General features: G+C 42.2%; 1 protein-coding gene across 1 annotated transcript; it reads right to left on the reverse strand.

The window, feature by feature from the left end:
- Positions 1 to 3,489: 3,489 nt before the first annotated feature.
- LOC129705912 (ATP-dependent translocase ABCB1-like) lies at positions 3,490 to 54,552 on the reverse strand. Its single transcript, XM_055649837.1, has 19 exons — positions 54,092 to 54,552; positions 53,129 to 53,239; positions 49,481 to 49,606; positions 43,596 to 43,799; positions 40,296 to 40,476; positions 36,628 to 36,698; positions 28,473 to 28,670; positions 27,474 to 27,620; positions 26,356 to 26,460; positions 26,099 to 26,176; positions 23,706 to 23,789; positions 23,312 to 23,515; positions 19,689 to 19,789; positions 15,802 to 15,942; positions 15,195 to 15,351; positions 10,670 to 10,867; positions 7,778 to 7,984; positions 6,369 to 6,515; positions 3,490 to 5,683 (listed from the first exon to the last, which is right to left on the reverse strand). Exons 1-19 carry the CDS (start codon positions 54,188 to 54,190, stop codon positions 5,486 to 5,488), a joined length of 2,757 nt encoding a protein of 918 aa, XP_055505812.1. The 5' UTR covers positions 54,191 to 54,552; the 3' UTR covers positions 3,490 to 5,485.
- Between the last annotated feature and the right edge of the window lie 17,537 nt (positions 54,553 to 72,089).

The following is a 72,089-nucleotide window of genomic DNA, read 5'->3' on the forward strand; positions in this document are numbered from 1 at the left end:
ACAATTTTCTCACCTTCTTTAGTGAAGTACCTGTTCAACTCTTCTGCCATTTCCTTGGTCCCCATAATAATTTCACCCGTGTCTGCCTTCAAGGGACCCACATTTGACTTTGCTACTCTTTTTCCCTTAACATATCGAAATAAGCTTTTACTTCTTTATATTCCTGGCCAGCTTACCTTCGTACTTCATTTTTTCAGCCCGTATTGCCTGTTTTGTTTACTTCTGTTGTCCTATGAAAGTTTCCCAATCCTCTGGCTTCCGACCACTCTTTGCTGTGTTATACATCTTTTCTTTTAGTTTTATTCTATCCCCTAACTTCTCTTGTCAGCAACGGTTGCCTCCTACTCCCCTTAGAATCTTTCTTCCTTTTTGGAATGAAACGATCCTGCGTCTTCCGGATTATGTCCAGAAATTCCTGCCATTGCTGTTCCACCGTCATTCCTGCTAGTATCTCTTTCCAGTCTACCTTGGCCAGCTCCTCTCTCATGCCTTCATAATACCCTTTGTTCAGCTGCATCACTGCCACTTCCGATTTAACCTCTCCTTCACAAATTGCAGGTTAAAACCTCTTCTCCCCTATCCCATTGGGCAGCAGATACAGAAGTTTGAAAACGTATACCTCCAGATTCAGGGATAGTTCCTTCCCAGGTGTTATCAGGCAAGTCAACTTTCACTAAAATTTAGAAGATTGAGAGGGGATCTTATAGAAAATTACAAAATTCTTAAGGGGTTGGACAGGCTAGATGCAGGAAGATTGTTCCCGATTTGGGGAAGTCCAGAACAAGGAGTCACAGTTTAATGTTAAGGGGGAAATCTTTTAGGACCGAGATGAGGAAAACATTTTTCACACAGAGAGTGGTGAATCTCTGGAATTCTTGCCACAGAAGGTAGTTGAGGCCAGTTCATTGGCTAAATTTAAGAGTAGTAAGTAAGTAAGTAAGTTTTATTTATATAGCACGTTTTAAGTCAACTCGCATTGACACCAAAGTGCTTTACATAAATTAAATAATAAGTTCCATTACAAACCATAGAAAAAAGGTTAAAAAAAAAAAAGAATAAAATGGACACAACACATTATAGAGTTCAACACAAACGTCCCCCCACAGCAGAATCAAAACTTTCCACTGTGGGGAAAGGCACCAGAAAGTTAAGTCCTCTTCCTCTGTGAAACACCCGAGGTCGGGGCCCATTTGTGGCCTTGCAGCCAGTCCGATGATTTTCAGGGCCATCTTGCCGTGAAGATGGAACTTCGGCGTCGGGTGAAACATTCCTCAGCGGCTTGGAAAAGTCTGGAGCGGCTGCCTCCTCCCCAGAGACCGGGGCACTCGTAGCCCTCAGGCCGCGCCGGTTGGAGCTCCGACCCCGGCAAACTTGAACCCTGGCTCTGCAGCGCTCCAAATCCAGCGCCACCCGTGGCCGGACGCCCGCAGCCACAGCTCCGCGATGTTGGGATCGACGGCCACAGCGCTCCGGAGCTTACCGCACGGCGACCCCGTAAGGCATCACCCGCTCCGTGTTGGTATCCCAGCGCTGCGCCACCACCGCCAAAGCTGTAGAAGAGGGAGTTAGATGTGGCCCTTGTGGCTAAAGGGATCAGGGGGTATGGAGAGAAGATCATATTGAATGGCGGTGCAGGCTCGAAGGGCCGAATGGCCTACTCCTGCACCTATTTTCTATGTTTCTATGTTTCCTCTCACCAGCTAGAGAGCGGTCCCCACCTCCCATCTAACTCATTGGAGACCTTTGAACTATCTTTGGACTTTATTGGACTTCATCTTGCACTAAATGTAGTACCCTTTATCTGTAAACTGCGGGGGCTTGATTGTATTTGTGTATTGTATTTGCTTTGACTGGATAGCACACAACAAAAAGCTATTCACTGTACCTTGGTATTCGTGACAATAACAAATTAAACTAAACGTGTATGTGGGTCACGCAAGGGGGGTTACTCAAAATTCAAACATTCAATGTTCATACCCATGGTCTGTAAGTTACCCAAGCAAAATTTAAGATTTTACTTCGGAGTCACGTGAGTGATTACGTGAAGAAGCCCGCCAGGACGCATGCGTGTCATATCGCTACGCGCATTGCAACAAGTTACAGCAAGGGGGAACAACGTTCCCCTAGCGGCAAAATTTGAAAACCAGGAACAGCAGGTAAGGAGACTCTGCGTTCCAGAATTTGAAAGTCGGGAACAGCAGGTAAGAAGACTCTGCGTTCCTTTCCACTCACCTTTAGGTGGAAACATGGACCGGATCCATGAAGGCTGCGGGAAAGCTGGCGGGGGAGAACCGCGGAGTTGCGGGCAACCGGCAGCAGCAGCCTAAAGGCACGTTAAACTCCCGTAATGGGAACAGCTGTGCCTGACTTTCGCTCCTGACTTCGCTCCCGCACCGGGCCCGGCCGGGCGGAAGAGGGAAGCAAAACTAATGTTTCCCAGCGCTGGGTTTTTTCCACAGGAGGGGAAGCTGAACAAAGTGGTGTCCACAAATGCTGCTAGTGAAGCTGGTAGTAGGGGATGAAAGAAAAGACAGACAGACAGACAGTTGGCTCGGCAGCCATCATCGGCGCCCCCTGATGTTCCACCATGGCAAGAAGACTGCAAGAAGACAGCGGGAATGCCAGCATCATAATCAAGGACGAGTCAATCCCTTGCGATTCCCTCTTCTCCCCTATCCCATCAGGCAAAAGATACAGAAATGTGAAAACACACACCTCTAGATTCAGGGATGGTTTCTTCCCAGCTGTTATTAGGCAACTGAATTATCCTGCCACAACCAGAGAGCAGTACTAAACTACTTACTACCTCTTTGGTGACCCTCGACTATCCTGAATTGAACTTTGCCGGCTTTACCTTGCACTAAACATTATTCCGTTATCATGTATCTATACACTATAAATGGCTCGATTGTAATCATGGTTTGTCTTTCTGCTGACTGGATAGCACGCAACAAAAGCTTTTCACTATACCTCGGTATACGTGACAATAAACTAAACTGAACTGAAGTCAAACTGCAACACCGCTTGTATTTGGGTGCAATCTACAAACAGTGGCACAGCTGGTAGAGCTGCTGCTCAAACACCAGAGTGTCGGGTCCATCCTGACATCAAATGCTGTCGGTGTGGAGTTTGCACGTTCTCCCCATGACTTTGCATTGGCTTCATCCGGGTGTTCCGGTTCAATTCTACATCCCAAAATGTGTGGGTTTATAGGTTAGTTGGCCTCTGTAAATTTGCCCTTTGTGTGTAGGGATTGGATGAGAAAATGGTATAACATAGAACTAGTGGGGAGTGATCGATGGTCGGCATGGACTTGGTGGGCCACAGTGCCTGCTTCTTTGCTGTATTACTAAACTACATTAAACTAAAGTAAACCGCGTCTGCTAGAAAGCATTTTGTTGGGATACATCACAGCATGGTTTGGGAACAGCTCCATTCAAGACTGCAAGAAATTGCAGAGTTGTGGAAGCAGCCCAGACCATCTCACAAACGTATCTCCCTTCCATTGATCATTTGCACCTGACACTGCCTTGGCAAGACCACCAACATCATAAAGGATGATTCTCACCGCGGTCACTCCCTCTTCTCAGATTCAGATTCAGATTCAGATTCAATTTTAATTGTCATTGTCAGTGTACAGTACAGAGACAACGAAATGCATTTAGCATCTCCCTGGAAGAGCGACATAGCAAAAACGATTTGAATAAATAATAATAAGTGTCCGGGGGGTGGGGGTGGTGATTGGCAGTCACCGAGGTACGCTGTTGAGTAGAGTGACAGCCGCCGGAAAGAAGCTGTTCCTCGACCTGCTGGTTCGGCAACGGAGAGACCCTCCCCTCTACAATCAGACTAGAGGTATTGAACTGTGAAAACACATACCTCCAAATGCAAGGACCGTTTCTTAGAGTCATAGTGTCATGGAGTGAAACAGGTCCTTCAGCCCAACTCACCCACATCGGCCATGAGACAATCAGATCTTAGTCAAGTCAAGTCACTTTTATTTATATAGCACATTTACAAAGCAACTCTCGTTGGCCAATTGGGATAAGAATAGTATAACAAACAACAGTGGTTCATAGATTAAATATAAACATCACTACATACATATAGCCCTCGCTCAGAGGACATCAAGAAAGGCTTGGGAGTAGAGATGAGTTTTAAGTGTCGACTTAAAGGAGTCGATGGAGGGGGCAGTTCTGATGGGAAGAGGGATGCTGTTCCACAGTCTAGGAGCTGCAACCGCAAAGACGCGGTCGCCCCTGAGTTTATGTCTAGACCTCGGGATGTTCAGTAACCCCAAGTCGGCCGATCTGAGGGACCTGGAGGTGCTGTGGAGGGTAAGCAGGCTTTTGATGTAGGTGGGGGCAAGCCCATTGAGGGCTTTGTAGACATAAAGGAGGATCTTGAAATTTATTCGGAACCGCACAAGGAGCCAGTGGAGAGAGGCCAGGATCGGGGTGATGTGGTCCCTTTTTCACGTGCCCGTCAGGAGTCTCGCTGCGGCGTTTTGGACCAGATGCAGATGGGACAGGGAAGATCGGTTGATGCCAGTGTAGTTGCAGTAATCTAGGCGGGAGGAGATAAATGTGTGGACTCATCACAGCGCAAGGCATACGAGTTCACGACAGACGAGGCATAGATTCATGCAGCACAGAAACAGGCTGTTTAGCCCAATGATTATGTGCCAACCACTGAAGCCTACACTTACAGTACTTTACGTGGGAAGAGGTTCATTAAGGTCTCAGTTGCAGATGGATCAAAAAGAGTGCATATGTTTCAGTTGCAGATGGATAATTGAGTAGTGAATCGAGGACCAGAGGACATACTGTAGGTTTAAGGTGAAGGGGAAAAGATTTAATAGGTGGCTGATGGGTAACTTTTTCACACAGTGGTGGTGTGTGGAACAAGCTGCCACAGGAAGTAATTGAGGCTGGGACTATCCCAGCGTTTAAGAAGTAGTTAGACACGTACATGGATAGGACAAGTTTGGAGGGATATGGACAAACGCAGGCAAGTGGGACTTCCAGCTCTAAATTCAGCCTTAATTGCACCACACATCCCTCTCATGTAAATGGTGAATCAAAATTATAAAACAATTAAAAAAAAACAGCTTTTTGATTTATATTTCATGCAATCAAATATTCTAGATGGTCTTAACAGGCTACCTACAGTTAGTACTATTCAAAATGAGGATCCGTTTTTTTTAAGGAAAATTACAGAAAACATTTATTGGAAATATTCAAAATGTTACTTGTTTGGAGATAAACAAATTATACTTTGCAATTAAGTTGTAATGTTTCAATATTTGTGAGTTTGCGAACAAATTCTTAATTGATAACCCAGCTTCAAGTTTTACCATAGACAAAGGACATAATGTGGGTTATTTTTCACAGGAGTTTTATCACAATTCCAATAATGTAATGGGCGAAACACTGCGGAACTACATTACAAAGCCATTAAAATATATATCTATTCAAGCTTCATGTTAATTTTGAACCTGTGCATGGATAAGTGCATAGTAAGCTCCTTCTTTTGCCAGGAGCTGGTCGTGAGTTCCTATTTCCGCCACTCTTCCTTTCTGTATAACAACTACAATATCAGCATTTTGGATTGTCGACAATCGGTGGGCAATAATTAAACAAGTTCGGCCCTGCCTAGCTTCATCCAAGGCTTTCTGGACAATCTGCAAAAAGGCAAAATAAAACAAATGCAAAATTTGAGCAGGAATAGCAAGGGTGCTGTACATAGAAACATAGAAACATAGACAATAGGTGCAGGGGCAGGCCATTCGGCCCTTCGAGCCTGCACCGCCATTCAATATCATCATGGCTGATCATCCAACTCAGTATCCTGTACCTGCCTTCTCTCCATACCCCCTGATCCCTTTATCCACAAGGGCCACATGTAACTCCCTCTTAAATATAGCCAATGAACAGGCCTCAACTACCTTCTGTGGCAGAGAATTCCAAAGATTCACCACTCTCTGGGTGGAAAATGTTTTTCTCATCTCGGTCCTAAAAGATTTCCCCCTTATCCTTAATGCAAATTAAGTATGCAAGGTTCAAAAAGATCAGCTCCAACCTACAAATCTTTAAATATAGTAATGCTATAGTTCAGAATAAATAATACCTATTATAGTGAGAAACTATAATAAAATAGTAATAATAAAAATGATAAACTGGGATTCACTATTCAGAATCAGTACAGCACCAAATATATTGCAAATGAGGGGTTTTCTAATATTTACTACAATGTAACCTCTTTTTATTCTCCCAAACATTTAATTTATATAATTTATACAATTAAATACACACAACATAAACATAAAATTGTTTACTTAATATGGTTGAAAATTCAAGATTTGTAACCTTTTCACTTTCATTGTCCAGGGCAGATGTAGCTTCATCAAGGATTAGAACCGTTGGTTCCCGTATAAGAGCTCGGGCAATAGCTATTCTCTGTTTCTGACCACCAGAGAGCTGTGTTCCTTTATCTCCTACTTTTGTGTTGTGTCCCTATTTAAAAATAACTTGTTTGTTTAAATCCACCAAACACAGTATCATTCTAGTAATTATTTATTTCAAAAAACTTCAATGACCAATACAAGATGTTAACAGATGAAGAAATACAAGATGTCAAAATTATTTATTCATGTTGTGTATTTTCGCTCGTTGATGTACTGAATTATTGCTTTTTAAATGATTCCAAACATTTTGTGTCAACGACCACCTGGGTCCATGCAAATTTTGATCACTCTTTGTGTATAGTTTTCATAACATCAGCGCTAATGTTGCTTTTCGGTATGTCAAGGAGGACTCTCTCTAACCTCTACAGGTGCACAGTAGAGAGCATGCTGATTGGTTACATCGTGGCTTGGTTCAGAAACTTGAGTGCTCTGGAGCAGAAAAGACTACAAAAAGTAGTAAACACTGCCCAGTCTATTATAGGCTCTGACCTCCCGTCCATCGAGGGGATCTATCACAGTCGCTACCTCAAAAGGCTGGCAGCATCATCAAGGACCCACACCATCCGGGTCATACACTCATCTCCCCACTACCTTCAGGTAGAAGGTACAGGAGCCTGAAGACTGCAACGACCAGGTTCAGAAATGGCTATTTCCCCACAGCCATCAGGGTATTAAACTCGGCTCGGACAAACTCTGAACATTAATAGCCCATAATCTGTTTATTTGCACTTTATCAGTTTATTTATTCATGTGTGTATATATTTATACAATGGTATATGGACACACTGATCTGTTCTGTATCCGTGCCTACTATGTTCTCGTGTGCTAAAGCAAAGCAAGAATTCCATTGTCCTATCAGGGACACATGGCAATAAACTCTCTTGAACTCTTTTCACTGTTTGAAGCTGTGTTCCTTAGTTTGTTAGAGATAAATTTAAGATAGGACTCCATATTTATTGTTTCCATTACATTGATTATTTTAATTAACAAGTGGTTCATTATCCACTTCAGAGATCAGAGATCAACCGTATTACTTTTCGAAACCTGCTCAAAGATGTCCAGGCAGCTCACTAAGAACAGGTACAGCTTATAACAATTTCTATCCACATAAGTCAGTTTTCAAACAATGCTTATTGCAACATATTTTAGATAATACAACAAAGGAGATTGAGTGAAAACATCAGATAGTATTACCCTAAGCTATCTTAAATATGTTCATATGTTTTTCATTTATATCTAACCATATAATTATCATAAAATAAGCATATTAAATGCGAGTGTATTAGAAAGCACACAGAATGACAGACTTACTTCAGGTAGACTTTCTATGAAACTGTGAATATTGGCTGCTGTTGCAGCTTTTTCAATTTCTTCTTGAGATACAGCTCTGCTGTTGTCACCATATTCAATATTTTCAGCAATACTGCAATCAAAGAGCAAGGGCTCCTGGGATACAATTCCCAACTGTTGTCTCAACCATGGCAAATTGACACTTCTTGTATCTTTCCCATCCACCAACTGGAAAAGATAACAAATGATTAGTGCTGATAATAATGATGCACATCTAAGAAATGTTTAAAATGCTTGCATACACACTATATATCGTATTAAGTATGTTTTCATATTAGGCATAGTAAAAAAAGAACATCTATCAAATATTAATTAGTCATGATGAATTACAATGTACTGAAAATTAGTTAAAGTAATGGGCGGCCAGGTGGCGTAGAGGCAGAGTTGCTGCCTAACGGCGCTTGGAGCACCAGAGACCCAGGTTCGATCCCGATTATGGGAGCGGTCTGTACGGAGTTTGTACGTTCTCCACGTGACCGCGTGGGTTTTCGCAGAAATCTTCAGTTTCCTCCCAACTCCAAAGACGTACAGGTATGTAGGTTAATTGGCTTGGTAAGTAAGTAAGTAAGTTTTATTTATATAGCACATTTTAAGTCAACTTGCATTGACACCAAAGTGCTTTACATAAAATAGATAATAAGTTTCCATACAAACCATAGAAAAAGGTTAAAAAATAAAGAAAATGGACACAACACATTATAGAGTTCAACACAAACGTCCCCCCACAGCAGAATCAAAAATTTCCACTGTGGGGAAAGGCACCAGAAAGTTAAGTTCTCTTCCTCTGTGAAACACCCGAGGTCGGGGCCCATTTGTGGCCTTGCAGCCAGTCCGATAATTTTCAGGGCCATCTTGCCGTGAAGATGGAACTTCGGCGTCGGGTGAAACATTCCTCAGCGGCTTGGAAAGTCTGGAGAGGCTGCCTCCTCCCCGGAGACCGGGGCACTCGTAGTCCTCAGGCCGCGCCGGTTGGAGCTCCGACCCCGGCAACTCAATCCCAGGCTCCGCGGCGCTCCAAATCCAGCGCCGCCCGCGGCCGGACGCCCGCAGCCACAGCTCCGCGATGTTGGGAGTCGGCGGCCACAGCGCTCCAGAGCTTACCGCATGGCGACCTGGTAAGGCATCGCCCGCTCCGTGTTGGTATCCCAGCGCTGCGCCACCACCGCCGAAGCTGTAGTCCCGGCCGATCCCGACAGGAAACGCCGCTCCATTCTCGATGGTAGGCTGCAAGGACAGGGCGAAGAAGCAGCTCGGAGGGATGCTGCCTCTCCAACCAGGTAGGGGACTAAGAAATAAAGTTTCCCCTTCCCCACCCCCACCCACCACATAAAAGACCTCCAACTATCATTTTTTGACAGGACTTAAAATAAAAAAAAGGTGGAGAGACGGACTGCGGGCAGGCTGCCATACACAGACGGCGCCCACTCCTGCACATCCGCCATCTTGTATGTTGGTGCATGTGTAAATCATCCCTCGAGTGTGTAGGGTGGTGTTGATGTGTGGGGATTGCTGGTCGGTGCGGACTCGGTGTGCCGAAGGATCTGTTTCCTCGCTGTATCTTTAAACTAAACAAAACAAAAACTTTGAATATCCCATTATCACCCTATCCTGTCACAGCTCACATAAACTGTTGAATTAAGGTTTGCAAGATTTCATCATCAGTGAATTAAAGTAACCGTTCTTTATCTGCAAGTACCAATGGGTGGGGATATTTGATTACAAGGTTAAGTTATACCTTAGCCTGAACCCATGCTCACCCAAATTACAAATCTGGACACTTTCTAACAAAAGTTGCTACAGCAGGAGTAGACTAAGGTTGCAGTCTGAATTTAAATGACTTAAGAAAAACATACTGATACAAGCATGGATAGACACGAAATGAAGTTGGGAGACGATTCACCATTGAAGGCTCACTTCATTAATTAATAACTAAACAATGGTTTAAAAGGGAGTATTTTCTGGGTTTTTTTTAAAAGACAAGGTGTATTCGATTAATAAATTACTGGTTGTCTTTTCACAGTACACATTTTTCTTACATTTACTGTTTGTCTTTATATTTTACTTACATTGTTGATCAATTTAAAGTTTGTTTTATTTTTTATTAATGTGATGCACATAAATGGAAATTTGGGTTAAAATCAGAGACAGGGAGTTGGAAAGCTATCAGAAAAAGATTGGAATTGCTTCCCTACTGGAGGATTAGTCCCACATGTAGAATCAATATTTCAGTAAGAACAAATGGGTTATGAACTGGTTATCAGTACATATGGAACGACTTACTGGAACATGTGATTGAGGAAGATCAAGGAAGCATAGAGAATAGTGAAAGGCTTGGATATGTGGAGAGGTTGTTTCCATTCGTGGGATAGTCTAGGACTAGAGGTTATAGCTTCAGAATTAAAGGACATTCCTTTAAGGAAATGAGGGGGAGTTTCTTGATTCAGAGGGTGATGAATCTGTGGAATTCTTTGCCACAGAAGGCTATGGAGGCCAAGTCAATGGATATTTTTAAGGCAGAGATAGATTGATTCTTGATTAGTATGGGTGTCATGGATTATCGGGAGAAGGCAGGAGAATGGGGTTAGGAGGGAGAGTGATCAGCCATGATTGAATGGCGTAGTATACTTGATGGGCTGATTGGCCTAATTCTGCTCCTATCACTTGACCTTATGATCTTATAAGATCTTATATGAACAAATACATTGTTACAAAAAAGAATGCTGGAGATTGAAGAAGGCAGGAAAGTTGAGAACCCAACAACAGAAAATTTAATTCACTCAGCCTCCACATCTCAGCTGAACTCTTGGATAGGAATTCCCGATAAAATGTTTTCTTTTATGAAGCTATACTTACCACTTGTCCACCCATCACATCATAAAATCGTTCAAGTAACTGAACCAAAGTGCTCTTTCCACATCCACTGTTTCCAACCAGTGCCAAGGTCTGTCCTTTGTTAACTTTTATGTTTAGACCTTGGAGAACCTCTGCATCTGGTCGCGCTGGATAAGCAAATTTGACATTTTGAAACTCAATATTGCCTTCAAAGTTGGTCTGAAAATAAATAATTTGAAATGATTGTGAGAATTCAGATATAAAAGATGTACTAAAAGAGTGTAGGAAGGAACTGCAGATGCTGGTTTAAACTGAAAATAGACACAAGCTGTTGGAGTAACTCAGGGGACAGGCAGTTTTTCTGGAGAGAAGGAATGGGTGACATTTCAGGTTAAGGTCTGAAGAAGGGTCTCGACTGGAAACATCATCCATTCCTTGTCTCTAGAGATGCTGCCTGTCCTGCTGAGTTACTCCAGCATTTTGTGTTTATGTACTAAAAGAGACTACTCATGGCAGAAAGTCATTTAATCGAGCATTGAAATTTTGGATACTTTGATAGCTGACTGTTAAGAATTTCACTTTCTACTTACAATGTTGAATTAATGAGAGGTGGTCTTTGAGGGGAGGATGCTCTTCAAACTACGGAGCATCCTGGACAATACAGCTCACCCACTGCATGACACACTGGTCAACCTGAGGAGTACCTTCAGCAACAGACTGGTTCCACCAAAAAAGGGACAGAACACTCTAGGTGATCCTATTTCCCTGTGGCTATCAAACTTTACAACTCATCCCCCTTCTGTCATGGGGTAGACTGAGACTGACTCCCATGCCCCCATATGTATTATGTATTTTGTGTTTTTATGACTGTTGGCAAATCAATTTCCCTCCTGGGATAAATATAATTCTATTGTATCGTATCATAATGATGGTGCAAATTGACTGAATAGACACTAGTAATAATATCACTCGTACAGCAATATAATACAATAATAATAGAGATTAAGTGAAATTGATATCTGTGTTTAAGAAAGAACTGCAAATGCAGGAAAAATCGAAGTTAGACAAAAATGCTGGATAAATTCAGCAGGTGAGGCAGCATCTATGGAGCGAAGGTATAGGTGACGTTTCGGGTCGAGACCCATCTGTGTTTGAAGATCCAATCCGATTTTTCTTTGATCCAATTTTGAGCAATTTGGATGAAGTTTAAAATAATTTACAATATAATGTACACTTGTTGCCCCAGCATATTTTTCAGTTGGTTATTTCTATACTTTCTTGTGATATTGTAAAATTAGTTTTGTTCACAGACTTTTTATTCATCCAGGCAGCACCTGGAGAAGGGAGCCAAGATATTTTTTTGGATGGGATGGGGGGGTGGAGGGAGGGGGGAGATTATTCACATGATAGAAATATTGGGTTCAGCAAGTTCTGTCTTTTCATCTCTGGCCCTGTCCAACCATCTGCATATTAAAAAACATTCCTCACCAGTATCAACCTATTTGCCAGGCTTTGGCCTGGCTCTCCTCTCATCCAGCGTTCTTCTGCCCCTACAATCAGTCCAAAAAGGGGTTCCAACCTGAAACATCACCTACTCACGTTCTCCAGAGATGCTGCCTGACCCATTGAATTACTGCAGCACTTTGCATGTTTATTTTTTATCAACCATAATCTGCAATTCATTGTTTCTACTTGTCTTTATCTGTGGACTGGAAGAGTCCAATGTCCAAATAGTTTGTGTGGTCTAACCAAGTCCCTGGTGGCATAATTCAGAAAATAAACCATGATGTGGATCATTTGAATGAATATGTGAGGCAGATAATTCAATACATTGGAGACACAAGGAACTGCAGATGCTAAAATCTTGAATGGAACACAAAGTGCTGGAGTAACTCCAGGTCAGGCAGCATTTCTGGAGGAAATGGTTGATTTGCGCGTCACATTGGGACCCTTCTTCAGACTAATTGAATATGTTACTGGTGGAGATGGCATACTCTAATAGGTGAAATGCTGAGTTGTGGGAATAGTGTTTTACTAAGCATACCAATGATCTAAAAACCTCACTGGAGTCATAATTTCCTCTTTTATTTGGTTATTATGACCTTACTTGGAGTAGGCATTTCTCCACTCCCATGTAGTATTTTATATAATTAAATTAATGAATATTAATAAGGTAGATTTTTGAGACAAACATGATAGGGTTAGTGTGTTCTGCCCACAGATGATCATGATGCTACTCGAGCATTTCAATAAGTTTAGAGGGAAATGGATTGACATAGATAGACATCTTGGTCAGCATGGACGAGTTGGACTAAACGATTTGTTGCCTTGTAGTATAACACAATCTCCATGGGATCTATAAGACATTTGATTTTGAGGCATGGAAGGAAATATGGCAGATCAAAAGCTTGGACAAAGGGAGATATTTTAACATGTTGTAGAGGCACCAAGCGTGGTGAACAAATGGATTACTTTATTCAAGCATAATAGGTTTGTTGTACATGTCCGCTAATACAAAGTTGTTGTTACTGCTGCGAGGCTGTTGCCACGTGGGCTCGAGCTGAGCCCCTGCTGAGGCGTAAGGACACTCACCCCTAGAGAAGAAAGCTGGTCAGCTTGAAGTAAGGGAGAGAGAGAAAGAGAGGGTTGTCCCTGGGTTCGTTATATATCCCAGGACACACCCCTGTACCTCGTGACAACTCCTCCCTGCCATTGCCCAGTCACGTGACTGACTGCTGAGGGTTCATATAGCTAGTGGCCCAACCACCGGGTGCAACCACAATGTAACATAAATGAGCAAAGATGATGATTTAAAGGAAGGAATGACAGAATCTGAGGTTTGCTAACTACCAATGGTCTTATGATTCGATTCAAGAATACTCAGAGTACGTAATTGGTGGAGGGATAGATATTGTTGCAGGCTATAGAGTTCATAGCAGGCTATAGTAGATTACAAGGATAGCCAGGGACAAGGGTGAAGATAATTTTGAAAATAAGGATAAGAATTATAAAATTAACATATTGCTTAATGGTGAACAATATGGCTAGAAGTGATAGCAAAAATGCAATGGACAAGTTGGGAAGAAGGCCAGACAGGATTGTGTTGGTATGGTCATGTGTGGAGATAAAGAAGGCATAGATGTGGATTTCAGCTGAAACTAGCAATGTTACAAAATTTTGAGATTTAAAAAGTCAAGTCTGCAATTTATCCCATCAGATAAAGCATAAAAAGAAGTTTAATTTGACACCTAATTCACTTTCATATCTCAAGTATTTAAAAAGTTATGACCATTTTCATACTCGGAAATTAGCAACTTGTTCCCTATTGATTTTCTATGGACATAACAAAAAAGCTGTGATCGTGGACAGTCAAAAGCCCATAACCTCCTTAAAAATTAAGAGAACTGAATGAAATTTTCAGTTATCATAGGTTGAAGCATTCTGAAACAAAATATAAAATAATCTTACTTGGATGACCTGAAATTAAAGCATATAATTAGTTAGTTACCCAATTGTAGCTAATTTCAAACTTCAATTACTAGATCTAAACATCTATCCATTTCTTAATAAATGATTAACATCTAAGTGTCAAAATAATATTCACAAATAATTCACCATAAAACCTGATTTTTAAATCTCATTTACATTAATTTATAGGCCAAATGGAAGGAATTTAGTGTTCAATTGCTGTAAATTAAAGTCCATTTAAATCAGCTCTCTAGTGGGTTCCTGTGAACACGCTGGTTTAGAACGTTCACATTGCGGTAGATTTGTGCCGTCAAATGCCCAGAAAAATACTGCGGGATATAATGGGGCCCAAATTAGCTACTCGCAACATTAAACTTTGTATAAAGATATCTTAAGAAGCCCTTTTTAACATAAAAATAAACAGCGTACCTTCCGTTTTCCCCTGTATGAGATCCGGCCCGTTGTCGGTGGTCGTGGGTTTAGAGGTTCATTTTTAACCTACTATAACAAGTAAAGAATGCCCTTAAAACTAAAAATAGCTCCAGCTATGGAATCTTCCAGCGATTTTTCGTTAACAATTAACTAGGCTGAAAAACCTCGATTTGGACAGCCTAGGGAAAATCGCGTTTTAAACCCGCCCCCCTCTAAATGGCGCCAAAATCGCGCACACGGGCTGGGACAGATTTTCAGCGATCTTCAGGTACGCTTTGCAACATACCTACTGAAACCAAATCAGATTCATGTGATTCTTCAAAAATGGAAAGATACACCAACATGAGATTGGTAACTCAACACAGGGTTAAATATGAATCAAGTTCTTAATACTTTGGTTCAATTTCAAATAGGTGTAAGCAGGGATTTTACCAGGAATACCTTGTGGTGATTCAATGTGAGAGAAGCGCCACCCATGATTTTTGATTTGTTTCTGAATTATGTTCCTCTTGAGGAACTATCCCTTAAAGAATCCCAGGAAATTTCCATTAAAACCAGAATAGTTAATTACCATTTATTTAATAAGAATGAAAGCAACAATACGAAGACAAGTAATCTTAGTTAGGTAAAAATATTTGGCATTTACCAGCTTTTCTCCCTCTTCACTGTAGCTATCAATTAATGGCTTCCTTTCAAGAAGTTTGATTATTCTTTGTGTAGAATCTTTAGCTTTGGCATAGTTTGGAACAAATGTTGCTGTTTGTCCAAGATACAGAGCACTCAATACAATGACTGCAAAAACCCTGAAATTATCAAAAAGAAACATAATGAAAAATCACATTGTATGTCTTTAGTTTCTTGGGCTAGCAACCCAATTATTAATTAAATGTTTTGCCGGAGCTGGGCAAATTATTCAAACGATGCAGTCAATATTTTCCATATTTCCTCTTGGCTTGTCCTTGCTGCCCTTCTTAAACAATGGTATAACATTTGCATTCATCCAGTTATCTGAAACTTCACATGTGGCTCGTAAATATTTATTACTTTTTTGGGGGAAAATATAACAAATATGATCTTGAGAAGCTTGCATAACTTATGCGATGGAAAGAGATTTAAGATGACCAAAACAAAGCTGTTAAAATTAGAAATATTTTATCAATCCTATTCATACACAATGTAGTATAGATTTAACCATTTAAATAGCAACTATACTGAAGTATTAGATCAATGGCATATTTTAGAAAGTAACTTACAAGAACACATCTTCAAAAACCATGAAGCAATTCACAACGAGCCATGCTCCAAATCGGAAGATTGCAGCATTAACGAAGTAAGGAATAGATTGTGCTATACCATAGCCTAAGCCAAAGAGAGGAGCTTTCCTATATGTGGTTCTAGAAGAAAAATCACACCAAAATATTAATTAAAATTTGATACATTAAATGTTGAATTAAAAAATGGCAACAATATATTTTAGTCAATTTATTTGCTGTGTTGTTTTGAACAATTACAGGTTTGAAATTGGGTACAATTTATTTAAAATATTGGGGAGAAACATTTTCATTGAGACCATTTTTTTGCCAAAGAAGCAGCAGCAGAAATTTAATGAGCCTGCTTCCTCTGGGGTAACAAATGGCAATTGGGGAGGTTAGTGACTGGTGATCACTCTCTCTGAAGTTCAGAAATCACAAAATTCAGAAATCAGAAATCACAGGGGAGGTGTGGGGGAGAGGGGGGTGTTGGGGATGGGGGGAGGGGGGGTGTGTGGGGGGAGGGGGTGTGGGGGAGGAATGCTGTGGAGGATGGGGGTGTGTGGGGGATGGGGGGGTTATAGGGGGTATGGGGGGGGGGGTGTGTGGGGAGTGGGGAGTGGGGGGAGTGGGGGGAGGAGGGGTGGGGAGGGGGGGGGGTTGTGGGGAGGAGGTGTGTGGGGAAGGGGGGGGATGTGGGGGAGGGGTAGGGGTGTGTGCGAGAGGGGGGGTGTGTGGGAGGGGGGTGTGTGGGACGGGGGTGTGGGAGGGGGGGGGTGTGGAAGGGGGGGTGTGGGAGGGGGGGGGTGGGAGAGAGGTGTGGGGGAGTGTGTGTGTAGGGTAGGGTGGGTATAGGGGAGGGGGGCTGTCGGGGAGAGGGGGACTTTTAAAACCTTCATAACTTTTGTACTATGTCATCGGTCAGAACCAAACTTATTTGACTTGCAGCAGAGGGGAATGGTGAGTAAGGTGGCGAAAAATTGTAGCTCTATGGGGGATCTTTTTTGCGCAATACAGACAGGAAGTGGTCAAGATAAGAGTTTTAGTAATATACTAGACCAAGTGCAGACCCGTTGGGTCTGTTTCCCCAACGGCGTTTGCAGGGGGGGGGGGGGGGGGAGTAGAGTGAGAGCAGAGAGGGGTGAGGAGAGGGAGAGCAGAGAGAGGTGGGGGAGGGGGGGGAGGAGGGAGGGATGGGGGAGGGGGAGGGAGGTGTGGGGAAGGGGAGGAGGGAGATGGGGTAGAGGGGTGGGGGAGAGGGAAGGTGAGTGGGAGAGAGAGGGATGGGAGGGGGAGGAGAGGGAGAGGGGTGAGAGAGAGAGAGGGAGGAGAGAGAGATGGGGAGAGAGATGTGGGGTGGGGAAGGGGAGGGGGAGAGGAGGAGGGGGGGGGTAGGGGAGGGAGGCGGAAGAATGTGGAGGGAGGGGGAAGAGTGTGGAGGGGGAGAGGGGTGAGGGGGGAGAGGGGGGAAAGAGTGGGGAGGGATAGTGGGGGGGGGGCGAGAGATGGAAGAGTGGGGAGGGTCAGAGGGGTAGGGGAAGGGGTGGGAAGGAGAGAGGGGAGGGAGGGGGAGGGAGAAGGGTGGGTGGGCATAGAAATTAAGTGCAGGAGTAGGCCATTTGGCCCTTTGAGCCTGCACCGCCATTCAATATGATCATGGCTGATCATCCAACTCAGTATCCCGTACCTGCCTTCTCTCCATACCCCCTGATCCCTTTAGCCACAAGGGCCACATGTAACTCCCTCTTAAATATAGCCAATGAACTGGCCTCAACTACCTTCTGTGGCAGAGAATTCCAGAGATTCACCGCTATCTGTGTGAAAAATGTTTTTCTCATCTCGGTCCTAAAAGATTTCCCCCTTATCCTTAAACTGTGACCCCTTGTTCTGGACTTCCCCAACATCGGGAACAATCTTCCTGCATCTAGCCTGTCCAACCCTTAAAAATGTTGTAAGTTTCTACAAGATCCCACTTTAATCTTCTAAATTCTAGCGAGTACAAGCCGAGTCTATCCAGTCTTTCTTCATATGAAAGTCTTGACATTCCAGGAATCAGTTTGGTGAACCTTCTCTGTACTCCCTCTATGGCAAGAATGTATTTGGCAAGGGAGATGGAGAGGGGGGGGAGGAGAGAGCGGTGGGGGAGGGAAAGTGAGAGGGGAGGGGGGGCGAGAGGTGTGGGGGAGAGGGGAGGGAGGGGAGGAGGGAGATGGGGTCGGGGAGAGATAGTGGGAAGAGTGTGGAGGGAGGGGGAAGAGTGGGGGGGGGGAGGGATGGGGGTAGGAGGAGGAGGGGAGGAGAGGGAGAGGGAGGAGAGTGCGGGGGGGAGGGAGAGAGAGAGTTGTGGGGGGTGGGGGGAGGGATGGGGGAGGAGGGAGATGGTGTAGGGGAGGGAGGGGGAAGATTGTGGAGGGAGGGGGGGGGGGGGGAGAAAAGGGGAAAGAGTGGGGGCAGAGTGGGGGGAGGAGGGGGGGAGAGAAGTGGAAGAGTGGGGAGGGGGGGGGGGGAAGAGGTGTAGGCGGGGGGTAGGGGAAGGGGTAGGGGTGGGGGGGGGGGGGGGAGGGGGAGAGAGAGGGGTGAGGGACGGAGAGCTAGAGGGGTGGGGTAAGGGGGAGAGAGTTGTGGGGAGGGGGGGCGGAGGGAGATAGGGCAGGGGAGGGAGGGGGAAGAGTGTGGAGGGAGGGAGGGGGAGAGGGTGGGGGGAGAGAGGGTAAATAGTGGGGAGGGAGAGTGGAAGGGGGGGAGGGGTAGGGACAGTTCATCAGTTCCCTATTCCCTATCACCCCCAATCCTCTTTCTCTATTCCCACACACGTTACGCCGAGCTTCGACACATGCTGCGGGGGTGGGGGGGGAAGGGAGCTGGTGCTGGGGCTTTTGCAAAGGCATCTGTAAATGGATCCATTCCGGTTGGACACCTGTGAGCATTGGACATTGTGACATCACACGATGGGCCGCTGACCAGGGGCTGGGGCTGCTTCTATGGGTAAGCAGTTTTTTTTTTTAAATATGGGGGGGGGGGGGGGGGGGGGGGGGGGGGGGGGGGGGGGGGGGGGGGGGGAAGGATTTGATTAAAAATGTGTACATAAACACGACAACATTTAATCAGGAGTGGATACTTAGAAAGCAAAGTGAAATCTCTACCGAAATTGAAATAATCGCAGCGATTCTGTGTCTGGTATCGGCGTAAAAAAGAATCAAATGCAGAAAGGTGGATGGCAGGCGGGGGGACGGTCGGACGGAGGACGGACGGCGGCAGCCACAAAGTAGATAGATAGATAGATAGATAGATAGATAGATAGATAGATAGATAGATAGATAGATAGATAGATAGATAGATAGATAGATAGATAGATAGATAGATAGATAGATAGATAGATAGATAGATAGATAGATAGATAGATAATGGAATGGTATATTTGTCCCCAAATGCATGTAGGCACACATCTTTAACATGCTGACATGATTATCATTTGACCATGTCCCTTTCCTTTGCCCTGCTTGTCACCTCCCTATGCTTCTGACATCATCTGACAGCATCTAAAGTACTTCTGATGTCAATGTCCTTTTCAATGCTGGTATTTAAAGACAGAGACCATATAAAGAGAATGTTTTCCAATGCAGGCAGATTTTACTGTCAAAGTGGAAAGGTGGTAACGTTCCTGTTGTAACTGCCCTAATCCTACTGCAAACTACCTTAGCATATACAACAGGAAAAAAAAAAGTTTCTTAATAATCCAGGCAAATATTCTAAATCAAAGTCAGTCTGGGCTATTAAATAATTTTTAGCAAAATCTAGTGAAAAGTGTATATCATCAACAAAAATGATTTGAAAGTTGACACTGTATAATACAGTAAATTAAAAGTTGATAATTTAGAAACACTCTGTACCTGCTGGGTTCATCTATGCAGTCCATGTATCTTTTGAAAAAAGCATCTTCTATTGTTAATGATACAATTGTTCTTATGTTTTCCACGGCTTCTATTGAGATCTGCATTAATGTGGGTAAGAGCATTATAATTACTATTTCACATAATTATTTTTCTATGTTTATACACAACAGCAGGCACGTTAACAAAATGCAATGTATTAACTTAAATAATTAAAACAATGTTTCAGAAAATTTAATTTCTAAAATGAAGGGGCACAATTACAATTACAATTACTCTTCTCCCCTCTCCCATCAGGCAAGAGGTACAGCAGCGTGAAAATGCATAACTCCAGACTGAACCATCCTAACACCAACCAGAGAGCATTCCTGACCTATCATCTACCTCAATGGACTCCGACTACCTTTAATCGGACTTTAAGTCAAGTCAAGTTTATTCGTCGCAAACACATATGAGATGTGCAGTGAAATGAAAAGTGGCAATGCTTGCGGATTGTGCAAAACAACTACAAAACAGAATGGAACAGAATCACATATTCACATATTACATATTTGTGGGTGGGAAAAAAAGAAAAGAGACACCACACAACAGCAAATCGGTACAGTAAAGTTAGTCCCTGGTGAGATAGGATTTACAGTCCTAATGGCCTCTGGGAAGAAACTCCTTCTCATCCTCTCCGTTTTTACAGCATGGCACCAGAGGCGTTTGCCTGACCGTAGCAGCTGGAACAGTCCGTTGCCGGGGTGGAAGGGGTCTCCCATGATCTTATTGGCTCTGGAGTTGCACCTCCTGATGTATAGTTCCTGCAGGGGGCGAGTGTAGTTCCCATAGTGCGTTCGGCCGAACGCACTTCTCTCTGCAGAGCCTTCTTGTCCTGGGCAGAGCAGTTCCCAAACCAAATCGTGATGTTTCCGGACAAGATGTTTTCCACAGCCACTGAATAGAAGCACTGGAGGATCCTCAGAGACACTCTGAATTTCCTCAATTTCCTGAGGTGGTAAAGGCGCTGCCGTGCCTTACTCACCAGTGGTGCAGCGTGTGATGTCCATGTCAGATCCTCTGAGATGTGGACTCCCAGGTATTTAAAGCAGCTCACCCTATCCACCGTAACCCCACTTATCTTCAATGGTGTGTACGTCCTCTGATGATGTGCCCTCCTAAAGTCCAAGATTAGCTCCTTAGTTTTTTTGATATTCAAGAGGAGGCTGTTGTCCTGACACTAGAGTGTCAGATCAGCTACCTCCTCCTGGTAGGCCTTCTCATCGTTATCGGAGATCAGGCCCACCACCACAGTGTCATCAGCAAACTTGATTATAGAGTTGGAGCTGAACCTAGCCACACAGTCATGTGTGTACAGGGAGTACAGTAGGGGGCTGAGGACACAACCTGATTATATCTTGAACTAAACATTATTCCCTTTATCCTGTATATTGTGGATGTCTTGATTATAATCACATGTAGTATTTCCGCTGACTGGAAAGCACACAACAAAATAAAGCTTTTCGTTATACCTCGGTATATGTAACAATAATATTTGGTATATACTTAAATCACCTCTTAAGTATCTTTAGTCTAATGTATAACTATATTGATTAAAAGAAGGTAGATTTTCTTCATGCTACATGTGGATAAAATATTCATAATGGAATAATTTTCCAAATATACATGGAAGATGAGAAATATTAGAGCTGATTTTAACTTTAGATAAAATAGGCAATTCTGGGTTGACAATGCACAAAATATTCTCTAAATATTATTTTCTAGGGGCAACATAATATTATACAGGTGCACAACCTTTTATCTGAAAGCCTTGGGACCAGACACTTTTCGTAAATTCGGAATTTGTCGGCTTTCAGAATAGAAGATTTTTAGCGTAGATTTTAACGACTGGCTCAGTGGTAGAGTGCTCGGCTCATATCCGCAAGGTCGCGAGTTTGCGTCTCGATCCCGGCAGTTACTCGATCGCGAGTTTGAGTCTTCAATGTAGTTTTTTATTGCAGAATAGGAGAGAATAGGGAAGGTTAGGCTGGGATCATTCTCCGCGAGATGATCTTAGTGCGGGAGACAAGTATAGGAGAGGTGTACTAACTGTGTGGCAGAACTTTGGAAGTGATTGCCCACCATTCTTAAAAGCCGCTGTGTCTCCCTGTCCCTCCAACTCCAGAGGAATCTGCTCCCCGATGGGCCGCTACAGCGACAAGTGGCAGTTCGCCCACAGCCCGAGCTGTGCCACCCCAAGAACAAGACGTACCTTGCACACCATCAGCTTCTGCCCCTACGGGGAGCGTATTCCTCTGGAGTTGGAACGGGGCTGGGCTGGAGTTGCTGATCTGGGATCTCCGTGCTTGCAGTGGGCATGGGGGTCGGTGTCCCGATGAGGGGGCTTGGCTCGGGCTGTGGGCGAACTGCCACATGTCGCCGTAGCGGCCCATCGGGGAGCGGCTTCTGGTGGTCCTGACGTCTCTCAGCTCCTGTCCAGGGGGGTGGCCGGAGACATCAGGACCAACAGGAGCCCGCTCCCCGATGGGCCGCTACAGCGACAAGTGGCAGTTCGCCCACAGCCCGAGCTGCGCCCCCTCATCCGCAACCCGGGTTCCTCTGGAGTTGGAGCGGGGCTGGGCTAGAGTTGCTGCTGGCTGTCAGTCTCTGGGATCTCCGTGCTTGCAGTCGGTGTCCCATTGGTCCTGACATCTCCGGCACCCCCCTGGACAAGAGCTGAGACTGGGAACTGTACCGCCCTTGCCCCCTCCCTCTACAACTGCAACAACCCCACTCTCCTGCAAGGGCGGTACAGTTCCCAGTCTCAGCTCCTGTACGTCACAGCCCGAGCTGCTCCCCCTCATCCGCAACCCCAAGAACAAGACGTACCTTGCACACCATCAGCTTCTGTCCCGACGGGGAGCGTGTTCCTCTGGAGTTGGAACGGGGCTGGGCTGCTGCTGGCTGTGGGTCTCTGGGATCTCCGTGCTTGCAGTGGGCCTGGGGGTCGGTGTCCCGTTGGTCCTGACGTCTCCGGTGACTGGCACTGACCTGCTGGCATCGCCGACGTGAAGACAGTGCAAAGCTCCCGCGCCGGTGCAATGGGCGGGGAGCTGGAGAGGGGAGGGAAGGGGTCACACACATGGCCGGGAAGCAGAGGGGTGTAGGAGGGGTGAAACTGAAGGGAGCGACAATCTGCTACTGCCTGCCCGCTGAGTTAAAAAGTTCCCACGCAAGACTCACGGTACACTGTGTATCGTGAGTCTACCGTGGGAACTATTTAACTCAGTGGGCAGGCAGCAACAGATTGTCAATTATTAACCCTCCCGCGCAATATACCCTCACCTTCTCTTTTATGAATGGGGATTTAGTTCCCCTTTCTTCGAGGACCGACCGGAGGTTCCGCTGTCACCTCTGCGGGCCGCCCTCGGTGAACGTCTTCAAGGACCTTTCTTCAAGGACCGAAAAAATGTCCGCTATTCGGAGCTTTTCGTTATTTGGAATTTCGGATAAAAGGTTGTGCACCTGTAACTACTGTTGGAAATTATAATGAATTACCATATTACTTGGAAAACTTGCCTTTTGCATAGAAAATACACTTTTCCTGATGAATGAACTTTAAATAGACTATGGTAAATTCTCACCTGTCCAGATTCTACAAGATATTTATCATTCTTTAATGATTGCCCTGAAATTGTTCGCATCGCAATAAAATCTGCAGTAATAAGAAATGGGATACAACACAGAATAACTAAGGTCAGCTGCCATCCAAACACGAATGCGACGATTACAGCAGTTCCTAAGGTGCAGATATTCATTGCAATGCTACCGATTTGTAATCCCGTGGCCTGAAAGAAAAAGAAAAATGATTTGATTCCAATGCAACATACCTGTATGTAGTACAATGTGTTTTAAAGTGGGCAGCAGACAAAAAGTTGAACTCGTGTATACAATATTAATTATATGGAATGTAAAGCAGTAGAGTGCAGAAATCGGCCCTTGGGCCCACCACATCTGCACAAACATGATGTCACTTACCCCTTTAACCTGTGAAGCATCTGTAGCCAAACGAGTTAGTAGCACACCAACATTATTCTTTTGATCATCAAACCAACCAATCTCCTAGTGTTAGGATAAATTGAGTGATAATTAAATTCAAACTATTAAACAATAAGGTTTAATAAAAATCTACAGAATCTCAGACTGGAATCATTGCATATTCCATGTGAATTATCTCCCTTTAACTGATATCTATGATTTTACCAGTATGTGGATCATTCAGACATGCATCTATTCCCACACAAAAGATCTCAGTGGAAATGTCCCCAACCGAAGAATTATTAAACATTTGCAGGTTTTCCCAGTTTACGACAAGCTTTCTTCCTGCAAACTGTTCATAGGCTGAACTGTTCACAAGTCGGAAGTGCAGCCGCAAACCAAGTTCTCAGCTGGCAAAGGATGGCCACAGAGGACATTTACTTATAAAAGGTGGTTCATGGCAAAGAGTATAAATCATGGTTCACAAAAGGTCTACTTACTCCACATTTGTTGGGCCCCTCAATGGATTTTGCTTTGCCAGTAGAGAGGCGTGGACCAATTTTGACATTTTGACATTGTGTTTTGCAGGTCACAGCAAATGGTATTGTGGTGTTTTTAATGGCTAATGCATGTTTGTGTTTGCCTTATGTAGTTCAGCATTGTCAGTTATTTCAGTTGGTCCTGTGTACCACAGGTGCCAGTGGTCAAAGTCGACAAATCGATCAGGTTATCCAATGGAGTTTAGTTTAGTTCAGTTTAGATAGAAGAAGATAGAATGCCTTTTGTTGTCATTCAAACAGACAAGGTTTGAACAAAATTTCATTTCTGCAATCATGACATTACAAAAAAACCAAGACACACACTTACACAATTTACACAAACATCCAACACAGTGAATCTCCAACACCTCCTCACTGTGATGGAAGGCAAAAGTCTTATCTCTTCCCTTTGTTCTTCTCTCGTGGTCCAGCAGTCCAACTGCAGCGTCAGGGCGACTGGGGCTCACGATGTTAAAGCCCCCGGCGGGCGATGGTAAGTCCCGCAGCCGTTAAGCCACGCGGGGCGATGTTAGGCCTCGCTCAGAGTCATTTAAACCGTGCAATTCCGGCAGGAGAAGTTGCCATTGCGGGAGCTCGAAAAGTGGTCTCCCACCAGGGGCCTGCGAGCTCCCGATGCTCCAGTCCAGCGGGCCTGTGGCCGGAGCCTCTGAAGCTCCAAAGACGAGTTGCAGCAGTGCAGTGCCACCACAGCTCTCCCCACTCCAAAGTCAGCCAGCATGGCGAGCCCGCAGGCTCCGCGACTGGAGCCCTCAGGTTGGTTTCGGTTGGAGGCCGCCACCGCCGAATTCTGAATAAGTCTCCAAAAAGACACATCTGCTTCCCATAGGAAGATTATCTAAAGTTTATTCTCATCCATATGCCCCTGATTATGATCATATTGATGCGACCTGTGCCTATAGATTCTCATTAAAATTGAACATCCCAAATTATTCAATAATAGTCTAAAATGTCCATTTGAAATAGTGTTCCAGAAAGCAAAGTGACTTCAAGAAAACTGGGTATGTTATTTTTCCAATGATTGGTAATAGTTTGTATTAAAATATATATTAATTGCTACATTTCTCCATGTTAACATTAGGGGCCGTACAGTTGCTGCCTTACAGCGACACAGTCCCAGGTTCGATTCTGACTATGGGTGCTGTGTACAGAGTTTGTAAGTTCTCTCTGTGACTACGTGGGATGCTTCGGTTTCCGCACATATTCCCAAAATGTGCAGGTTTGGAGGTTAATTGCCTCTGTAAATTACCTCTAAAGTGCAGGATGTTAGTGGGATAACATAGAATTACTGTACAGGTGATGGATGGTTGGCAGAGTGTGCTGAAGGATCTGTTTTTACGCTGTATCTCTAAACTAAACTAAGTTTAAAACTCGATTTTATCTACTCACTTCCAGGTAGGCACAAATACCATTTGATAGAGTGAACAGATTCTACAAGACCAAGTTGCACACCAGCAAAACTCCATTTTCCAGACATTTGATCATTCACTTATCCCATCTATATCACATTGTAACTTTCTTTTAGTCACATCACAATTTACTTCTTTGCTCCAAGTCAACTATTAGAGTCTGAAGAAGGCTCTCGACCTAAAACGTCAGCTGTCCATGTTCTCCAGAGATGCTGCCTAACCGGCTGAGTTACTCCAGAATTTGTGTCCAATTGTAAAAAGTTAATTCCCCAAATTTCAGGAATATGAAAGTTTAGGGAATCTCCAACAACTTGCACAAATTCCAATGTTTACAGATACTTGATGTGTGTCTGAGATATTTATAGATGAATAATTCACAGTTATACTTTGCACTTCTGTCCTATCAGGAATTAGAAGAGCTACCCACCTGTTGTAACATTGCTTTAAATGATAATGCACACAGCCTCATTGTAAGGATTTCCCCAGATTTTCCAAACATGTAACCCTTGAAGATTTCAAAAGAAAAACTATAATTAGAATATTAGATGAGCATGTAGCTTTTGTGTTCTCATGACTTCCGAAGGCAACATTCATACTAGCAAGTGGAATGGTTATAATTTTGCAATTTGATATTATGTGTGAACACAGGAAGCCAAAGTGCTTCTATTCTTTTTGGTCACTCACCTGTATACAGTGACACAACAATATGAGAGTTCCCAGACCTAGGAAAATCAAGGAAAATATAGAAGCCCTCTGCTGTTTTTGTTCAGGGTCAGTGATTGCAAATACCTAGATGAAGGAATAAAACAAAGATGTTATTAAGGCAGTGTTTTTTACAACTTTTCAGCATTAATCAGCCAATTGTAAGGGAAACAGTTAAAACGGCAGGTTGATGATATTTACCTCTAGGCCCAGCAGTACTACAAATTTTAGTGAATATCAATGATTAAGGCATCAGGCATTATGAACATTGTTAGACCTAAAGAGATTAAATCCAGGAACTCCGATAAAGAGGAAGAGATAAGGGTAATGTTTGGTGTAGGAAAGAACTGTAGATGCTGGTTTACACCGAAGATGGACACAACAAGGTGGACTAACAGAGCAGTTTGGGCAGCATCTCTGGAGAAAAGGAATATGTGACATTTTGGGTTGGGACACTTCCTCAGACATTGTCATTGGTTAGTACTTGGTGGCATCAGTTGGAGCCAACAAGATAAGATTAACAGCCATGGACAGAACAGTTTCACCTCTTTTAAGATGTATATTAAAAAAAATATCTGTCAAATTGAGAGAGCTTACCCTGGCATTTTCTCACATAGGCCTTTGTATTTCATGGATTAGTCCATAGGTCTGGACTCCAAATAACGTATAAAATACTGTTGTGTATAATTAAAAGTGGCAACTTGTTGGCATGCGCCGTCTTCGACACTAACTATGTAATGACCAAACACGGTCTAATCATTTAAAAGTTTGGTCAAAGGGTAGTATTGGGCAGTAAAATTGAGAGAGTACTCCAGTTTTCCATTAAAACATTGTAATGAATTTTCTCCCTTCATCGGAGAAGATAGGTCCAATATTTTGCATCTAATCTGAAGATAGCACCATTGACTATATAGCATTGTTGTGTGGCCCACAATCATATGGGTCTTAAAAATTTGGCTCATAGGATGAGTTTTTACCTTAATGTTAAAATGATTGTTGTTATCATATTCCTAGGTAAATGTTGACTATATATAGTCCATTTAATTAGGTTTATAACTTCAAATCTTTGACTTTATTGAGTGCATAAAAACAAATCTCACCCCAATAATCCGTGAAAGCACCGCACCAAATGCTACTGGTACACCACCACCTACAATGGCTGAGAGGATTCCAATTACAACATATGGCCACTCGGTTTTGTTCAGAGCAAGGATTTGTAGAAATGAAACTTCTGCTAAATCTTTTTCCTATAAAAATTCCAGAAATAAAACAATATAATTAAATCATTCCAGGATAGATGTGAGAATAAGGGCATATAGTTTAAAAGCCGTTCCTCTATTATCTGAGGAGGAAAGAACTATGTCAGATTTGACATCGTTAATATACATTAGGAAATGCAGCAGTCGTAATACTGATCGTGGTTAATGTCCCAATTTATTTACCTCCAGTCCAATAAAACAACCTTTCATTTCTGCATTCTGTTCCTGGAAAAAAGTTACTATAAGCCCTTTTAATTATGTGGCCAATCTTGATGACAAGACAAAATATGCAGTATAATATTAAATGCATTTTGTACAGTATGTCCATTATACCAAAGCAAACAAACTTGACTCATCAACCCTCTGATACCTCACCAAAAAACTCTAACATGATTTACCATGTTGAATTTACATGATAAGACCATGTTGAATTTCTCTATGCAATCCATACTTGTTCAAGTGACTTTTAATTCCATCCCTGACTATTATTTTAGAACTGTCCGCACTACCATCAATAAACGGACGGGTCTGTAGTTACTCGGTTTATCAAGTACCTTTCCTTGAACAAGAATGCAACAGTTGGGGTTAACGGTCCTCAGTGACCACTCCTGTATTTATGGATGTTTGGAAGATTATAGACATAGCCCTTCCAATTTCTTTCATAACTTCCCTCCATACCCAAGGACATACAGTACCTTGTTGGACCAGGTTATTTATCTATTTTAGCTGTAACTTGCACCTCATTTTTATTGTTAGTTTTATGTGTACACAGCCAATATATAAACATTTATATTAAATGTTTGCCATATTGAAATTCACATATATAAATTCAGTTCTAACCGAATTGTTTGCTTCGTCATTGTTCTCTGTTTCTTTTGATTCAGAGGAAGCAATTTTTTGAAGTTTCTTGCTTGATGTTCTTCTGAAACTGCTCCTGCTCATTATCTGCATGCTTTTGACTTCATCGTTCTCCAGTTCATTCACATTCTCCAAAGCATTGCCTCTTTCTTCAGCACAATCACCCATCTTATTTGAACTCTGAAAGATGAGGAAAAAGAAAATATTTCTTAAGATTTCTGATTAACTTAAATGCTGTCACTTAAGTGCTAAAAAATTGACACCTTTGTCATGTAGCGAAGTTGGGCAAGATGAATTTCAAAGGCCTTGCATTATCAACAAGTTAAAATCACTCAAGATAGTCCGAAAGGAAGGACATTAGTTTGAAGGATGTGGAATCGGTATGGGTAGAGCTGCGAAACACTAAGGGGCAGAAAACGCTGGTGGGTGTTGTGTACAGGCCACCTAACAGTAGTAGTGAAGTTGGAGATGGTATCAAACAGGAAATTAGAAATACGTGCGACAAAGGCAAAACAGTTATAATGGGTGACTTCAATCTACATATAGATTGGGTGAATCAAATTGGCAGGGGTGCTGAGGAAGAAGATTTCTTGGAATGTATGCGGGATAGTTATCTAAATCAACATGTAGAGGAACCAACGAGAGAGCTGGCTATTTTAGACTGGGTATTGAGTAATGAGGAAGGGTTAGTTAGCAATCTTGTTGTACGTGCCCCCTTGGGCAAGAGTGACCATAATATGGTTGAGTTCTTCATTTGGATGGAGAGTGACATTGTTAATTCAGAAACAATGGTTCTGAACTTAAAGAAAGGTAACTCTGAAGGTATGAGACGTGAATTGGCCAATTAATTCTAAAAGGGTTGACGGTGGATATGCAATGGAAGACATTTAAAGACTGCATGGATGAACTACAAAAATTGTTCATCCCAGTTTGGCAAAAGAATAAATCAGGGAAGGTAGTACATCCGTGGATAACAAGGGAAATCAGGGATAGTATCAAAGCAAAGGATGATGCGTACAAATTAGCCAGAAAAAGCAGCATACCGGAGGACTGGGAGAAATTCAGAGACCAGCAGAGGAGGACAAAGGGCTTAATTAGGAAAGGAAAAATAGATTATGAAAGAAAACTGGCAGGGAACATAAAAACTGACTGCAAATGTTTTTATAGATATGTGAAAAGAAAGAGATTAGTTAAAACAAATGTAGGTCCCTTGCAGTCAGAAACAGGTGAGTTGATCATGGGGAACAAGGATATGGTGGACCAATTGAATAACTACTTTGGTTCCGTCTTCACTAAGGAAGACATAAATAATCTGCCGGAAATAGCAGGGGACCGCGGGTCAAAGGAGTTGGAGGAATTGAGTGAAATCCAGGTTAGCCGGGAAGTGGTGTTGGGTAAATTGAATGGATTAAAGGCCGATAAATCCCCAGAGCCAGATAGGCTGCATCCCAGAGTACTTAAGGAAGTAGCTCCAGAAATAGTGGATGCATTAGTAATAATCTTTCAAAACTCTTTAGATTCTGGAGTAGTTCCTGAGGATTGGCGGGTAGCAAACGTAACCCCACTTTTTAAGAAGGGAGGGAGAGAGAAAACAGGGAATTATAGACCAGTTAGTCTAACATCGGTAGTGGGGAAACTGCTAGAGTCAGTTATTAAAGATGGGATAGCAGCACATTTGGAAAGTGGAAATCATTGGACAAAGTCAGCATGGATTTACGAAAGGTAAATCATGTCTGACGAATCTTATAGAAGTTTTCGATGATGTAACTAATAGTGTGGATAGGGGAGAACCAGTGGATGTGGTGTATCTGGACTTCCAGAAGGCTTTTGACAAGGTCCAACATAAGAGATTAGCATACAAACTTAAAGCACACGGCATTGGAGGTTCAGTATTGATGTGGATAGAGAACTGGCTGGCAAACAGGAAGCAAAGAGTAGAAGTAAACAAGTCCTTTTCACAATGGCAGGCAGTGACTAGTAGGGTACCACAAGGTTCAGTGCTGGGACCCCAGCTATTTACAATATATATTAATGATCTGGATGAGGGAATTGAAGGCAATATCTCCAAATTTGCGGATGACACTAAGTTGGGGGGCAGTGTTAGCTGTGAGGAGGATGCTAGGAGACTGCAAGGTGACTTGGATAGGCTGGGTGAGTGGGCAAATGTTTGGCAGACGCAGTATAATGTGGATAAACATGAGGTTATCCATTTTGGTGGCAAAAACAGGAAAGCAGACTATTATCTAAATGGTGGCCGACTAGGAAAATGGGAGATGCAGCGAGACCTGGGTGTCATGGTACACCAGTCATTGAAAGTAGGCATGCAGGTGCAGCAGGCAGTGAAGAAAGCAAGAGTCAAGAGTCAAGAGTCAATTTAATTGTCATTTGGACCCCTGGAGGTCCAAACGAAATGCCGTTTCTGCAGCCATACATTACACACAAATAGACCCCAGACACAACATAATTACATTTTACATAAACATCCATCACATAGCTGTGATGGAAGGCCAAAAAAACTTATCTCTCCACTGCACTCTCCCCCCCCCCCCCGATGTCAGAGTCAAAGTCAAAGCCCCCGGCTGGCGATGGCGATTGTCCCGCGGCCATTGAAGCCACGCCGGGTTGTGCGAGGTCGCACACCGGGTCTTGGTGTTAGAGCCCCCGGTGTGCGCTCGCAAAGTCCCGCGGCCATTCCAAGCCGCGCGGGGCAGTGGTGTCAGGCCCCGCTCCAGGAGCTCTTCAACCCCGCAACTCGGGCGGGAGAATTCGCCGTTGCAGGAGCCCCGAAAAGCGGTCTCCCTCCAGGAATCCGCGGGCTCCCGGTGCCGCCGTCCGCAGACCCGCAGTAGCAGCCTTCGCATCGGCAGCAGCAGCAGCAGCAGCAGCAGCGGCAGCAGCAGCAGCAGCGCTCCTCCACCGCTCCACCCGCTCCGGTCTCGGCCCGCTCCGCGACGGCAACGGTGAGTCGGCACCAGAGTCCCCGGCTTCTTCCCGTTGGAGGCCGCTCCTCGTTGCGGCCTCAACGACACCTGAGACCCGACGAGAAAAGGTCGGGTCTCCAGTGCAGGGAGAGATTCAAAAGTCCCCCCCCCCCCCCCCCTCCCACCCCACCCCCCCCCGCCCCCCCACACACACACCCCAACATAAAATAACAAAAACTACATAAAAACACAGACAAAAAATAATAAAACGCGGACAGGCTGCAGAGGCCGCTGCTGGCCAGAGCCGCGCCACCTACCGACGCGGTAGGCGGGCCGAGACCGGAGCGGGTGGAGCGGTGGAGGAGCGAATGGTATGTTAGCTTTCATAGCAAAAGGATTTGAGTATAGGAGCAGGGAGGTTCTACTGAAGTTGTACAGGGTCTTGGTGAGACCACACCTGGAGTATTGTGTACAGTTTTGGTCTCCAAATCTGAGGAAGGACATTATTGCCATAGAGGGAGTGCAGAGAAGGTTCACCAGACTGATTTCTGGGATGTCAGGACCGTCTTATGAAGAAAGACTAGATAGACTTGGTTTATACTCTCTAGAATTTAGGAGATTGAGAGGGGATCTTATAGAAACTTACAAAATTCTTAAGGGGTTGGACAGGCTAGATGCAGGAAGATTGCTCCCGATGTTGGGGAAGTCCAGGACAAGGGGTCACAGTTTAAGGATAAGGGGGAAATCCTTTAAAACCGAAATGAGAAGAACTTTTTTCACACAGAGAGTGGTGAATCTCTGGAACTCTCTGCCACAGAGGGTAGTCGAGGCCAGTTCATTGGCTATATTTAAGAGGGAGTTAGATGTGGCCCTTGTGGCTAAGGGGATCAGAGGGTATGGAGAGAAGGCAGGTACGGGATACTGAGTTGGATGATCAGCCATGATCATATTGAATGGCAGTTATTAAAGGTGCAGGCTCGAGTGACTGGGCCAAATGGCCTACTCCTGCACTTCTAATCTCTTTCTATGTTTCTAGTCACCTGCCCTCAAGAAGTGTTGATTCCAGATTTTAATCTACTTGGTAGAGAAGGCAGCAACAAAACCTTTCCAAAGCTAGTGGGAGGTCATATCTTACAAGTCAGGTTATATTTGTAATCTGTGCACTCTTTCTTAACATGCAATCCTATTGAGAAACTGCTTTCTTAACATGCAATCCTATTGAGAAACTGCAGTGAATGTCCCAGCAAGTATAAACAATGGAGGATTAAATCATGGCCAGACAAGATCTATTATGTCTTCATAAAAGTATTGGCATACAGCATATTCGAAGAGGTAGTTATTCATTTTGCAAGACACCACACTTAAACTATTGATACATTAAAACATTTAAATGGTGTGTCTGTGATGTTGCTGAGAAGCAGCCACACCACATAGTAATTCTGTCTAATAAACATCACTTATTTTTACAATTTTTACAAATTGTCACTCATAATGTGGTTTCAATACTTTAACAAACAATAAACATACAGTGTTGAATCTCCACTGCAGCTTAAAGCAATAACTTCTATTAATACAGAAAAGAAAATGTGCAAAAGAAATATCGGGAGGATCTTGGCAGAAGTGTACTGGCACAGAAATAGCTCCACAAAATAAAGAGGTGACAGGCAAGGCAGAAAAACTCTGGTCAGAAGTGAGTTTTAAAGTGCCTCCAAAGGGAGAAGATAGAATGGAAGGTATACCAGTGGATAAGGCCAAGCCATATGCTGGGGAAAAAAAGGAAAGGGGAGAGTAGAAAGAATGCAAGGTTCTTGTAGGATTTTGGGTTTAAATAAATTCAAGATGCAAGGAGAGCCAAGGACAGAGAATATTTAAAATTTAAGATGATAATTTTTAATTTGAGGCTTTGTTAGGCTGTTCATGCTGCTGCTACAAACACTTAAGAATGTTGCCATATGCATGTAATCCTTAATCTATTCATAATTTATGAACAGACAAAGAACGGCATTGCTTAGTAAATCAAACTGCATTTTGCTCATTAATTTTGCGTAGTTTGAATTAAGGGTTATAGTTACAGCAGAGATTTTACACATACAGATATGAGATTTTGAAAAGGTTAATAGTGCGCAGTGATGGAAATAGGGGAGCATGTAGGGGGACGGCGTTCCCCTAGTTTTCAATTTCCAGCTCGGGTTTCATGAGTTCTGCAGAAAGATTTGAGTCGTTTATCACTTTGTTCACCTCAGACGAAAACGATTTGTTAACTGCCACTGTTAGCACTTGTTAGCAGCCAGTATTTAACAGTAGTTATACAATGTGTCGTCAATACAATGATCCACATTCCTCAGTAAATGTAATTGTGTTTTGACCATGTATTAATGACACCGCATTCCTTTGAATAAAATTCAAGGGAGAATTTCTTAAGTTCACTCTCAGGGCTACTGGACCGCGAGCACAGGCTCAGGTAAAGTCATGTTATTTTATTATTCCACATTATTTTATTTGCCTCCCTGCCACCATGCCTCCATGCCTGCCTGCCTCTCTGCTTCCGTGCCTCTCTGCCTCTGTGCCTCTCTGTATCTCTCCCCTCTCTCCCTGCTCTCGAAAACTCGCTGAGGTATTTTGGAAGGTATTTTGGAGAAATGAGATGCATAAAATGTGCACATTTAAAAAATCAGGGTTCAGATATACAAACCTTCAAAAGCAAATGATATGCTACATTTTCAAATGGGAAATAATGCTTAAGAAGCTAATAGAAAACATATAAATCATTGGTTGTGCCATAGTTAGAATATTGTGTTCAATTTTTGTGGAACAATATTTCCTTCAACTAACAAAAATAATGAATAATTAGTCCGAGTTAGTCAATTAGTTAATGGTGCAGAAACGCTTGGCTAGCAGTCACCGTTGAATGGTATTCGATATACTAGTTAAGAGGGAGAAGGACAAGTCACAAACAAGGCTCTAGATTTAAGTAAACTTTGGGAAAGTGAGGCAGAAGACTAGACTATGCAGAGCATTGACAAACAATGTGAAATGTTCCAAGATGTTCTCGGTAATAGACCTATACATTTTGAATTGAATTGAAATTATTTGTCATTCAAAAATGAATGAAAATAAATGAATGTTATCCCTAACAACTAAGTTCAGGTAGACAGTAACATGTATAAGGGAGAGCCAGTGGATGTAGGGTACCTGGACTTTCAGAAAACCTTTGATAGGGTCCCACACAGGAGATTCGTGGGCAAAATGGTATTGGTGGTAGGGTATTAACATGGTAGAAAATTGGTTGGCAGACAGGAAACAAAGAGTAGGAATTAATGGTTCCCTTTCAGAATGGCAGGTAGTGACTAGTGGGGTGCCTCAAGGCTTGGTGCTGGGACAGCAGCTATTCACAATATATATTAATGATTTAGATGAATGAATTAAAAGTAATGTTAGCAAATTTGCAGATGACACAAAGCTGGATGGCAGTGTGAACTGTGAAGAGGGTGCTCTGAGGATGCAGGGTGATTTGGACAAATGGGTGAGTGGGTAGATCCATTGCAGATGCAGTATAATGTGGATAAATGTGAGGTTATCCACTTTAGTGGCAAGAACAAGAGGCAGATTATCATCTGAATGGCAGGTAGACACCAAATGCTGGAGTAACTCAGCGGGTCAGGCAGTATCTCTGGAGCAAAGGAATGGGTGACGGGAGAGAATTCCAGAGGTTCACCACTCTCTGTGTAAAAAATGTTTTTCTCATCTCAGTCCTAAAAGTTTTCCCATTTATCCTTAAACTGTGACCCCTTGTTCTGGACTTCCCCAACATCGGGAACAATCTTCCTGCATCTAGCCTGTCCAACCCCTTAAGAATTTTGTAAGTTTCTATAAGATCCCCCCTCAATCTTCTAAATTCTAGAAGCCATGACCAAAGCAAAGATACTCGAGCGGAGACAGAAGCCGGTTATGGAAACGGCGCTGAAGATTACCCATGACCCTACTACGTCTTTGTCATCGAGTGGACTATCTTGCTCCTCTATAGGATCTTTGGTTTCCAGTCTCCATGAGGAAAGTGGCGCTGTAAGGGCAGTCCACTTCTTTCACCAGCTAATTGGAACATTTCCCAATTCCATAATGACTGTCCAAGAACTTGGCCCTCATCAGACCTGGCGACTCTCCACCGTATATGGAGTCCACCTCCTGGACGCTCAACTCATGGGCCACTCGCTCTTTCCTGAAGTGGATATCAAACAGCTGGCGGGACTGTGGTGGAACGCGAACTCCCAGTCAAAGTAGCGAATGCGGTTGTTTACAACGTGGTATCTTGGTCCACGTGGCTCGAACTGGAGGGGGTCGTAGGTTTGAAACTTCTGTCGAGGTCTCAGCGAGGAGTAGTTGGGATCCGATTCCGTCCTTTGGATCTCTCTCGCTCTCTCACTCCCTCTCTCTCACCTCGGCAATCCCGGAATCTTTTGCCGTTTTGCAGGGACGGCTGCATCTGCGGTTCCTTCTTGTTGGGGGGGGGGGGGGGGGGAGCCCTGGCCCGTGGCGGCTCCTGGTCCATTCCCTCCACGGGTGCTGCCTGGCTCGCTGAGTTCCTCCAACACTCTGTGTTTTTTCTTTGGCTCTGGAGTTGAAGGTGCACACGGGGGGGCTGGGGTGGCTCAGCGGGACAGGCGGCGGCTCTGGGGAGTGGGTGGCGTTTCGGGTCGAGACCCTTCTGCAGACAATCACAAGTACTCTCACCAACGAGAGTTTAGTTCAGTCTGAAGAAGGGTCTTCTCTCCAGAGTCGCTGCCTGTCCCACTGAGTTACTCCAGCTTTATGTCTAACTTCAATTTGAAGTGTTAATAAAAAACACAGAGTGCTGGAGGAACTCAGTGGGCTAGGCGGCATCTGAGGAGGGGGAGAGGGGGGGGGGAGAGGGGGGGGGAGAGGGGGGGGAAGTTAGAGAGGGGGAGAGCGGGGGAGAGATGCAAGAAAGCAGCTATGACATATAATACACAATAAACTATATTATAAATACACAATAAACCAGTTATGCATTCTTGTACTCTTACATGGATATGACTTGACCCAAGACTGGCATTTCAACCATTAAGAGAAAGTCATGAAAGTCTCCTCGGATTTCCCATTTCCTTCACATATTAATAGTTTATACGCCGATCATACAGCTGTATCAGTCATAGAAGAACAAATCAACAAAGATGGTTTGGTTGCAGTTTACTGCTTACCTGCTGCATTACAAGGGAATAATAAATGCCCTTCTTGTCCATGAGTTCACTGTGAATACCTTGTTCAGTAACTACTCCATTGGAAAAGACAGCAATGGTATCAGCAGTACTGATTGTTGAGAGGCGATGGGCAATCACGATTGTTGTACGACCTGCACTGGCCTGTAATGAAAAGGTGATCAGAAGGATGATCTAAATCTTGTTCACAATGGTTGGAAACATTGAAATATTACATTTGGGGAATCGCATTGCTTGTTAATGAAAGTCTTTGGTTTACATGCTTTGAAATTTGACTATTAACATAAGAAATCCCATTGTTTGCGATTTCACTACTTATCGTAAAGTGGAGTCAAAGGATGTTAGAGATGTTAAGTATGTTAAGTTGTTATACATTAATAATCATGTGGCATAATCTTGAACTAATTGTATTAAGACAAATTACTAGAATCACCTATAGCCTTTCTAAAGCATTGTTAAAGCATTGTGAAAGCATAAAACATAACATGAAACTGATGGACCAGATACAAGAAAGCTTCCAAACTGGAGTGGTCCAGCCATAACCTTGGAAAGCAGTCTTGTCCTTTATATTTCAGGCATAATCATTCTTTAGAATTGATTGAACACTTGGACATTCTCTATTCTGCTGAAAGCTGCATGTGTGCCACCCCTGGACATGACAGCAAAGAAGGAGACCATTTGGCTGGCATTTCTGCTATTAAAAGGTTCTATTGCGAATAGAAAATAACCTCTTAGGTTTCCCATTTCCTTAACATAGTAATTTGCAAACAACTTAAACAAACATATCAGTCACAGAACAAAATAAACAAAGCTGATTTGCTTACAGTTTACAGCTACATGCTGCATTACAAGGGAATAGTAGATGCCCTTCTTGTCCATGAACTCACTGTGAATTCCAGTTCTAGTTCTATACACCATCCCTTTTTCTGCAGCTTTGTAATTTTTAATCTGCCATTTATAGATATTCAATTCTCTCTTGAATCACACTTTAGAAGCTGCCTCTACCACATAACAGGCAGTGCATCCCGATTCCTCCACAACTTTCACCAAAATGTATTTCTGCATGTCACTCTCAATTCCCTTCTGCTTTATATCGGTGACCTCTATCCTTGACTCCATTGCCAAAGAGAACAGACTCCCACTATCCACTCTGCTCAGACTCCTTATTATTTTATGTTCTACACTCAAATCCCCTCAGCCTCTCATTCTCCTCTATTAGAGAAAACGCTCCCAGTCACTCCAATCGATTTTTGTAACCGTATCACTCATTCCAGGAACTATTCTCATAGATGTTTTAGATCTTCTCCATCCCTTCACTTTCTTTCAATAATGTGGTGATAAGAATGAAACATTATGCAACAGATGAGGCTGGAGCATTATTTTATAAAGTTCACACTATGTCTCTATTGATAAAGCCTGGAAATCCTTCTCAACTCCAAATATTTCCCTTCAGAATTGTAACCGAAAAATGTAGATATCTCGGAGTTTACGTGACTAGAAAATACACCTCTCTATTTAAAACAAATTTCCCACCACTAGTCACTAAACTATATGCCTACAATCAATTCTGGAAAACACTAATTATTTCACTTAGAGGTCGAGTAAATGCCATAAAGATGACCTTCCTTCCACAACCTATATTTATTTCAATCAATACCGATATATATCCCTAAAAGTAAAAAAAAATAAAAATTGATTCCACTATTACTAACTTCATTTGGAACTACAAAACTCACAGAATACATAAAAGACATTTGTGCAAATCCAAAGAAAATTCCCCCCTTGTCTAACACCATTGCTAACCCCAAATGGGGCTGAGACCCTATTACCCCATTTTATTTGCATAGTCTGGTGGGCATACTAGTAGGACAGAATTCTAACAATGTATTTAGGCACCCCTCTTTGACTCATTTTACCAAACAGCTTTCTGTGATTAACACGGTCAAAGGCTTTGGAAGCATCAATAAAGCACATAAGGATTGATGAGTTTTTGCCTCTATATTTGTTTACAATCTCCTTTAGGGCATATATGCATAAGTCAGTGCCATGTTTAGCTTTGAAGCTTTAGCTTTAGCTCTTCCTAAATTTCTTTTCTACTACTGGGCGACTGGCATTAAAAATATAATTTTCTGGTTGGACGATACATGTCAACAGGTAAATTGGTTAAAAATGGAGAGGGAAGATTGTTTGCCTTTGTGATGAATGTGATGAAATAATTATAATTCCATTAGTAAAAGGGATGATGCACCTCAAACAGATTATTTGATCTTTATCATGTGGAAGTTGCTTCACACTAACAGGCTGCAACATTTTCTAAATAAAGCAACAATAGTATGGGACATTATTTAAGGTGTTCTTGGAAGATATAATAACATTTCTTACCTTTGAAACTATTAACAGCCTTACTTCCTGAGGAATATAACTGATTACCAAAAGGAGAATGAGTAATTGAGGGACCTTTCATATATTCCTGTTCTTTTGCTAGAATGCTCAATTGGTTAAATCAGTTTGGATTTATTTTACATTATATTGCTCAGATATCATTAAAATAATTGTTTATCTCCACCTTCAACAAATTCCTATTAAATTAATTGTACTTTTTATATGATAGTCAAGGCATTAAAACAGCTACAATTGAACACAACAGAATAAAATTAATTAAAATTCTTAAATGGAGCATTGTATAGTACTGTATATGGGGACACAGGAGATAGTGGAATCTGGAGCTAAAAATGAGCTGGTGGAGGGACTCGGTGCATCAAGCAGCATCCGTGGAGCCAAAATAATTTTTGATGCTTCAGGTCGACCCTACATTGAGGCTAAGAATATAAAGGAGAGATAGACAGCATGAACAGGTGAAGGGGAAGGGAGTAGCTAGGTGGATTCAGGTGAAGAGAGTTTGAAGGGTATATGGAGACAGGTGAAGAAGGGTACAGTAATGATCGCAACACAGGTTGGGAGGTGAAAACTGGAGACAAAAAAGGACTTAGACCTGTGGGTTCTCTGTTTCTCCCCTACTCTTTCCATTCATCCACCTTACCCAATTCCACTCATCACTTTCTTTTCTTATCAGATTCCATAGTCAGCAGCCTTGAATGTCTCACCCTTTCACTTCCCATCCTCTGCCACTAAATCCATTCTTTCTTTCTCCACCATAGACATATCATAAATAGGTTCAATAGCATTTCATCCAGTGGGTAGAACTCCTATTACAACCCTCATTCCAGTGAAACAATATATTGTGCCTGTGCTTTTGGCAATCACGTGAATCCAGAAGCTATTTATAAATTATTTCAATCAAATTTCCTATCATAAATATACTGGGTGTCTGCAATTCTACATCTTAAAACATCATGTACATAGTCTGTTAGAGTTCCATGTCCATAATTATTTGAGTTGAGATAACTAGGTGTAGCAAAATATTGAAAGTAAAAGACACTGAGGTTGAATGACAAGCAGAGAGGACAAAGTGAGTCATTCTTATAATTCTAATGCCTTTGTAGTAGCCTGGAATATTGAGAAAGGACAGGAGAATCTGGGCAAATTCATTTCATTTGCACTTTATGTGCAATGTGACGAATAAAACCGTCACGAATAATAGTAAGGAATTCACGAATAATAGTAAGGAATTCAGGTATCCCTTAGTTCACTCCCACTTACCTTATCCAGAGCTACCTGCACTATTGATTCACTCTGAGTATCGAGAGCAGATGTCGCTTCATCCAGCAGAAGAATTTTTGGGTTGCTGATTATTGCACGTGCAATAGCAATTCTCTGCTTCTGTCCACCACTCATCTGGGTACCTCTTTCACCAACAATTGTGTTAAATTTCTGTAAGATTTAAAAGCACAAACCTTATGCTATTTCCTACAATCTTTAAAAAATACAGCAAATTAACCTTGAAATGGAAAAGTGGGGTTCAAAGACAGAATTCCTGAGCTTAAGATCAAAATAACTGAAGTTGTAACCATCACTGGAGATGAAATAAAACGGATTTATTAAATATATCTAATAATATAAATTAATATATTAATAAAATTGATATCTCACCGATATATGTTTAGTGAGATATAAATTTGCCTACTTTGAGCAAATTAATGGCTGTATGAACACGAACTAAAATAAATATAAACAAGAATAGGCCACGTGACCTTTATGCCAACTCCAGCTATCATTTTTCCAATGTCTCCAGAGATAGTTTCCATCTTCTTGCCTGGTCATTAAGCTGGTACCATAGATACCCATTCAATACCCATTCAATATCACAATACTCATTCAAATCTCATTTCTGTTGAAGGTGAATGTGAAAATTGCCCTTTTGAAAATAGCAGGTTCATTATCCATCCATTACAGAATTAGTGATGCACCAAGGATATTACATGTTTTCAACAGAGAAGGAGGCTATATCTCACAAACATATTTAGTGAGTGCTGCATACTGGTCTATGTCGCCATTGGTCATGGGATCAGATCAAATTTAAATCATGAGTATCAATGTAGCATGGCTCAGCAAATTGACCAAGGAAGGAAAGGATGCAAGACAATTTCTAAAGAGACTTTCTAATTTTAAAAAAAGGTATCATCTGGGCTTATGCATTTAGAATCATAATGTTATGAAGCTGTAAAGCATAGAAACTGGCCCCTTGGCCCACTAAATCATTGCCGACCCCATGCCTGTCTATTGCTTATACAGCCAGTCTGAAGAAGGGTTCCGACCCAAAACATCACCCATCCTTTTTCTCCAGAGATACTGCCTGACCCGCTGAGATATTCCAGAACTATATATATTTACCATCTATACTAATCCTGCTTTCCTGCATTAGTTCTCTGTGTGCCCTGCTCATTCAAGTACCCACCCAGATGAGCCTTAAATGTTATTACTGTTCCTTCCTCTCCCACCTCTTCTGGCAGCTCCTTCCAGTTACCTATTATTCTTTGTGTAAAGAAAATATCTTTAAGAACCCTTTAAATCTTCTCTCCCTCGCCTTAAACCTGTCCTCTAGTTTTAGACACCCCAACCTAAGAATCAGTCTCTGCCTAGCTATTAATATATGGCTCTCATTATTTTATCATGTCACATCTCGACCTTTTTTGGAAATATCCTGTTACTGCTATTACATCTTTGATAATCAGCATCTTCCCCACCACCGATGTAAGGCTAACTGGTCTATAATTCCCTGCTTTCTCTCTTCCTCCTTTCTTGAAAAGTGGGATAACATTAGCTACCCTCCAATCCACATTGGAAAATGATCACCAATGCGTCCACAATTTCGAGAGCCACCTCCTTGAGTACCCTGGGATGCAGACCATCAGGCACTAGAGATTTATCAGCCTACAGTCCCATCAGTCTACCCAACACCATTTCCTGACTAATGTGAATTTCCTTCAGTTCCTCCGTCACCCTAGGTCCTCTGTCCCCTCGTACATCTGGGAGATTGTTTGTGTCTTCCTTAGTGAAGACAGAACCAAAGTACCTGTTCAACTCGTCTGTCATTTCCTTGTTCCCCATAATAAATTCACCTGTTTCTGTCTTCAAGGGACCCACATTTGTCTTAACTATTTTTTTCCTCTTCACGTACATAAAGAAGCTTTTACTATCCTCCTTTATATTCTTGGCTAGCTTACCTTCATAGTTCATCTTTTCTCCCCGTATTGCCTTTTTAGTTACCTCCTGTTGATCTTTAATAGTTGCCCATACCTCTGGCTTACCACTAATCTATGCTATGTTATAGGTAGACAAAAAAGCTGGAGAAACTCAGTGGGTGAGGCAGCATCATTAGAGTGAAGGAAATGGGCAACATTTCGGGTCGAGACCCTTCTTCAGCCTGAAACATTGCCTATTTCCTTTGCTCCATAGTTGCTGCCTCACCCGCTGAGTTTCTCCAGCTTTTTTGTCTACCTTCGATTTTCCAGCATCTGCAGTTCCATCTTAAACATATACTATGTTATACGTCTTCTATTTTATTTTTATACTGTCCTTGAATTCCCTTGTCAGCCATGGTCGCCTCTTACTCCCCTTAGAATCTTTCTTCCTCTTTGGAATGAAATATTCCTGCATCTTCTAGATTATTCCTAAAAACACCTGCCATTGCTGTTCCACGGTCATCCTGGCTCGGGTCCCTTTCCCGTCAACGTTGGCCAACTCTTCCCTCATGCTAACATAGTCCCCTTTGTTCAACTGCAATACTGACACTTCCGATTTTACCTTCTCCCTCTCAAATTGCAGATTAAAACTGCAAAAATACAAGCTGCTCTAAGAATCCATCTCGGAGGCACTCTACAAATTCCCTTCCTTTGGGTCCAGTACCAACCTGATTTTCCCAGTCTACCTGCATGTTGAAATCTCCCATAGCCACCATAGCAGTACCGTTGTTACATGCTAATTTTAACTTCTGATGCAACTTGCACTCTATCTCCGGGGTACTGTTTGGGGGCCATTGGGGTCTTTTGGCCCTTACAATTTCTCAGTTCTATCCACAATTATTCTACATCTTCTGATTCAATGTCACCTCTCACAAGGGACTGAATTTCATTCCTTACCAACAAAGCCTCTCTGCCCACCTGTCTGTCTTTTCGATAGGAAGTATACCCCTGAATATTCAGTTCCCAGCTCCGATTCTCTTGCAGCCATGTTTCTGTAATTCCCATAACATGATACCTACCAATTTCTAACCGAGCCTCAAGATCACCCACTTTATTTCTTATACTTCGAGCATTCATATATAACACTTTTAATTCGGTATTCACCTCCCCTCTCACACCGGTTCCTATTTCACCTGACCTTACTCTCTTATCCCTTCTTGAACTTTCCGTCCCATTAATTTAGGTGTCTTTCGTAACTTTTCCTGTACTCTCTTCCCCTTTAACTCCATCCTTATACTCCCAATTCATTAACCCCCCCCCCCCCCCCCCCCCGCGCTATTTAGTTTAAACCCACCCATAATGACTTACATCAGGTAGCATTGATATAAAATCATAAGCATTTGCTTCCTTTGCCGCTTGCTCAATATCTTCATCAGTTGCGTCCTCTCGACCATGCCGTATGTTTTCAGCAATAGTTGTAGCAAACAGAATTGGTTCCTGGCTCACAATGCCAATGTGTTCTCTCAACCACTTCACATTCAATGTACGGATGTCATGCCCATCGAGAGTTATCTAAATGATCAGAAGCAATAGGTTTAATCTCTTTCCAGTAAAATAATTGTTTTGTTTGAGGCGGGACTCGCAGATGTCCAGCCAGGAATGAAATGGGGCTCAAGGTTTGTGTAAGCAATCAGTCTTTAATTGTTCTTCAGTACAGCTCCCTACTCCTTCTCCAGGGGACGGGCATTGCCCGGCCTTATATACATCCCAGGGAGCCCCAGGACCTGCACCTCCCCTCACTGTGACACTTGATTCCTCCCTCCAGAGCCGAGGGTTTGCACTGCGCATGGCTCACCACTAGGTGCTGCCAGATGTTAAATAATATCAACATATTTTGATGTATTTCAGATTTCCACTATATTTTGTTTTTCTTTTGATGTTGGGGTCTGGCCAAGCATCCTTGGACATTCCAGGAAGCAAGAGAAGAAATTGTTGGAACTCTGGGCTGGGAGATTGCAACGTTCACATGGTCCATCATGTTTCGACTAATGCAATCAACTCGACGTGCACAAACAAATAGATTAAATAGACCAAGTTGACCGACAACTTTAGGTTGTGCACACCATACGCAAGAAGTAGAATTTGGAACTCTTGCAGAGATTTTTGTTCCATTATTGAAGAAGACTACATGGACAACCCAAGAAACTACAGGCTGGTGATATTTCCCATCAGTGGTGGGAAACTTATTCAAGGGAATTCAGCAAGGCAGGATCTATCTGCATTTTGAAAGCAAGGTTGATTTGAAAAAGTCAGCATTGCTTTGTAAGTAAGAAATCATATCACACAAGTTTGATTCATTTTTTTAAATGGGTGAGCAAGAGAATTGACAAGGGTAATATGGTAAATATTGTTGAGGTGGATTTTAGCAAGGTCTTTGACAAAGTCCCGTAGGGTAGACTGGTCTAGAAGGTTAAATCTAGTCCCATTTGCCTACATTTGGCCCATATCCTTCTTATACTTTCCAACCCATGTACCTGTCCAAATTTATTTTCTGCACCTTCTTCACCTCGAGCTGTCTAGAATTTTGTCTACCTATGTGGAACGAGCTGCCAGAGGAGGTAGTTGAGACAGGTACTATAATTGTATTTAAAATACACTTGAACAGGTACAGTACATGTATAGGATAGGTTTGAAGGGATACAGGCCAAATGAAGGCAAATGGGATTAACCTAGGTCATCTTGGTTGGCATGGATCGATTGGACCGAAAGGCCTGATTCGCTGCTGTATGACTCTATGACTGTATTATTCTAAATGGTCAGTAACTAAATGGCCTGGGTGAGAGTTAGCTGGTAGAAGGATTAGAGGGAAATTAAGAAAACATTTTCACTCATTGACCGGTTGAAACTCAACCTATCTGAAAAGGGTGGTAGAGCCAAACCTCCCTAATTGTACTATTGCTTTGTTATGGTAATAACGATACTTCAATGCTCGCATGTGACATTGTTTGCAGTTATTCGGTAAAGTTTTAATGCAAAGTTGCCAGCCAATGATTAGGCACCTGGCTTCAAGCCAAGCCCCTTCTTTCCATTTGACTTGCGTGAAGTTATGGAAGCCATTGTACTCTCTGTATCTCTGAATGCAGAAGGTCTTTTACCCAGGGCGTGAAAAACAAGAATGTGAGGACATGGGGTTAGGGTGAGAGGGGCAAGATTTAAGTGGAATTCCCAGGTTTTGTAGAACACAGAGACCTGGGAATAGAAGTAGATAGTTCCCTGAAAATTGAGACACATTTAGGATGGTGAACAAGGTCCATGGCATGCTTACCTTTATAGTTTAGGGCACAGAGTACCCGAGTCATGTTATTGCTGTACAAGAAGGGCCAGTACTGTGCTATATAACTCCTTGACTCTTTAATTCTACTGTTGATATATTTATTTTATCTTCTGAAGATATGATAGCAATATAGTAGTAACATTTCAGAGCACAGATTCATATCAGGGCATATAAATAACTACTCATGTATGTAAAGGTTAGTCGATCAATTAAAAAGATAATTGGTAAACTAAGGCTAAGGTACTGACCATCTGTCCCTGTAGACAATGAAAGCTGAGTCAAAAATTGTTTACTTTTTGCATCAATTCAAATAAACAATGAATATGTGCTTGTTTTCAGCTGTATTTCTCAGTGTATGCTTATAACCTGTAATAAGTCAATTAGGAAATGTTCTTCAAATACCAGTGAATTAAGTGCCACTGTAAGTATTTACTTTTCAGTGGAAAGTGATTTTGCAATAGTTCAACTCTCACTGAATGCTATTTATGAAGCTGTTTCAAAACAAACCTTGCTCTTATTAATTTGCTAGGCACCAACATATAATTAACGATAGAGTAATGGGCAAAAAGTGATTGTTTTCTTTGGAACATTGGTGACTGCAGAGAGACTTAGATGAGGTGCATTGATCATGAAAGTCTTTGAATAGACACAAAATGATGAACTCAGAGGGTCAGGCAGCATCTCTGGAGAAAATGGATTGGTAATGGAATGTCACCTCTCCATGTTCTTCAGAGATGCTGCCTGCCACTCTGTGTCTATCTTTGGCATAAACCAGCATCTGCAGTTCCTTGTTATTACATGAGCATCTTAGAAAGGGCTAATGTAGTCTAATGCAGATAACTGAAAGGTTTATTTTGGGAAGTTTAACCAGGGCAGGACCTTCACAGTTAGTGGTAGATCCCTGGGAAGTGTTGTAAAGCAGATAGATCTAGAAATACAAGTACATAGTTCGATGAGGGTGGTATCACAGGTAGCTAGGGTGGTGACAAAGGCTTTGGGTACTCTGGCCTTCATCAATTAGGGTATTGAATATAGAAGTTGCGACGTTATGTCACAGATGTAGAATACTTTGAGGCTACATTTGAAGTACTATGTTCAGTTTTGGTCACCCTACTATATGAAGATGTAATTTTGCTGGAAGAGTGCAGAGAAGAGTTGAGGATGTTGCCGGATGTTGAGGGCATGAACTGCATACAGGGAGCACAGGATGCTGAGGGGTGATCTTATAGAGGTCTATAGAATCCATGAGTAGAAAGAATGAATGCAGAGAGTCTTTTACCCAGGGCGGGGAAATCAAGAATGAGAGGACATAGGTTTAAGGTGAGAGGGGCAAGATTTAAGAGGAACCTTAGGTGCAAACTTGTGCACTCCGAGCATGGTGGATATGTAGAATGAGCTACCAGATGAAGTAGTATATAATTGTATTTAAAATAAACTTGAACGGGTACATGTATAGGATAGGTTTAAAGGGATACAGGCCAAATGCAGGCAAATGGGATTAACCTTGAAATGAAATGAAATGATTCAATTTATTGTCATTGTCAGTGTACAGTACAGAGACAACGAAATGCATTTTTAGCATCTCCCTTGAAAGGGAGACACAGGGCGTCGCGGTGTGCCCGCGCCTGCCATCTTGGTTGGCATGGGTCGGTTAGACCGGTGGTTCTTAACCTTTTTGGCAGCAGTACGCGCATACGCGAACAAAATACTGTATGTGGTATGTACCTTTGTTAGGTTCCTAAACATGGGGTCAACAAATTGATATGTTATTTGTGTCCCCTTCATGACCCCCGGCAAAGCCCCAAACGACCCCCATAGAGGGTCATGACCCCCAGGTTAAGAACCACTGGGTTAGACCAAAGGGCCTGTTTCTGGGCTGTATGACTATGACTGTATTACTCTAAATGGTCAGTAACTAAATGGCGTGGGTGATGGTTAACTGGTAGAAGGATTAGAAACGTAGAAAACATAGAAACATAGAAATTAGGTGCAGGAGTAGGCCATTCGGCCCTTCGAGCCTGCACCGCCATTCAATATGATCATGGCTGATCATCCAACTCAGTATCCTGTACCTGCCTTCTCTCCATACCCCTGATCCCTTTAGCCACAAGGGCCACATCTAACTCCCTCTTAAATATAACCAATGAAATGGCCTCAACTACCTTCTGCGGGATGGAATTCCAGACATTCACCACTCTCTGTGTGAAAAACGTTTTCCTTATCTCGGTCCTAAAAGACTTCCCCCTTATCCTTAAACTGTGACCCCTTGTTCTGGACTTCCCCAACATCGGGAACAATCTTCCTGCATCTAGCCTGTCCAATCCCTTAAGAATTTTGGAAGTTTCTATAAGATCCCCCTCAATCTTCTAAATTCTAGCGAGTACAAACCAAGTCTATCCAGTCTTTCTTCATATGAAAGTCCTGACATCCCAGGAATCAGTCTGGTGAATCTTCTCTGTACTCACTCCATGGCAAGAATGTCTTTCCTCAGATTAGGAGACCAAAACTGTACGCAATACTCCAGGTGTGGTCTCACCAAGACCCTGTACAATTGCAGTAGAACCTCCCTGCTCCTATACTCAAATCCTTTTGCTATGAATGCTAACATACCATTCGCCTTCTTCACTGCCTGCTGCACCTGCATGCCTACTTTTAATGACTGGTGTACCATGACACCCAGGTCTCGTTGCATCTCCCCCTTTCCTAATCCATTCAGATAATAATCTACTTTCCTGTTTTTGCCACCAAAGTGGATAACCTCACATTGATCCACATTATACTGCATCTGCCATGCATTTGCCCACTCACCCAGCCTATCCAAGTCACCTTGCAGCCTCCTAGCATCCTCCTCACAGCTAACACTGCCCCCCAGCTTCGTGTCATCCGCAAACTTGGAGATGTTGCATTCAATTCCCTCGTCCAAATCATTAATATATATCGTAAATAGCTGGGGTCCCAGAACTGAGCCTTGCGATACTCCACTAGTCACTGCCTGCCATTGTGAAAAGGACCCGTTTACTCCTACTCTTTGCTTCCTGTCTGCCAGCCAGTTCTCTATCCACATCAATACTGAACCCCCAATACCGTGTGCTTTAAGTTTGTATACTAATCTCTTATGTGGGACCTTGTCGAAAGCCTTCTGAAAGTCCAGATATAACACATCCACTGGTTCTCCCTTATCCACTCTACTAGTTACATCCTCGAAAAATGAGAGGGATTAGAGGGAAGTGAAGGAAAATCTGACCGGTTGGGTCTGAAACTCACTACCTGCCAAACCTCCCTATTTGTACGGAGCGAAGGAGATAGGTAGCGTTTCGGGCCGAAACCCTTCTTCAGACTGATAGGGGGTGGTGGGGAGAAGGTAGGAAAAAGGGAGGAGGAGGAGCCCGAGGGCTGGGGGATGGGAGGATTCAATGTTCAAGGCTATTTTGTTAGCCCTTGCTGTCTCCTCCCCTTCCTTAGCCCTCGAGCTGTCTCCTCCCATCCCCCAGCCCTCGGGCTCCTCCTCCTCCTTTTTTCCTTCCTTCTCCCCGCCACCCCCTATCAGTCTGAAGAAGGGTTTCGGCCCGAAACATTACCTATCTCCTTCGCTCCATAGATGCTGCTCCACCTGCTGAGTTTCTCCAGCATTTTTGTGTACCTTCGATTTTCTAGCATCTGCAGTTCCTTCTTGAACTCCCTATTTGTACTATTGCTTTGGTATTGTAATACAATCCTTCAAAGTTAAAATGTGACATTCTTTGCTGTTAATAGGTAAAGTTTTAATGCCAAGTTGCCAGCCAATGATTTGGCACTTGTCTTCAAGCCAAGCCTCTTCTTTTAATTTGACCTAGGTTGCACCACTGTGTGAAGTTATGTAAGCCATTGTACTTTCTGTCCCTCCAAACACACATACCTCTGTACTTTCTGTACCTCTTACCTCTCCTGCTTCTGGGTCATAGAAACGCTGGAGCAGCTGAACTGTTGTGCTTTTACCACAGCCACTCGCCCCAACTAGTGCCATGGTCTGACCACTTGTAATCTTCACATTCAAACCATTAAGAATCTACAGTTTAAGGGAAAACTACAGTGTTATAATCTTTTAACAAAATTATATAAAGTGACATATTTAAAAAATAAAGAACTTAGAAGCACATTGCTATATTAAAATAACTTTTCATCGTTTGCTTTCTTTTTTTTTTTAGGGTCCATATATTTTAATCCTGCTTTTTGATGGAAGATGGAAAGACAATAGCAAAATGTAAAATGTTTGCATGTTTATATTTAAAAATTGCAATGACATTTTTGAACTGTGTATTATTGATTCACCCTGATATACCGAGGAGAGGGTAAGCTAGTTTGGGTAGTTCAGCATTGCAGAAAAATATCCAAACAAATGAGTTGAATTGGCAATGTTATGACACAATTGTACTGATAGGACCCTGAAGTTGATATCACCCTTGCTGCTGTTACAACTGGCACACTGTTTTTTTTCTCCCTTAAACAACAGTTTGTTAATCACAAGACCTATCCACATATACTACGGCTTCAGTTAATGACTTAAAGATAATGTATACATAAATCATCATCATCATCATTGAAAAAATCAATGGGCACGGTGCCTTACAATGTTATGTACGACAGTGATCACAACTACTGAAGTGTGCATGGCCGTTAGGAGCTTATCCGCCCTTTGACAGGTCGTGTTTTTGGTCCTGCTGTGGGTCCACAGCCCCCTCCTCACCTGGCAAATCAGGTGGGGGAGACAGTTTAGTCGATGACTATCCAACCATGGAGCAGGTAGCACGGGATTACATGGTACCCGTGGTGGAGGGAACTCCCCCGAACTGATTTAACATTAAGGAAAAGATAAAGGAAATACATTCATTGGCATACTTAGTGTGTTTTTCCCATCTTTCCTTAAAAGATGATTTGTTATAAATGCTGCATCTACAAAATGCAATTGCTGCCCTCTTGAGTTGCATTAAATGTATCTCAGACAAGTTGTAGACACAAGAGACTGCAGATAAAGACAATCTGTCTGAGTAGTATACTGTCCAATGGCATGAACACTGAATTTTCAAATTTTCAGATCTCGCATACCCTCTCGTCCCGATCTATCTAGGTCTTATCACAAACCCCCTTACTTTCAAATCCCATCGCATCCACCTCCATCCCCCTGTTACCTAGTTTATTTCCCCTCCCTCACCTGGTTCCATCTGCTTACTGTCCACACACTCAACCCATTATGACCCATCTACCCTTCTCCTACAGTTCCCAAATACCCACCATGGTTTCATTCATCACTTTCTTTTATCAGTTTGCATTTTGTTGCCTTCACTTATCACCTTCTTCACAATGTTTATCTTCCCTTTACACTCTCAGACCTGATGCGGGGTCTTGACTTGAAACATCAACCATCCTTAGCTTCTGTAGAAGCTGCCTGACCTGCCGAGTTCCTCCAGCAGTTCAATTTTTGCCTCAAATAGGTTGATGTATTGAACTTTAAGTCATTCAAAGATGACAGATTTTTGCTTGTGTAACAGCATCCACCAGATTCCCTTCACCAAAAGACTTCATAAAATGAAATGCTAGTCATATTCCTTCTTTGTGTTGGAGTTTCACATCACATTCTGAAACCAGAATTAAATGTTCCTGCAAATCTCCCTCTTCTCCCTATCATCCAAATTAGACTCTCTGATCTTGACAAATCTGCATCTTGATGAATTCATTCAATTTACTGTAATCAACCGATGACCAAGAAGAGCAAGGTGACGTGCCTCAACGACTATCGACCAGTGGCACGAACGTCGGTGGTGATGATGTGCTTTGAGAGGTTGATTACGGCGCATATCAACTCCTACCTCGACAAGAACCTTGATTCACTGCAGTTCGCTTACCGCCACAACAGGTCAATGGTGGATGCCATCTCACTGGCTCTCCACTCCGCTCTGGACCACTTGGACAAGAAAAACTCGTATGTCAGGCTGTTGTTCATAGACTACAGCTGGGCGTTTAATACCATCATCCTCTCCAAGCTGGTTACCAAGCTCACAGATATGGGTCTCTGCGCATCCCTCTGCAATTGGATCCTCGACTTCCTCATCTACAGACCACAGTCTGTCCGTACTGGAGTCATCCTTGATAACAATCAGCACAGGAGCACCTCAAAGCTGCGTGCTCAACCTCCTGCTGTACTCACTCTATACTCATGACCGTGTAGCCGGACATAGTGCAAACTCCATCATCAAGTTCGCCGATGACACCACTGTTGTGGGACAAATCACAGATGGTGACGAGTCAGAGTATAGAAGTGAGATCGACTGATTGACCAAATGGTGCCAGCACAACAACCTGGCTCTCAACACCAGTAAAACCAAGGAACTGATTGTGGACTTTGGAAGAGGAAGGATAGGGACCCACAATCCCATTTATATCAATGAGACAATGGTGGAAAGGGTTAAAAACTTCAAATTCCTGAGCAAGCGTATTTCTGAAGATCTTTCCTGGTTCCAGCACACTGATGCAAATATAAAGAAGGAACATCAGCGCCTCTACTTCCTGAGAAGATTATGGAGAATCGGTTTGTCAAGAAGGATTCTCTCGAACTTCTACAGGTGCACGGTAGAGAGCATGCTGACTGGCTGCATCATGGCCTGGTTCGGCAACTTGAACGTCCAGGAGTAGAAAAGACTGCAGACAGTTGTGACCACTGCCCAGTCCATCACCGGCTCTGACCTCCCCACCATCGAAGGGATCTATTGCAGTCAATGCCTCAAAAAGGCTGCCAACATCATCAACGACCCACACCATCCTGGTCACACACTCATTTCAGCGTTGCCATCAGGAAGAAAGTAGAGGAGCCTGAAATCTGCAACATCCAGGTTCAGAAACAGCAGCTTCCACACTGCCATCATGCCATTAAACATGACATTAAATAAGCTCTGAACAATAACAGTCTATTATTATTATTATTGCACTATATCTGTTTATTTATTGTGTATATATGATCTATGATCCATAGACACACTGAACTTTTATCTTCCGTTTTGTATTATGTTTACATATTCTGTTGTGCTGCAGCAAGAAAGAATTTCATTGTCCTATCTGGGACACATGACAATAAAACTCTCTTGACTCTTGGGATTCAAGATTTGTCCTAATCCTACCTTGACAAGGCAAATGTACAGACCCCCCTCTAGCGGTACCATGGACTTGTTTTCTAATTGTGTTTTACACAAATATCTTCTTTATTGCAGCTTTTTTTCATTTCGCTGTATTTCAGAATTTATGTATAACTGTTTTTGTGTATTGTCTATGTACTTGTGATGCTGCTGCATGCAAAACATGTTGCTGTACCTATACCTCGCCATGCTTCTGCATATGACAATACAACAACTTAACTTACCCTTGCAACCACAGGCAATATGTCTTTTCACTTGTTCCCTTCCTACCATCAGGGGAATCAAACATACTTGGTCAAGGCTTTTTGATTTATTGATAAACTAACATAAATTAGTACCCTTGTCTTCTTTTTTTGTAAAGTATATTGACGTAAGCAAATGAAATAAGCAATAGTGAAGCATACTTTACTGTCTGGTCTGGTTGGATAGCTGAAATGAATATCCTTGAATTCAATGTCTCCTCTGATACTATCAGGTTTATGGCCATCATTGGAGCTGCTATCTATAGAACGATGCTGGACACACAAAGACAAAGATTTACAATGTAATAATTTAGGTAGGTAATTAAATCATTCCATGGCAGCCAAGCATGTAATACATACTGCAATGCAATATAAATTATTTTTATGTTCCCCCCAGTGATTTCTTTTTTCCATTTCTGCTATTATTATTGTCTACAGTTTTACTAGGGTGACTGACTCCCTTGTATCCCATCTGTTTGGTTAGGTTATATTTTTTGTGCATAATGGGCATATTGGAACTAGTGTAAATGGGACATGTTGGTCGTTGTGGGCAATGTTTCCACATTATAGAGTCATGGAGTCATACAATGAAGGCCTGTGAGAAATTCCATCAATGGGCCACCACCAACACATTTTCTTTCAGCCAAAGGCTGGTTCAGATATCAAAATAAAGAAACTTAGTTTGTTTTTGGAATCCCTAGCCTGAGATACCTCTTGGCTAAATGGCCAAAACTGCTAAAACTGGAATAAACCACTGATCTCTGTTTATCCATAGCACCATCAGATGACTCTACGTGAAACTAGTACCGGAAATATTAAAGACTAGAAGACATGGTGAAGGGGCAAAGTTCAAAGGTGAGGGAAAAGTTAATTTACACAAGGGTGGTGGGTCCCCAGAATGCACTGCCTGGTGGAGGCAGATACAATATTGATGTTTAAGAAGCTTTTAGATAGACACATGAATATGCAGGGAATGGAGGGATCACGTGCAGACAGAGGAGATTAGTTTATCTTGGCATCATGTTCGGCATAGACATTGTGGGCCAAAGGGCCTGTGCTGTACTTTTCTTTTTTCTACGTTCTATGAATGCTAAACATGAGGAAGATACAAAAGATGGTATTTACCTTTGCAATGAGACCATATACTTCATAGGCAGCACTTCGAGCCTTTGAAACACCCTCTAGGTTTGTTAGTCCCTGACCAATGGACAAAGATCCTATCATCACTGAGAAAAGTATCTGTATAAATGAAAGAAGGTTAGTCACTCAGTCTAACTTATTTTACCTGACCATTGAAAGGCCTTTCCAAAGCTGTGCAAGGGAGATGATTTATATTATTTGACAGATTAACTTTTATCAACATATATCACTGAAAACTGGATCAGGTGGGTTAAGGAATACCGGTGAAAATGAAAGGAGCTTATTTATCTTAACAATTGAACTGGGTCTCAAATGCAAACAGACGTACTGAAACAATGACAAAATTAGGGATGTGTGCTTGCTCTAATTCCCACAAAAGAATGAGACTGAATGTTTGATCCTTGGGGAAAAAAAGATCTTACAGAAGCTTAATGACACAGTCCCATTAATTCTAAGTGAATAATATGTTCTTCTCATTTTGTCAGTGAGCCAGACATGACTAGGAACACATTTAGATCAATAGTGCAAAGCGGCACCAAGTAGATGGGTGGAAAATGAAAGGGACATTAGAAATAACTAATTTGCTTACATGAGTATATCTCTCTTTTCTGTAAGTTATTGAGTTATTTAAAAATATATTTTCAGTTATTGAGGTATCAGCCGCAGGGGTAGAGTTTCTGCCTTACTTCACTACAGACCCAGGTTTGTACCTGACTACATGTGCAGTCTGCACAGAGTTTATACGTTCTCCCAGTGATCATGTTGGTTATCTCTGGGTGTTCCACTTTCCTCCCACACTCCAAACACAAACAAATTTGTAGGTTAATTGCCTTCGGTAAAAATTGTAAATTGTCCCTAAAGTGTAGGATAGTGCTAGTGTACGGGGTGATTGCTGGCCATTGTGGACTCGGTGGGCTGAAGGGCCTGTACCTCTAAAATCTAAACACTGTCTCTTTTAGTGTTTAACAGACTTCAATTATATAGCCTGTTCAGAAAACAAATATAAAAATGGTTGGTAAAATCCGGTAGGCGACGCGACTCTCGTCAGCAGCAGCCTCTGCAGCCCGTCCGCGTTTTTATTATTTTTTGTCTATGTTTCTATGTAATTTTTGTTTATTTTTTGTTGGGGTGTGGGTGGGGGGGGGGGGGGGGGAGGGAGGGGGAAACTTTTAAATCTCTCCCTGCACGGGAGACCCGACGTTTTCTTTGTCGGGTCTCCGTTGTCGTTGGGGCTGCAACGAGGAGCGGCCTCCAACAGGAGAAGACCGGGGACTCTGGTGCCGACGACTCACCTCACCGTCGCGGAGCTGGCCGAGTCCAGAGCGGGTGGAGCGGTGGTGGAGCGCTGCTGCTGCTGCGGCCCGACCTCCGGAGATTCGGAGGCTGCAACTGCGGGTCTGGCGGACGGCGGCACCGGGAGCCCGCGGGTCCCTGGAGGGAGACCGCTTTTCAGGGCTCTCGCAACGGCGACTTCTCCCGCCCGAGTTGCGGGGTCGAAGAGCTCCTGGAGCGGGGCCTCACAGCACCGCCCCGCGCGGCTTGGAATGGCCGCGGGACTCTGCGAGCGCACGCCGGGGGCTCTAACACCAAGACCTGGTGTGCGACCTCGCACCACCCGGCGTGGCTTTAATGGCCGCAGGACAATCGCCATCGCCAGCCGGGGGCTTTGACTTTGACTCTGACATTGGGGGGGGGTGGGGGGGGGGGGGAGTGCAGTGGAGAGATAATAAGTTTTTTTTGGCCTTCCATCATAGCGATGTGATGGATGTTTATGTAAATTATGTTGTGTCTTGGGTCTATTTGTTTGTAATGTATGGCTGCAGAAACGGCATTTCGTTCGTTCTTGAATCTTGAATCTTGAATCTTGAATAAAGCATTGTACAAAATTCTAGCAACTATTTAGCAATGAAAATACATACTCACTATCAAAACTCGTCCAACTGAATAGTTTTCTGGCTCGTCAACAACCAACTTTGAGCCATACCAAAATGCAAGAGCATAGGAGCTGAAAATGAAAAACTGTGATAAACCAATTGAAATATTTGTGGTGATAGATTTCTTTACTCCAAGCTCCTTGGCTTGCTTTAGGTTGACTTTATACCTGGAATAAAGAAAAACAAAGGTGATTTTTAGTGCACAATATCTCTATCGCTGTCTATTGAAACTACATCCATAATGCTATGGTTCCACTTCCAACAGTTAATAAATGTACCTGCTTTAAAGTGATAGGTTTAAATAGAGTGATGGAGGCATACAGCATGGAAACAGGCCCATCAGCCACACTTGCACACACTGACTAAAGGTCCTGTCCCACTTGGACAACCTAATCCATGAGTTTAGAAGACCCTAGACGAGTTGAAAAAAATGTCAAGGTCGTATTGACTCGCCGAAGTAAAAGAACTCCTATGGTCTCCTACGACTATGTCTACGACCTCCTACGACCTACAACCTCAATCTTCCACACCTAAAACCAACTACAACTAGCTACGTAGAAAATGATCACATGATAAAATGATGTCATGTTTGTATTTTATTTCTTGGGCCAGTTACCGACCTACGATTATCTATGACTATCTACGACTACCATCACAAACTACTACGACCTACCTACGAGTAAAAAGTATCAATTTTTTCCATGCCAACCTTTTTTTTCCTCGTGGACATTTTTAATCAGGCTGGAAAAAACGCCGTAACCTACTTGAGGCCACGAGTGAAGAGTTATGATGACCTCCTACGACCTTGTGTCGACGATGCTGCAATTATGAGTCAAGGGCAAACTCGTCAGAGGTCGGCAATTAGGTCGTGAAAGTGGGACAGGGGTTTAAAATGTCCCAGCTACACTATTCCCACCTGCCTGCATTTGGCCCATATCCCTCTAAACCTATTCTAAATTAAAATTATATCACAATCACATGATTTAGCACACATTGAAATATGCATTGACACACAGTATGGTTTCTAAAAGTTGGCCTTTTGAAGTTTTCATGGATCATGTCCTGTACTGAATTCATGGGTTGATAGACATCAATTTTGACAAGAATATCGGTGAGACAGAGGAACATATTGCGATGTTGGCAATAGGGAGTCAGATGTAATAGGTGGTATGTGGGAAAACAGCTTATTTCCAGATCCTGATGAATTTAATGACAGAATATGATTACATATTTTGCCATCTGGCTGCAGTCATTTGAATATGGGGGGTGGGGTGTCAAATGAGATAGTGGAGGATGGAGTTAAAGGGAAAGGGTTTCTTAAATGTGTGAGGGTAGAGACCGATGGGTGTAAAATGAGGGTAGAAGCAATAGGTAGCAAGGTGAAAAGTAAAAGTGGCAGGCAGACAAAACCAGGGCAATAATCAAAAAGGGCCACTTTTCAACATAATTGTATAAGGGGTAAGAGTGTTGTAAAAACAAGCCTGAAGGCTTTGTGTCTCAATGCAAGGAGCATTCGTAATAAGGTGGATGAGTTGAATGTGCAGATAGCTATTAGTGACTATGATATAGTTGGGATCATGGAGACATGGCTCCAGGGTGACCAAGGCTGGGAGCTGAACATCCAGGGATATTCAATATTCAGGAGGGATACAGAGAAAGGAAAAGGAGGTGGGGTAGCGTTACTGATTAGAGAGGAGATTAATGCAATGGAAAGGAAGGACATTAGTTTGGAGGATGTGGAATCGGTATGGGTAGAGCTGCGAAACACTAAGGGGCAGTAAACGCTGGTGGGTGTTGTGTACAGGCCACCTAACAGTAATAGTGAAGTTGGAGTGAAGTTGGAGATGGTATCAAACAGGAATTTAGAAATGCGTGCGACAAAGGCAAAACAGTTATAATGGGCGACTTCAATCTACATATAGATGGGGTGAATCAAATTGGCAGGGGTGCTGAGGAAGAAGATTTCTTGGAATGTATGCAGGATAGTTATCTAAATCACCATGTAGAGGAACCAACGAGAGAGCAGGCTATTTTAGACTGGGTATTGAGTAATGAGGAAGTGTTAGTTAGCAATCTTGTTGTACGTGTCCCCTTGGGCAAGAGTGACCATAATATGGTTGAGTTATTCATTAGGATGAAGAGTGACATTGTTAATTCAGAAACAATGGTTCTGAACTTAAAGAAAGGTAACTTTGAGGGTATGAGACGTGAATTGGCCAAGATTGACTGGCAATTAATTCTAAAAGATGGTGGATATGCAATGGAAGACATTTAAAGACTGCATGGATGAACTACAAAAATTGTTCATCCCAGTTTGGCAAAAGAATAAATCAGGGAAGGTAGTACATCCGCGGATAACAAGGGAAATCAGGGATAGTATCAAAGCGAAGGATGATGCGTACAAATTAGCCAGAAAAAGCAGCATACCGGAGGACTGGGAGAAATTCAGAGACCAGCAGAGGAGGACAAAGGGCTTAATTAGGAAAGGAAAAATAGATTATGAAAGGAAACTGGCAGGGAACATAAAAACTGACTGCAAAAGTTTTTATAGATATGTGAAAAGAAAGAGATTAGTTAAAACAAATGTAGGTCCCTTGCAGTCAGAAACAGGTGAGTTGATCATGGGGAACAAGGATATGGCGGACCAATTGAATAACTACTTTGGTTCCGTCTTCACTAAGGAGACATAAATAATTTGCCGGAAATAGCAGGGGACCGCGGGTCAAAGGAGTTGGAGGAATTGAGTGAAATCCAGGTTAGCCGGGAAGTGGTGTTGGGTAAATTGAATGGATTAAAGGCCGATAAATCCCCAGGGCCAGATAGGCTGCATCCCAGAGTACTTAAGGAAGCAGCTCCAGAAATAGTGGATGCATTAGTAATAATCTTTCAAAACTCTTTAGATTCTGGAGTAGTTCCTGAGGATTGGCAGGTAGTAAACGTAACCCCACTTTTTAAGAAGGGAGGGAGAAAGAAAACGGGGAATTACAGACCAGGTAGTCTAACATCGGTAGTGGGGAAACTGCTAGAGTCAGTTATTAAAGATGGGATAGCAGCACATTTGGAAAGTGGTGAAATCATTGAACAAAGTCAGCATGGATTTACGAAAGGTAAATCATGTCTGACGAATCTTATATAATTTTTCGAGGATGTAACTAGTAGCGTGGATAGGGGAGAACCAGTGGATGTGGTGTATCTGGACTTCCAGAAGGCTTTCGACAAGGTCCCACATAAGAGATTAGTATACAAACTTAAAGTACATGGCATTGGGGGTTCACTATTGATGTGGATAGAAAACTGGCTGGCAAACAGGAAGCAAAGTGTAGGAGTAAACGGGTCCTTTTCACAATGGCAGGCAGTGACTAGTGGGGTACCGCAAGGCTCAGTGCTGGGACCCCAGCTATTTACAATATATATTAATGATCTGGATGAGGGAATTGAAGGCAATATCTCCAAGTTTGCAGATGACACTAAGCTGGGGGGCAGTGTTAGCTGTAAGGAGGATGCTAGGAGACTGCAAGGTGACTTGGATAGGCTGGGTGAGTGGGCAAATGTTTGGCAGATGCAGTATAATGTGGATAAATGTGAGGTTATCCATTTTGGTGGCAAAAACAGGAAAGCAGACTATTATCTAAATGGTGGCCGACTAGGAAAAGGGGAGATGCAGCGAGACCTGGGTGTCATGGTACACCAGTCATTGAAAGTAGGCATGCAGGTGCAGCAGACAGTGAAGAAAGCGAATGGTATGTTAGCTTTCATAGCAAAAGGATTTGAGTATAGGAGCAGGGAGGTTCTACTGCAGTTGTACAGGGTCTTGGTGAGACCACACCTGGAGTAGTACAGTTTTGGTCTCCAAATCTGAGGAAGGACATTATTGTCATAGAGGGAGTGCAGAGAAGGTTCACCAGACTGATTCCTGGGATGTCAGGATTGTCTTATGAAGAAAGACTGGATAGACTTGGTTTATACTCTCTAGAATTTAAGAGATTGAGAGGGGATCTTATAGAAACTTACAAAATTCTTAAGGGGTTGGACAGGCTAGATGCAGGAAGATTGCTCCCGATGTTGGGGAAGTCCAGGACAAGGGGTCACAGCTTAAGTATAAGGGGGAAATCCTTTAAAACCGAGATGAGAAGAACTTTTTTCACACAGAGAGTGGTGAATCTCTGGAACTCTCTGCCGCAGAGGGTAGTCGAGGCCAGTTCATTGGCTATATTTAAGAGGGAGTTAGATGTGGCCCTTGTGGCTAGGGGGATCAGAGGGTATGGAGAGAAGGCAGGTACAGGATACTGAGTTGGATGATCAGCCATGATCATATTGAATGGCGGAGCAGGCTCGAAGGGCAGAATGGCCTACTCCTGCACCTAATTTCTATGTTTCTATGTTTCTATGAAAAACTGACTGTGCAATGGGTCAGTCAACTTTACAGCGGGTGTGTCGAATGAGGGAGATAAGGTGTAGGAAAGGCTGAGGAAAAGGTTGTTTAGATTCCAATATCCACAAAGGACGATTAAAGGCCAGCTTCAATGATGGGGCTTGATGGATTATGGGAGAGGAGAAAGGTTAAAAGATGGGAAGGTGAAAAAGATCAGGAGAAGAACAGTTTATGGATTGGAAAAGTTAGTGATAAATTGTTAGGATTGTGAGGAGGTGGGAGAGATGAGTGGATTGGAAGAGTTGTGGGGCATTCTAGAAGTATTAAGAGAGATTAGGAATAGCGAAAACTGATTGCAAGGGTTAGAGGATATGGAATTGGAAATGCTTGGATAATTAATGGATTTTGTTATCAGTTCAGGGGAGTGAAATTAATTGGAAAGAGATTATATTGGAGGGGAGATAAGAGCTGGGATTTATTGATTGGGATGAGCAGAAAAAAACTAGGTGGTTAAAATTTGAGAAATCAACAGTGCAAGGATATTAGAACAATTCAACTGAAGAGTTGAGGGAGATCAGAATGGATGAAAACCCCAAAGGGGTAAGGAGGATTAGAGAAGTAACACCAAGTTACAGAAGAGGATCAGTGGAAATAGAATTAATGCTTGAAAGCGGTAGAAGGGATCAGAAAAACTGATGCGAAGAGTGCTTATGGCTTGTATATACAAGATTCTAGCCGGATTCAATAAAATTGAGATATAAGCGACTGACTGCAACTGGTGAGATCTGAAACAATAAACAACCTGCTGGAGGAAATCAGTGGTTCTGAACTGTTCAATTGTTTGGAATGTTAATTGTGGGATTCAGCCAAAGTAGAGGTGTGGCACATAGTTCTAATTAGAGCTAATAGACCCCTTGACCTAACCTATTCCCATCCCACCACTTAAAATTGAAAGTCAATAGACTTTGGTGATGTTAGTTTTGGGATTTCTAACATTTTTTCAGCTCACAACATATGATGCATCTAATTTATTATGCAAACAATTCATACTCATGTTCCATGTTTCATCTCCCAGAGAATATTCTATTTGCATTCTCTGAGATCATTGCCTCTCTAATCATATCTCATCCATTCCAATTTGGAAGTATATTTGACCCCAACTTTATCAATCCAGTACCCCAAGGACACCTGGCTTTTAAGTGAGAAAATAAGAAATTGAAGCAAGATTGGACTTTTCAGAGACTTGGAAGTTGCAAGATCCTGTTGGAATGTGGTTACTCTATGCGTGTTGTTCCCAGAGTAGGATCTATTGTACTCATGTATAATATGATTTGACTGGATTGCATGCAGACCAAGCTTTCATCTACATTATAAACTAAACTAAAACTAACTATTATTGCACTGACTTTTTTCAAATCACTTTCTTTTGCACATTCATTACTTCCTGCCAAGAGCAGGGACTATAGATTGATTGATTGAAGACAGCTGTGGTGACCAATAATCAAGCAGCAACTGATTGGCACTGAGTATTTTGACTATTAAACTTTATGGTGTGTAACCTTCAGCAAAGTTGTGGAATGAAACTTACTTTGCTAAAGCTTTCTGTTGTCCATTGAATGCAAAGACAGTCCTGATTGCCATGAGAACTTCTTCACTCACAGCACCTGCCTTGGCATAGGCTTTCAATTCTGCTTTGGTCAGTGATGTTAAAATCTATTTAAAATGAGATTAAATGGTGAAAATAAACAGCATCAATTTAATCACAGATTGAACTGGGAAAACCAAATTACATAAACAAACAAATTATTCATAAAGAAGGATTTAGCTCACGTATTAATTATGTGATGAGAGAGCCTATAGTCTCTGCATTCAATCAGATTATTGCTTCATATGATTTGGCTGGGGCAAAGAAATGGACAGCTGCTTTTATTTTATTGTCCATTCTGCACATCTCAGGCTTTTTCGTGATAAAACATTTCCTTTTATCAATCCTCAAGTTTCATTTTGCCATTTGAAACTTTGCCCTGATTATCACTCCAGTTTTAATAATTTTTAACTATGTTTTCTTTTTGTTTTATAATGTTTTAAGAAGTTTATGTGCCTTCCAGAAAGTTACCTATCAGATCTCTCCTTTGAGGGAAGGGAACCCAGAATTTCTCAGTCTTGCTCATAACTCAGACTAAAGATGTTGGGAAAGATCTTCAAGCACAATTTTCCCACTGACATTTGAATCCCTTGTGCCTTGGCAACAAGATTGAACAGAAGGGTGCTGAACCTGTGGAATTCATTGCCACAGACAGCTGTGAAGACCAAAACATTGGGTATTTTTAAAGCAAAGTTTGATAGGTTCTTGATTAGTAAGGGAATCAAAGGTTATGAGGAGAAGGTCGGAAAATGATGTTGAGAGGGAAAAATAGATCAGCCATGGTCGAATTGAGTAGACTCGATGGGCCAAATGGCCTAGTTCAGTTCCTATGCGTTATGGTCATAAGGAGATAATCTTAAACCGCAATCTGCTGGGTGTTATGGAGATAATATGGATGGGGAGGAAATGGTGGAGACTGTTTGGCCTACCTCTTCTTCTAGGTTTAGACCTCATATTTACGACAGTTCCAGCAAACAGCCTCACCAACCTTCATGATGTACCTTGCTGGCCTGCATCCAAATGGACCAACTTCAACAAACCCCTCCACCACCTGCGATTCTCCCTCATCACAACCTGTGATTCTCCCTCATCACCATCTGCCTCCCCTCCTCCCTGTGTTAAAATCATATATTTTTAATGTAATAGTCTTCAGTAATAAACAAATTAATTGTCAATATATTTGTTCTTACCCTCCCTAACTTCTGTATTTGCAAAGTTGTTTAATTATCTTCTTATATCTTAGTTTCTGACCTGACAATAATATTTTTGCTGCACAGATGCACTTTTGATCAGCAGGATTGGTACAACAATACCTGATCAGCAGAATTAGTATAGCGATATCAATAATAAAATCACTTTTTGAGTATTTTGTTTGATTTGATTTAATTGAACTCATTTAACCTTATTACAGTTATCAAAGATAATGCATTTTTCATTACTTTACCTATGAGAATACACACTACAATTGCCTCCTTACCTATTCCAACAATATCATATTGTTATGATACTCAATGCATATTGAATCCCACTTCCTCAAGTGTAGGAAAGAATCTTGATGCTGGTTTAAATCAAAGGTAAACACAAAACGTTGGAGTAACTCAGCGTGACAGGCAGCATCTCTGGAGAGAAGGAATGGGTGACATCTGAAGAAGGTTCTCGACACGAAATGTCACACATTCCTTCTCTCCAGAGATGCTGCCTGTCATGCTGAGTTACTCCAGCATTTTGTGTCTACCCACTTCCTCATGTATGGGCATTCTTTAAAATATGTGTTGTGCTGATACCTTTGTCCATGCAGCTACTGAGATGACAAGGAAAGGAGAAATTGCCAATATGACCAAAGTAAGTTTCCATCCATGGATAAATCCAATTATAATTCCTGTTAAAAAAGTGGTGGTGAGTTGGATGAATATGCTGAGTTTGCCCGAAAGTCCTTCTTTGATGATTTTAATATCACTGTGAATATAAAAAGAATAGTATTATGCATCAATGATTATTTTATGGTGAACAGTGTCACTTTATTTATATGAATAGGGAATTTAAATTCATTTTCATCAATGGTTATATTCCAACAAGTATTTGTCTCCTACAATAACTAAATATGTAACTGATTAAATCTTTATTGTATTCTTTTATAAACTATTAAGATATTTGGAGACTGCATGCAAAAGTTGTCACACCCTTCATATGGTTTCAACAAACTCCAATAAATGGGTTTACAACTTACATTCTGACATTGAAAAGCTCGCCCACCTTATATCTGTACATGAAAGTGGGTTTAGTGAAAACCTTGAAACACATACAAGTTATTGTGCATATCTGAGGAATTAATAGGAGTACCTAAGAAACAATCATGAATGATGTAGACATAGATAATGGTAAAGCAGAAAAGGATCTGGACATCAAATTAATCTTGGGCAGCGATAATTAAAGCTTTGATAAATAAGTAGATGTGATAAAAATATCTTACACAGATTTAAAGCAGTTCTAACCCATATATATTTATTGCAATTTAATATTATATTGAAGCATATAAAACATATTTAAATAATTTAAAGATTTTAAAGCTTTACTTACTTTGTCAACCTTGTATTTAGTTCACCTATTTGGTGTGCATCAAACCATGCCATCTCTTGATGAAGAATTGCATGGAAGTACTTTTGATGTATTCGTGCAGTTTGTCTTTGGCCAGAAAGTGAAAACATTGTGATATGTGTTGATCCTAAATCTAAGACTGCACATCCAATTGCCACGAAATAGTACGCATTTCTGTGAGAATAGAAGTTTGCATTAAAAATGTGGAAACTGGCTAATATGAACTGCAAATACAATCAATAACAAGGTTTAATTTTAAAGTCCAATAAAACTTTTACCGTGTCATTTCAGCTTCTAAATCCAATCCAGGTACTTCAAAGCATGTTTCTGTTGAACTGTTGATGAATGTCATTAAGGCTAATGGAATATTTAAATTAATATTTGATTAGCACAAATGCATCCATTTGAATGGCAATATACCTTACAGATCAGAAAAAATCTATATATATAACTAAAACTCTGATCTTGTGGTCTTCTGGTTTGCGGGTTTTTTCTATTTGCGCAAAAACGGTGCGTGATAGCGCTATGATTTTTGCTAGGTTACTCACCGTTTTTCTGTGCTGCGAGTGCAACAAGTTTCATTCTGATCTATGGTATGTTGTAAAAGTTATCGAGGATTAAAATTTTTAAAAACCTCGCGCGCGCAGATTCCTTCAGTCAGCGCTACGTAGATTGGTCTCTGCTCCTCTCAGTCAAGCCATGCCCGGGATGGCAACGCCCCTTCCTGCCCCACCAGCGGTGGCCTGTCCCATCTCACTCACAAATCCTCTCTCCCTTCCTCACACTAACTTGTCTATCGCCTCCCCCACCACCGTTGGCAGCCGCGGGGAGGAGGGGGTTTCATTGGAGACCCAGTAGAGGCCCTGGTCACTCTCCCTCATCACTGACCCCTGCCCGCCCTCTGTGGCAATGGTGATCCCGTCTACCCGTCCCGCCGGGTCCACCTCCTCCGCCACCGTCATTGCAGTAACTCACCCTCGGAGAACACACACACACACACACACACACACACACACACACACACACACACACACACACACACACACACACACACACACACACACACACACACACACACACACACACACACACACACACACACACACACACACACACACACACACACACTTTTTATGGAAGGAGGGAGGGAGGGAGTCATTGAGGGAAGGGGAACGTAGAGGGAGGGAGGGATTACGGGAGGGGAGGAGGAGAGGGGGAAGAAGAGAAAGGGTGAAGAGGAGGGGGAGGGAGTGCTGGGGGTTAAGGGGAAATGTGCCGTGCCTGCGCAGTTGGGGACTATGCGTGAGTGGTGCAATATTGCGTTGGAGGACAGGTTGCATTGGGAGAACAGGTGAGTGGTAGAATATTGCATTGGGGAATGGGTTGTGTTGGGGGATGAGGCCTCCCGTGTGACAGGTACCCAACGGGTCCCACAATCTAGTTCAGAAATAAAAACAGAAAATTCCAGAAAACACATAGGATAGTTTCTGTGAAAAGGAATGCTTGTTCTGCCTCTCCACCTTCCAGCGTTCTTTAATTCTCCCTTACAATCAGTTTGAAGAAGGATCCCGACCCAAAACGTCACCTATCCATGTTCTCCAGCACTTTGTGTCCTTTTGTGTAAACCAGAGTCTGCAGTTCCATGTTTCTACTGCTAACAGTTTGATTATCTTCAGGTCATAAATTGTCGACTGAATTTATAATTTAATTTAAATTATATCACAATACAGTTCAGTACCTTCACTAGAGATATTCGGGGGAGTTCCACTCTGGACAAAATCGTCAGTCAGCTGTCCGAACACAATGACCATGAGCTCCAGAGAGATGCCATGCGCTATTGCACAAAGGATTCCAATTATTATCATTAGGATGTCGAATCTATCAGCAAAACGAAACTATAAATGAAAATATTTTTTGTCAGTTGATGTAACTACATTTTTTTGAAAAATTCACCTGCATGTTAATCATAAAATTAACTGTCTTCCTCGTCAAAGACTTTCTATCCAAATGGTTGAAAAATTGCAACACCAAATTTAGATGATATAGATGACAACCAACAATGGGCCCTGCCTTAATCCCTGAGGCACACCATTAGTCATGGTCCTGCAGTCCACCATCACCAACTGCTTCCTACCATGAAGTCAGTTGTATATCTAGTTAGCTAGTTCTCCCAGGACACCATATGATCTCATCTCCCTGAACAGCTTACCATGCAGAACCTTATCAAAGGTCTTGCAGAAGCCCATATAGACCATGTCTACAGTCCTGCCCTCATCAACCTTCTTAGTTCACAAATCTTTTTATTTTTTTTATTTTATTTTTATTAGAAGTACGGTAAATTACAATCCTACACAACACATATATCTTAATACATTTTTTGTACAGCTTCATTTTTTTTGAGCTTTAAGAAAAAGATAGAAGTAAGGAAAGTAAAGAAAGTGCAAGAGAGTCGTGCAGTGCTAGAGTGTAGGGAAAAGAAAGCCCCTTAGGAAAGAAGTTAGAGAGGGAAGTAAAGTGAGAAGATAGACCCTAGAAAAGAAAGAAAGAGAAAGTAGAAACAATCGCTCTATTATAACATTAAACTCCGCAGAAAGGGGACTACCAACCAAGTCTGTTTTTGTTATTTTACCTCCCGTTACCAGGTCCTGATTCCGCTTATTTATATATTTGTTTTTTTTAGATTACTATTGCACCTCATACTTGTAATAGGTCCAGAAACATAGACCACGTCTTTTGGAATTGGTCTGCTTTACCTGCTAGGAGGAATCTCATCTCTTCCAGATGTAATGTTTCAAACATATTTGATATCCACATTTTTATTGTTGGTGTCGGCGCATTTTTCCAGAATTTAAGTATAAGCTTTTTTCCCATTATTAGCCCGTAATTAAATAAATTCTTCTGAAACACGTTTAATTCAGGGTTACCTTCCGATATTCCGAAGATAATCCATTCTGGTTTTGGTACCAGTTTTATTTTGATCAATTTTGAAAAAATATCAAATATTTCATACCAGAATTTTTGGATTTTTGTACAAAAAACAAAAGAGTGCGCTATGGTAGCTTCTTGACATAGGCATTTATCACAGATTGGTGAAACATTAGGGAAGATTTTATTTAATTTAGTTTTTGAATAGTATAATCTATGTAATGTTTTAAATTTGATGAGCGTATGTCGTACGTTGATCGAACATTTATGCACCTGTAGTAAATGATTATCCCAGGTCTCTTTTGAGATTTTTATAGCTAATTCCTGTTCCCAATCTTTTCTAATTCCATCTGTTGTGGGTATTTCTATGTTTAAAATTATATTATATAGGTACGATATTAAATTAGCTGATTCCGCCTTGGTCTTCATTGCTTCATCCAATAAGTCGGAAGACATATTATGATAGTCTTTTGTGTGTTTTTTCAGATAATCACAAATTTGAAGATATTTAAAATATTGGTTATTTTTCAAATTATATTTCAGTTGTAGTTGTTGAAATGATAGTAAATTCCCCAATTCATACAGATCTTCGAGCGTTTTAATTCCCATTCTTTCCCATTGTATAAATGATTTGTCTATGATTGATGGTTTAAACGATGGATTATTGACTATTGGTATTAAAAGAGATAGGTTTCTTAATTTTAAAGTCTGTTTTATTTGTTTCCATGTTCTTATTGTGTTATGTATAATTGGATTTTTATTATAATTTTTATTATTCAAATTTGTTGGTGAGAGGATGGTCGCTCCTATATTACTCGGGGAGCAGTCCCCTTTTTCCATTACCATCCAGTCCGCCTGCTGTGTAGAATTAGTTCACAAATCTAAATCAAATTTGTAGCTAAATTCTGTTGCTGAAGTCTCCGTCCATGTTATTATCACTTTCGCTTGATTATTCCAATATTTTCCTGACCAATGTCAAAGACTTAAACCTCCAATAACTTTAATTTATTCAAAATTTCAATGGCACAAATCTAATTCACGCAAGTTTCATTTGTCTTCCATTTCTGCAGTCAATTAACTAGATTTCCTCTGGGCCTCAAATTTAATCAACTCATTCTGAGTGTAAACGTTTTGGAGCCTTTCCCTTTCCAGTCACTAAATTTCTCTCATAATACATATCTGTACCCCTGCCCTCCCTCCAGTTTTCACTGACCAACAACTGCTTCATATATAACTTTCATGTTGCAGTTGTATAGGACATTGGTGAGACCGCATTTAGAGTATTGTGTTCAGTTTGGGGCACCATGTAATGGGAAAGATGGTGTCAAGCTGGAAAAGCTATAGAAAAGGTTTACGAGGATGTTGCCATGACTAGAATGTCTGAGCTTTAAGGAGAGGTTGAGTAGGCTGGGGCTCTATCACCCGGAGTGCAGGAGGATAGAAACATAGAAACATAGAAAATAGGTGCAGGAGTAGGTCATTTGGCCCTTCGAGCCTGCACCGCCATTCAATATGATCATGGCTGATCATCCAACTCAGTATCCCGTACCTGCCTTCTCTCCATACCCCCTGATCCCTTTAGCCACAGGGGCCACATCTAACTCCCTCTTAAATATAGCCAATGAACTGGCCTCAACTACCTTCTGTGGCAGAGAGTTCCAGAGATTCACCACTCTCCGTGTGAAAAATGTTTTTCTCATCTCGGTCCTAAAGGATTTCCCCTTTATCCTTAAGCTGTGACCCCTTGTCCTGGACTTCCCCAACATCGGGAACAATGTTCCTGCATCTAGCCTGTCCAACCCCTCAAGAATTTTGTAAGTTTCTATAAGATCCCCTCTCAATCTCCTAAATTCTAGAGAGTATAAACCAAGTCTATCCAGTCTTTCTTCATAAGACAGTCCTGACATCCCAGGAATCAGTCTGGTGAACATTCTCTGCACTCCCTCTATGGCAATAATGTCCTTCCTCAGATTTGGAGACCAAAACTGTACACAATACTCCAGGTGTGGTCTCACCAATACCCGGTACAAGTGCAGTAGAACCTCCCTGCTCCTATACTCAAATCCTTTTGTTATGAATGCTAACATACCATTCGCATTTTTCACTGCCTGCTGCACCTGCATGCCTACTTTCAATGACTGGTGTACCATGACACCCAGGTCTCGTTGCATCTCCCCTTTTCCTAATCGGCCACCATTTAGATAATAGTCTACTTTCCTGTTTTTAACACCAAAGTGGATAACCTCACATTTATCTGCACTATACTGCATCTGCCATGCATTTGCCCACTCACCCATCATATCCAAGTCACCTTGCAGCCTCCTAGCATCCTCCTCACGACTAACACTGCCCCCCAGCTTTGTGTCATCTGCAAACTTGTAGATGTTGCATTCAATTCCCTCGTCCAATCATTAATATATATTGTAAATAGCTGGGGTCCCAGCATTGAGCCTTGCGGTACCCTACTAGTCACTCCCTGCCATTCTGAAAAGGACCCGTTTACTCCTACTCTTTACTTCCTGTTTGCGAGCCAGTTCTCTATCCACATCAATACTGAACCCCCAATACCATGTGTTTTAAGTTTGAATACTAATCTCTTATGTGGGACCTTGTCGAAAGCCTTCTGAAAGTCCAGATATAACACATCCACTGGTACTCCCTTATCCACTCAACTAGTTACATCCTCGAAAAATTCTATAAGGTTCGTCAGACATGACTTACCTTTCATAAATCCATGCTGACTTTGTCCAATGATTTCACCACTTTCCAAATATGCTGCTATCACATCTTTAATAACTGACTAGCAGTTTCCCCACTACCGATGTTAGACTAACTGGTCTGTAATTCCCTGTTTTCTCTTCCCTCACTTTTTAAAAAGTGGGGTTACATTAGCTACCCTCCAATCCTCAGGAACTACTCCAGAATCTAAAGATTATGTGGCAGAGAATTCCACAGATTCACCACTCTCTGTGTGAATTTTTTTTTTCTCATCTCAGTCCCAAAAGACTTCTCCCTTATCCTTAAACTGTGACCCCTTGTTCTGGACTTCCCCAACATCGGGAACAATCTTCTTGCATCTAGCCTGTCCAACCCCTTAAGAATTTTATAAGTTTCTATAAGATCCCCCCTTAATCTTCTAAATTCCAGCGAGTACAAGCTCAGTCTATCCAGTCTTTCTTCATATGAAAGTCCTGCCATCCCAGGAATCAGTCTGGTGAACCTTCTCTGCACTCCCTCTATGACAAGAATGTCTTTCCTCAGATTAGGAGACCAAAACTGTACGCAATACTCCAGGTGTAGTCTCACCAAGGCCCTGTACAACTGCAGTAGAACCTCCCTGCTCCTATACTCAAATCCTTTTGCTATGAAAGCTAACATACCATTTGCTTTCTTCACTGCCTGCTGCACCTGCATGCCTTCTTTCAATGACTGGTGTACCATGATACCCAGGTCTCGTTGCATCTCCCCATTTCCTAATCGGCCGCCATTCAGATAATAGTCTACTTTCCTGCTTTTGCCACCAAAGTGGATAACCTCACATTTATCCACATTATACTGCATCTGCCAAGCATTTGCCCACTCACCCAACCTATCCAAGTAACCCTGCAGACTCCTAGCATCCTCCTCACAGCTAACACTGCCCCCCAGCTTTGTGTCATCCGCAAACTTGGAGATGTTACATTCAATTCCCTCGGCCAAATCATTAATATATTGTAAATAGCTGGTGTCCCAGCACTGAGCCTTGCGGTACCCCACTAGTCACTGCCTGCCATTCTGAAAAGGACCCGTTTACTTCTACTCTTTGCTCCTGTCTGCCAGCCAGTTTTCTCTATCCATATCAATACTGAACCCCCAATACTGTGTGCTTTAAGTTTGCATACTAATCTCTTATTTGGGACGAGGGGTGAGGGGTGATCTTATAGAGGTGTATAAAATCAGGAGAGGAATAGATCGGCTCGATGCACAGAGTCTCTTGCCCAGAGTAGGTGAATCAAGGACCAGTGGACATACAATAGGTTTAAAGTGAATGGGAAATATTTAATAGGAATCTGAGACGTAACCTTTTCATATAAAGGGTGGTGGGTGTATGGAACAAGCTGCCAGAGGAGGTAGCTGAGGCTGGGACTATCTCAACTTTTAAGAAGCAGATAGATACATGGACAGGTCAGGTTTGGAGGGATATGGCCCAAATGCCGGCAGGTGGGACTAGTGCAGCTGGGACATGTTGGCCGGTGTGGGCAAATTGGGTCAAAGGGCCTGTTTCCACACTGTATCACTCTGTGAGTCAAAAACACAGGACATTTCTCAATTATTTAAATGTGGCCTGGTATAATTCCCAGTGTAGTGTATATGCATGTATGGCAAGCCATGTAGTCCCATCCACTGTTCACGATGGGCATTAGATTTAATCTCCCAACTCTTTTAAACCAACCACCTGTCAGTGTAGAATAATATACTATTAACCATATATAACCATATAACAATTACAACACGGAAACAGGCCATCTCAAC

This window comes from Leucoraja erinacea, chromosome 2 (assembly GCF_028641065.1).
Source record: "Leucoraja erinacea ecotype New England chromosome 2, Leri_hhj_1, whole genome shotgun sequence".
Lineage (NCBI taxonomy): Eukaryota > Metazoa > Chordata > Chondrichthyes > Rajiformes > Rajidae > Leucoraja > Leucoraja erinaceus.

Excerpts from the sequence above, each read along its gene's own strand:
- LOC129705912 (XM_055649837.1), bottom strand. The coding sequence starts at position 54,190 with ATGATAGGATCTTTGTCCATTGGTCAGGGACTAACAAACCTAGAGGGT. Across the intron at positions 53,240-54,091 it reads TATATGGTCTCATTGCAAAG|CATCGTTCTATAGATAGCAG; the intron begins GTAAATACCATC and ends TTGTGTGTCCAG. Across the intron at positions 26,461-27,473 it reads TGCTTTCACGGATTATTGGG|GTATTTGCAATCACTGACCC; the intron begins GTGAGATTTGTT and ends TCCTTCATCTAG.